This window comes from Vipera berus (genome assembly GCF_964194415.1).
Source record: "Vipera berus genome assembly, chromosome: 3".
In the NCBI taxonomy this organism is placed as follows: Eukaryota; Metazoa; Chordata; class Lepidosauria; order Squamata; family Viperidae; genus Vipera; species Vipera berus.
The window spans coordinates 13,185,374-13,257,462 of NC_138204.1; the positions used below are offsets into that span (position 1 = coordinate 13,185,374).

Consider the following 72,089-nt stretch of genomic DNA (forward strand, 5'->3'; position numbering starts at 1 on the left):
CACGAAAGGCAACTGGATGACTTTGGGCCAATCGCCAGGAGACGGTGAGTTCTGGTCCCACCTTGGGCATGAAAAACCAGCTGAGTGACTTTGAGCCCGTCATTCTCTCTCAGTCCACCCCACCTCACAGGGTTGCTCTTGTAGGGGAAATAACAGGAGGAAGGATAGGTGATTAGTTGCAATGACCATCTTGAGTTATTTATACAAATAATAAAAAAGGCGGGATAAAAAAAATCTAAAAGTGAAATGGATGAATGAATGATGTTCTATGATGACTTATTGAGTATGTTGGTGATGATGTGGTTGGGGATTGGGATCTGTTCAGCTCCCATTCAGCTATTTTGAACCACACAAGGATTTCTGCATGCATTTCTTCTCTGGTCACTGTGCTCTATTTTCCATAGTTAGTTTAGCTTGGGCTGTAAGAGAAACTACATATCTAGGAAGCCTCTATCCATGGAGTGCCTGATGGGAACTGGCAGAGCACCAGTCAAACTTTATGCATGTTCCTTATATATAAAAAAAAACAAAAATTCTTCTGGAAGATCATTAGGAGGGAGATGTTCTGTATTCCTCTGAAGTCTGGTCCCTCACAGAGAGCACTCATATGTTCAGATACAACCGTTGTCAAGGAAAATGTAGTGTATCAAAACTCTCTGAGAACATATTCACATAAACTGCTTCCTTCAAAAATCAAATTAATCCATCAGCACCTAGCAAGGGGCTTGCTAACAGAACCACAGAAATCAATCCTCACTGGAAATTACCTGGCCCGATATGGGGCTCCTTTTACAATGATTAATATTGCTGTTTCAAGCAACCAGCCCAAACCTACTCCTGAGATGCAGCTCCAGTCACAAGTTGTTGAGAATTCATTCTGAGTTCACTGAAGATCAACAATTTGCATCGCTTCCTAGTTCCACTCTGAGCCACGCAGAACTTCAGTTCCTAAAGTAGCCCCAGCTGAGTTTCATCTTGAATTATCTAAAATCAAGTTGCAGTCATTAAATACAGAGAGCACAATTAAAATCCCTTGCATTTAATCATCCCTTCTTTCTTTCCCTTTGCAAATGACTCTGATATGTATTCATCAGTTATTGTTATATGTGTTCACTTATTATTAACCTATGAAATAGTTGTATTACAGCAAGTTGGAAATTGGTTCGTGAGGTAAACTTCCATTTGACAGTTCAGCACGCGGCAATTTGACAGCTGTCAAATTGCCGGCAGCCAACACGCAGGCGCAGCTTTTGACAGCTCCACACGCGGTCCTTCGCTGTCAAGAACCAACGCAGACGATTGGCCCTGCCGTCAAGCGGGAAGCTGCGGGTCCAGTGATTGGCGGAACCAACATTCTGCGGACTATATAAGGGAGTTGTAACCCCACTGTTTTTGCCTTGGTGTACCCCAATAAACCGAATAGCTGAACCTGCTGTCTCCGCGTAATCCTTGGTCAGACAAACCAGACTCCTTCGAGGCAACTTTAGGAGAACTCCTGTAGACGGACGGGGTGGAGAATTGCTTCAAGATAGCAGATTGTGTGTCTTGATTTAAATCCATCTTCTCTTGAAGCTCCTCTTCTCAGCCACATTTCCCTGTGAAGATCCTTCCTTTCAGCAAAACTCCCTGCAGAGGCAAGAGCCTACCTGTTCATTTCTCATCAGGTGTAACAGTGTGGTTGACAGTGAATGAGACAGTCGTCAGAGGAGCTCTTTGAAAATGACGGTCATTTAGAAAAGCAGAGAGAACAATAGTTGAATTTCCACATAGCTGTAGTTCCCCTCCCTTCCCCTCCATCTTTAGTAAACTAATGGCTGCCATCTTCTGGTCTAATGGTAGCATTATTTAAACTCATGAAGTTGCTAGCTCAATCATTCTCTAGCCAGTGTTTTCTCATTATGTAAAGGCACATTATAAATACTATGGTGGGGTTTTCTCCACCTGTAAATGTCTGTTTACTAGATGACCTACTATCCTTCTTCATGAACCAGTTCAGATACTCCTGCTAGCACTGGTTGGGTCTGAGCTTCCTGAATTTCCTAGATCGATTTGTATGACATCCTGAATTGCATGCCTATGAATCTATCCCATTTATCACTTGCACAAACCAAGGCTGATTATTTCTTCCCTGCTCAGAATTCTCTTCCTCCTTTGTGTTGAATTGAAAGAATTCCATAATTATTTGGATAGGATTATATAATAAATATTATTTAATAACTATGTTTAGTAACTGTCATCATTTTACTTATTAAGCACTTATAACTAAGTGCAGTATGAATGTGGAATAATAGTGGGGTGCGGTTATATCCTGTGTTTAAGTAGAATACATATGGTAGCACTCCCCACAATAACAGCCTTGTGAGGTACCGTAGTTTGAACTGAAGGAACGTTGCTGACCTTAAGTGACAAACATTGTATATATGTATGACAGAAGGGGACATGTGTTTTACTTAGATCTCCCAAGTCTCAACCCAGTAGCTAAGCCATGCTGCAACTTCCTAGTGAATGAGGCAGAGATGGATTGTTCCACAGAATAATCTAACAGCCAGGACATTGAGGTATTTTTCAACACAAGGCTCCAGACACAACATTTCTGATGATCACATCCTGAAGCCCACCAGAATGTTTGGAATGGGTCATCTTTTGAAACAACTCCACATCTTAACTCTACTGCCCATGACCTTATGCAAATGCAAGATCCAGACCCTCTTGGCACAAATGAAATGTGTCATAAAGATTGAGTTCACAACACATGCTTAACCAGGTCAACTAAAGTTTTGTGGCGGCCAAAGATTGGCCTCCAGGGGCTCTACAACATCCAAGATGTTTCAGCATTGACCATGCTTCCCAGGTACACTGTCACTGGCAGATTCATTTACACAACTTGCTAAGCTTGGTTAATGCTAACTTTGATTACTTGGTTTATAGTTCAGCAGGCAGTAGCAATCCAGACTCTTGGTTTGGTGTATGGATTCAGTAGTGCAGTTTCTCAACTTTGGCAACTTTATGATAAGTGAACTTCAATTCCCAGAATTCCACAGCCAGCTGGGGAATTTGGGTAGTTGAAGTCCACACATAAAGCTATCAAGTTGAGAAGCAAAGATGTAGTGGGTGAACCCAGAAAATGGGCTTATTCTGAAATCATACGAAATGTGTTGAATGACAGCAGCCCCAAAGTTACAGTGAAGCAATTATTTTTATTTTATATCCTCTTAAGTCCTAGGTGAATGAGGTCATCTTTCCATCAAGGTTCCCATTCTGCTTCGGCATTCAACTATTCCGATGGGCTATTAAAAAGAATTTGTTATCTGCCCCATTCATATCTGGAAGTGCTAAGGGGTTTTTAGCCAATCCGCCTTTCTCTGTGAGGTATGATTATCATTTTCAACAAAATTATGTGGAGAAAAGCACTTGGAAAGCCACTTCTTTAACACAGGATAACCAAGTTGTTTGCAAAGAGGGAGTAGCTACTCAAAGCTAAGACTAGCTACAATGATAAGGTAAAGGTAAAGGTTCCCCCGCAGATGCGTGCTAGTCGTTTCCAACTCTAGGGGCCGGTGCTCATCTCCGTTTCAAAGCCGAAGAGCCAGCGCTTGGCCGAGGACGTCTCCGTGGTCATGTGGCCGGCATGACTAGACACCAAAGGCGCACGGAACGCTGTTACCTTCCCACCGTCGTGGTCCCTATTTTTCTACTTGCATTTTTTATGTGCTTTCGAACTGCTAGGTTGGCAGAAGCTGGGACGTGTAACAGGTGCTCACTCTGTTACGCGGCACTCGGGATTCGACCCGCCAAACTGCCGACCTTCTGATCGACAAGCTCAGCGTCCTAACCCACTGAGCCACCGCGTCCCTCAGCTACAATGATACTAGAGCATTAAAAGATAAATGAATGGTCCCATACATTCAATAGATTGAAAGTCTGATTATATTTATGAGTAGATTGCATATAGAAATAGACCTTGTATGGATAAATATAATAAAATATGGGACTCATTTATATAAAATTCAGTGGGTTAAAAAAAAGCATGATTGTTATATAAGTGATATAGAGATGATAGATGAGAGAGATAGATGATGGAGAGAGAGAGAGAATGTTTGTATTAGATAAATGGCTATAGAATTATAACTGTTTACTGTTGTAATGACTTATATTCTACATTTTTTATTCTTTTGTATTTTTCACTTTTTAAGGAGGTATGTGTTTATTTGTGTTTGTTCTTTTTTGTCTTTGTTGTTATTTTAAAAGCAACAGAATATTAATTTTAAAAAGGTGACTAGTTAAATGTGCCACATGGAGGCAGCATAACACACTGCTAACTTGCCATCCTTATGGTCGTGGGAGTATGTTTTTCAAATAAAATAAGTGAATGAATGATTAATCCAACATAGTTCTAAAAATGATTTGTTGGGTCTTTTTACTGCTGTTTTGTTTATTCTTCTTGGAAGGATGGCAGCTGAATTTCAGAACGTTTACCTTTTGTGCAAATTATACTAAACCATACCAATAATACATTTGCTTATTTTACAAACACATTCTGCTGCTTAAAATCTGGTGCAGGCAACTGCTCACAATAAGAAAGAATGCTGTGAAACTTGAGAATGGTGCCAGAAAAAGACTAGTAGTTTGCAATAAAACGGATGCCCTCTTACACATTTCCGCAGTGACATAAAATTAGGAACAAGCCATGGTGATGATGTTATCCATTCAGTGTGTCCGACTCTTGGTGATTTCATGGGCCAGTTCTCTCCACATCTTCCAATCTTGCGCTACTTCTTTGAGTTGTTCTATGCTCTGGCTGGTGTCAGCTTTGTTGGTGTCCAGCCACCGTGTTCTTTGGTACTCTAGTTTCCTCTTACTGCTAACTCTTCCAAACATAATTGCTTTCTCCAGTGAATTCCCCCCACCCCAGATGACATGGCCAAAATAAGTGAGACAAACCCATAATATGCAACAGCCCAAATCATAGAAGTGTAATGTTGGAAGGGTCAACTAAACCATTGGATCCAATACCTGCTCAATGTTAAATCCAAATCAAGACATTCCAGAGACATAGCTGTTTAGCACCAGCCTGAACATGCAAAAGGGAGATTCCCAATTCTCTGGTTTGTTTCCACTTATCCAATCTGCTCTTATGGTTCAGTTGAGTTCTGCCTTCCTGTAACATGAATCCACGATTCTCTGCCTGCATGCGGAATAAGATATTCGTTCGTTCATTCATTCATTCATTCATTCATTCATTCATTCATTCATTTGATTTCTATTCTGCCTTTATTACTTTACAAGTAACTCAAAGCAGCAAACATATCTAATACTCCTTTCTTCTATTTTCCCCACAACTACAACCCTGTGAGGAAAGTTGAGCTAAGAGAGAAAGAGGGAGGGAGAGGGGGAGGGAGGGAGGGAGGGAGGGAGGGAGAGAGAGAGAGAGGGGGGGGAGGGAGGGAGGGAGGGAGGGAGGGAGGGAGGGAGGCCCAAAGTCACCCAGCAAGTTTTCTAAGGAAACTTCTAATCAAAAAAGTCTTCTGCATAAATTAGAGCAATTCAAGGAATGGACATAATCACACGTCTCCACAAAAATCCTGCTACAGTTGCCATTCCCGATTTTAACATATAGAATTATTTATGTGTTGTCAGCACATACATTTTTTAAAAAATATTTTATTAAAATTTATTATAGGAGAAAAAAAGAATAGATCAAGTTCGAAAGCTAAGAGAAGGAAGAAGGCTGCAGAGAGAAAGGAAGAAAAAAATATATCTATGGACATTCTCAGTCATCCAGGTCTTTGGCAGGAGAAAAAAAAATAGTAACTGTCGACGTTTTTCAGTGCAGTAAAATACAAAAAAATAATTCAACCTTTTGTCATTCTAACAAAGTCATTCTAACCACCACTCTAACCTAAAATCAAAGTAACCTTTTCTCAAATTTAAAGGTAAAAGTCCAGAAGCGGGCTCCAAATAGAAATGAAACTAAATAAATTCTTCTCTTTAATTATAACAGTCTCAAAATCTCTGCCAACCTCATCACCTTTACCATTCCATTCTTTAAGGTAAGAACTAGTGCATACTCCCATCTTTTTGCTTATAAGATTCTCACTGCTGGTGTTGTCAGTGCAAAAATGATGGGACAAGATGTTTATGGGAAGTGACCAGTCATGGAGGAGAAATGAAGGATGCAGCAACTGAACGATCAAAACTGGAATTTATCTGCCTGTCGATAGACTCTTATCTGGCCTCCAAGGAAATGGAAAAAGTTTTCTAATGACCTGAACATGAGACACCACCACCCCCAATGACCTTATTCTTTCACAGAAGGAGCAACAGACAGTACAATCCGAACCTTTCTAGAGCATTTTTTAATCATATAAAAGAAGTCCCAAAGGCAAATTAATTTAGAAAAATTCCTGCTAAGAACAGGCCAAAAATCATCATCATTTGCTGCAAATTTTTGCAAGAGGAATAAAGCTAGGTTCCAAGACACCCAGGAAATCCTCAGGCAGGCTGTTTTTGTCATCTTCCAGGATGGAAAGGGACCATAGAGATTCATTTTTTTCCAATACTCCTTCCGCTGCATAAACACGTGGCACATAAGAAACTATATTATCCTCCAGGTTGGCCATGTCTTCACATTTCTGCCAAGGAAAGAAAGAAAACATTTAGATGGTCACTTGTTTAGTGACCGTTAGAATTTACAACAGCACTGGAAAAAGTGATTTATGACCATTTTTTCACACTTAGGATCACTGCAGCATCCCCATGGTCACGTGATCAAAATTCAGATGCTTGCAACTGGCATGTATTTGTGACAGTTGCAGTGTCCTGGGGTCAGGTGATCCCCTGTTGCAACCTTCTGACAAGCAAAGTCACGGGGGAAGCCAGATTCCCTTTGCCACCTGGTTGCTAGCTTAACAATGGCAGTAATTTATAAAAACAAACAAATAAATAAATAAATAAATAAATTCACTTAACAACTGGTCGTAAAAGAAAGGTTGTAAAATGGGGCAAAGCTCACTTAACTGTCTCACTCAGTAACATAAATTGGGGGGGGCAATTGTGCTCGTAAGTCGAGGACTACCTGTATAGAGCACCGGAATGTAGTTTCAGCTTTAAAAACTTCATGGTGGCAAGCAGTGCTTTTTTTGTAAAAGAAAAAGGTGCCGGAACTCACACATGTCATACAACCTGGCTTGCCTACCCTACAAGGTTCCATCCAAAAAAGGTGCCGAAGCTCCATTCTGAGCGTTCTATGAGAAAAAAAAGCCCAGTATGAAAAAAAAAACCTATTTTTTTCCACTGTAGAGTGAAAAACATTCAGACTAGCCTTGATGCTGTTTGCTGATTTTGGGAAAAATGGGTCCAGCCACATAACATTGAAAGTGTATGTATGTATGTATGTATGTATGTATGTATGTATGTATGTGTGTATGTATGTAAGGGACGCGGTGGCTCAGTGGGTTAGGACGCTGAGCTTGTCGATCAGAAGGTCGGCAGTTTGGTGGGTCGAATCCCGAGTGCCGTGTAACAGAGTGAGCGCCTGTTACTTGTCCCAGCTTTTGCCAACCTAGCAGTTCGAAAGCACGTAAAAATGCAAGTAGAAAAATAGGGACCACTACGGTGGGAAGGTAACAGCGTTCCGTGCGCCTTTGGCGTCTAGTCATGCCGGCCACATGACCACGGAGACGTCCTCGGACAAACTCTGGCTCTTTGGCTTTGAAACAGAGATGAGCACCGGCCCCTAGAGTCGGAAACGACTAGCATGCATGTGCGGGGGAACCTTTACCTTTTTTTATGTATGTATGTATATATGTATGTATGTATATATGTATGTATGTATGTATGTATGTATCAATCATATTTTTGAACTGCCCATCTCAAAGAGAGAGTGGTGTAGAATAAAATGTTAAAAATAGGAGAACATTTAAAACTTAAAATGTTGGAATTAAAATTTTAGAAGGAGGAAAGAATAATAAAATCCTGTCAAAATCCTCTCAGGGCACCAACCGTCACCCACCAGCCCCACTGCTGCTTGCACCCTTGGGCTCCCCAAACGAGGTCGCAAAGCCATGTTTTAGCTCCTTTTCGGAAGGCCAGAAAGGGGGGGGGGATGGGCTGCCTCACCTCCGGGAGAGAGAATATTTCACAGGGTGTGGGTAACTGGCACCCTGGAGGAGAAGAGAGGCCAAAACTGGGTCCCACCAATTAAATATGGACATTCTCAATCATCCAGGTCATGGCTGTCCCGAAGGTGCTTTTCCCAAAAGGCAACTGGACTTTCTTGTTGTTGTTTTTCTTGAAAACATTTTGCTTCAAGCACCTTTGAGCGCCACCAGTTAGAATTTCCCTTCAGTCACTCTGAAGGTTTGAGGCCACAGTCAAGGGCCTTCCCACTTTTCAGTTGCTTCATTGCTTGAAGAATAGAAGCGGCACGGTGGCCTGGAGGCAAAGACACTCACCTCCCACTCTGAAGGTTGAGAGTTCGATCTTAGGCAGTGGCAGATGTTTCCCTAAGGCAAAGGTAAAGGTTCCCCCACACATGCGTGCTAGTCGTTTCCGACTCTAGGGGCCGGTGCTCATCTCTGTTTCAAAGCCGAAGAGGTTTTGTCCAAGGACATCTCCGTGGTCATGTGGCTGGCATGACTAGATGCCAAAGGCGCACGGAACGCTGTTACCTTCCCACCGTAGTGGTCCCTATTTTTCTACTTGCATTTTTACGTGCTTTCGAACTGCTAGGTTGGCAGAAGCTGGGACGAGTAACAGGTGCTCACTCTGTTACGCGGCACTCGGGATTCGACCCGCCAAACTGCTGACCTTCTGATCGACAAGCTCAGCATCCTAACCCACTGAGCCACCGCGTCCCTTGATGTTTCTTTATCAGGGCACAAAGAGGAAATATCTGCTGCGAACTCCACATAGGTGTCAGGAAGGACATCCGGCCAGTAAACGCTCAGCTCCACTCTGTCACCACAGCTCCACCCCAAAACAAAGACATTAAAATGTGGTAAAAAGGAAAAAAATGCTTTCAGAGTGGGGCCAGGGATGGTGCTGAGTGGCATCTTGTGTGGAGAACTGCAGATGGAAAGGAGTGAGCTCTGCAGGGCCCTACAGAAATTTTCTTATCTAGCAGCTGGAATCCTAACCTCCAAGCCCTGAATTTCTTCATGTGATAAATGTGCACTTCATTTCCAAAATAGCTATCTACTTTTACCTTTCACAGCCTGAAAGAAATCACTCGTAATTTGATTGGGCAGCAAAACCACTAGGAAATCTTAAATCTGTTGGTTGAGCCCGTGCTCAAAATGTATCCCACGTTTCGTCGTTCAAAGGATTTGGAAAAAGAAAGCCTCTGTTTGCCTTGCGGTTGCTTACTTGTTTCAAGGCAACAGCTACTATTTCTGAAATCTTCTCATGTGGATTTCTCTGGTATGTTTTAATGTTCCGATGATTCACAGGCTCCAGCTACAGAAAGAAGGAAAAAAGGACGCTTCACAGTCGGAGCTTCACCGTCAACTTAAAACCCATCCATCCATTTTATCACGTTGCTTTCAAGCACATCTTTGCCTAGCCACCTGTTCTCAACTGATGCATTCAGAGCTATTAGAAACAGTGACAGGGAGGATTTCGTTAATTGGGTAATGCAGAACTGGGCAATTTCTTGGCCACTTGTCCAGCACTTCCAGAATCTGCTCCAACTTGGCAGCCAAATTCCACTTTCCCCAATTATGGGCCATTTTGAGGCAAAAAAAATATTTGAATTTGTAGCATAGGCTTATCGTCATTTTAAAAGGGATTGGTTTTTAAGAAGAGATTGGACAGCCTTTTGTCTGAAATGATAACGGGTTTCCTGTTTGAACAGGGTGTTGGACTAGAAGATCTCCAAGGTCCCTCCTAACTCTGTTATTCTGTATTCTGTTATTTAAAACAAAGAATCTATTCCACCATTGCACAAAGTTGCCAGCCCTGGTTCCTGTCTATAATACACTCCCACCTACTTTGCAGTTCACAGAGACTCATAAAATCATTAATTGCCTACCCCTCTACCAATAAATTTCTAATCCCAGTTCACATGATTTATCTAACCTGATTCCAAACGTTGATAGTATTGATGGGTGAAGTTACACTTCCATTAGGAGGTTGATGGCTTTCTGTAGGTTTCATTTGCATCACTGCAGAGACATTCTTTAGAGAGCAAGAAGGAACACAGAACATATAAATCATCAGGTTACCCCTCACTTTGTATGTTTTGGATATTTTAGGATCTAGAATCATTAGAAGAATTCTCAATAAAATCTTTATCTTCCTGAAGCCCACCTTCCCGAGGTCAGTCCTTTCTGACATTTGTCTTCTTCTCACCCTCAGTCATTACCAGTCAGAGGAAAAGATGTGGATATCTGCAGAAGATACCTCTTAATCATATCAAATGCTAGAAGCAGTGACACACCACAACATCACAAGCTCCGCCACTTTGAGGCATACAAGTGACGTCCGAACCCATATACCAAAGGATATGTCTTGCATCATGATGGTATAATCCTAATTTTGTCTTTTTGTCTCTCTCTGACCACTTCTATGATTACTGCTAAAAGCCAAAGAAATTGTGCTTGACTTTGAACTGTCTTACCTCTTCTTGGTCATTAGAAAAGGCAAAGAGTATAGAAAGAGTTTTGGTGGGTAAACCATTCTTAGATAGAACTGCAGAATTGAAGGAATCATTCTACATGAAATAATCCTAATTCTGTCCCAAAGGGTACTTTTTTTCAAGAGGCAACTGGACTTTCTCATCCAAGCTTCTTGGATGCTTGGATGAGAAGCAAAACATCTTCAAAGAAAGAAAGTTCAGTTGCCTCTTGAAAAAGCACCTTTAGGACAACCATGATCTGGATGACTGAGAATCTTCACAGACAAAGCTTAATTCTGGTATATCTGTGCCTAATGACAGGTGAATTGAAGCATCTCACTCATGCCTCTGTACTATGTTTGTCAAGAAGATTAGAACTACCCATGTCTGGGGCCATATAAACCATTTTAATTGGTAAAACAGTAGTAATATTCAATGCCTGTGGAACAGTTCAAGACTTGGTGAAAAACAAAACAGATGTTTCCTGGGTGATCAAATTCTCACAGTCATGTTCCCTACCCTAAAGCACACCAATGCATTTTTAAAGTCAAGATTAGGGATGTCTCAAAGAAGGATGGGAAGGAGACACTAGTGTTGGAGTGGAAATCATCTTACTCATTTCATTCTGACTGCTGCACGTCACTCCTTATTGGATAATTTATGCAAGCACTGGATCACCTGCAGAAAGAGTGGCAGTGTTCCAATATCTCAGCGGCTGCCACAAAGAAGAGGGAGTCAAGCTATTCTCCAAAGCACCTGAAGGCAGGACAAGAAGCAATGGATGGAAATTCATCAAGGAGAGAAGCAACTTAGAACTAAGGAGAAACTTCCTGACAGTTAGAACAATTAACCAGTGGAACAACCTGCCTCCAGAAGTGGTGAATTCTCCAACACTGGAAGTTTTTAAGAAGAGACTGGACAGCCGTTTGCCTGAAATGGTATAGGGTTTCCTGCCTGAGCAGGGGGTTGGACTAGATGACCTCCAAGGTCCCTTCCAACTTACTTCTTCTTCTTCTTTTTCTTCTTCTTCTTCTTCTTCTTCTTCTTCTTCTTCTTCATCATCATCATCATCATCATCATCATCATCATCATCATCATCATCATTATTATTATTATTATTATTATTATTATTATTATTATTATTATTATTATTATTATTATTATTATTATTACCTTAAGAACTTGTTGTTTTTTCTTCACATTTTTTGCATGCACTGAGGATGATCTTGCTTGGTTCCCTGAGTCAGGTGCATCCTAAAAGGGGCAACAAGGCAGATGGATAAAGTAAAATAAAGTCTTTTGGGGTAGTTGCAATTGACAGAATATTAAATCTGGAAGATTTGTACTAGTTTTGACCTACAGTACGTTCCAATCAACTCAATGAAACGTCCTTTAGAGTACCTTGCCCAGGCTTTTGCTAGAAATCTAGGACCTGTCCCTAAAATGTCACAGAAAGTAGCCAATGATATTATTTCTCACCGAAACGCGTTCACACTCCTCATTGTAGTGGATCAGGGATTGGTTGCCTGCTTCATATGGAATGGATGTAGGCCCTTTGTTCACTTTAGAGACGCAGGAACACAACACCAGGAGAGCCAGACACGCTACATAAAAGGAAAGGGAAAGCAAGCAACGTGACCAACTCTCTTCAATACCCTTCTCAAGCATCTTATTAGCTGCTCACATTTTAGTTGAATCTGACTGTTTCAGTTAAAAAAATTTTTTTGGGGGGGCATCACCTCCCTTTGGTTTCCTGCCTTTTCCTCCAACTTCTCTTCTCACAATAAAATATGCAATATGGGAATACAGGGGAAGAAGGCAGAATAGCAGCCTAAAGTGTTTTGATTGCTAATCATAAACATTCTTGGAAGCACAGAAGAATGATAAACCAAATTATTTCATAAGGAGATGGGACAGCAGACTTTTTAATTCAGGTCAAGAGTCTTTGCCAATGGTTGCGTCTAAGAAAGAGGGCAGAGCTGATTTCACAAGGCACAGAGTGACAACACAGCCCACTCATATGCTTGACCTAACAGCATAACCAAAATAGATGATTCTCAGATACTTCAAAAATTTCAGTCCAAGGGTATAACTGAATGTACTGAAAAGTAAAATTGCCAACAAAAAAAGATGATTGAAGAGCCATTTGGCTGTATTCTTTATATATTTGGACTAAGTTTATACAACCTGCCTCCCTACCGTGTGGTTTATTTGATTTTGCTTAACATGTACGGTGAATCCAAAACATTATGATTTTTAAATCATAGTTTAAGGCCCAGCACGAGGGTTGGACCCAGCCACATATGGCTTATCCAGCAAACCAATTAAACAAATTGTGATTTAATATGATCCATGTATCCAGTCACACCCAGACACTCAGTTCAGTGAAGGCCAAATAAGAAAAGAATACCAGTTATTCTATGGCAGGGGTGTCAAACTCAATTTCATTGAGGGCCGCATCAGCATTGTGGTTGCCCTCAGGTGGCCGGGTGGGTATGGCCAGGGTGGGTGTGGCCTACTGGGTGGGCGTGGCTAGAATGTGTATGGCCTACTGGGTGAGCATGGCCAGCTCTACATTGTTCGCATCAAGGGTGCCTATGGGAGCCTGGGCAGGAGTGGGACAGATCTGAGGGTCTCTGGCAGAAGGAGGGTCTCTGGGCCAGGGCCAAGGCAGTGGGGGCCATTCCCTCACTGTTTCCAGGATGGCTTCGCGGGCCACATGAAATCACTTTGCGGGCCGGATCCGGCCCCCGGGCCTTGTGTTTGACATGTCTGTTCTATGGGAACAAATATTGGAACTACAGTGATTTATTGACCATGACTTGATAGCATTTCCCGTGAGCTGATGGTCTCACTGAAGTTGTGAAAATCAAGTGGAAATGTATTGAATCAGATGTCTTTACTCAATTGCGGAATTTATACCCAGACCAGAAAGAAAAATATTCCACAAAGTTCTGTATATACAACCAACTGAAAAGAATCCTTAAGAAACATAGGTCAAGGAGAATACTAAAGAAGGGTTCTACCCATCTTGCTCAGTTGTATAGCAAATGATCTTGGTACCTTTGGAATCAATCAACTTCTGGAAGCAAGCCATTTTCTCACACTACTATGTCACATGACAATCCATATGCAGGCCTGAGTTAAGCCATAATAGGTTGGTTTGCATTTAGCTTTGTGTGGGTGTCAACCCACTCTGTTCATCTATTATACTAGAACAGGGATGGCAAACCTTTTAGAGACCAAGTGCCCAAATTGCAACCCAAAACCCACTTATTTATCCCAAAATGCCAACATGGCAATTTAATCTGAATACTGAGGTTTTAGTTTAGAAAAAAACAACTCGTACATTAACATCTTTTGTCTTAAAAGAAAAACACAATAACGAAGCTTTCGATGATACAAACAACTTTTTACCGAAAGGTAAAAGTTTGCTTTTGGCTTGATTTTGAACAATTAATGTGATTTTTGCTGTTGTATGCTTGCTGATAATTTGTCTAACCTTGGCTTATACTTTGTAAGTTTGAGAGCAACCCATGCAGCTCTCAGGTCATCTGTTAGTCTGTTTCTGCTGTCAGATTTGATATAATTCAAAGCTGAAAACAGCGCACTCACTCTGGAGGCTTGTTTTGGCTAGGAAGAAGCTTGAGAAATGGCTTTTTCCTGCAAAAACTTAGCCAAAGAGTGAGGCGTGCGTGATGGCAGACAATGACTGATCATCCCCAACTAGTAACAGTGGGAATGGCTGAACAAAGTATGGAATACTCATCTACGGCTCATCTAGACTCCATGCAAACTGCGTTCCTTGGCTTATTGCTCCTCCACGAGTCAAATAAAAAGTCAATAACTGTCACATTACTCACATAAGAGTAATAGAAATGCGGCCACAATTATGCCAATTGCTCCTCCACTGAGGCCCAGTGATGCAGTTTTCAACGAATGGCGTTGCTCACAAGTGATCCCATCAGGACAAGAGCACACATGGACATCCAGAGTTTGCTGCCTGGAAAACCCTTGCAAATCTCGAATAAGGAGAGGCACAAAGTAATCGCCAGGAGGGAGACTTTTCAGCATAAAAAACTCAACAGAATTATCTACAAAACAGAGAGAAGGAAGACAAATGGGCACCAATCTTCAACTATTACATCCGTGTAATATTATTACGCTGATATAGGTAGTCCTTGACTTATGGCCTCAGTTGACCCCAAATTTCTGTTGCTAAGTGAGCTAGTTAACTGGTTTTGCCTCATTTTATGACCTTTCTTGCCACAGTTGTTAAGTAAATCACTGCAGTTGTTAAGTTAGCAACACAAGTAAGTGGACCTGGCTTCCCCCTTGACTTTGCTTGTCAGAAGGTTGCAAATGGTGGTCATATGACCCCGGGACACTGTCCATAAATATGAACCAGTTGCCAAGTGCTTGAATTTTGATCATATGATCAAAATCATATGGAGGTGCTGCAATGGTTGTAAGTGTAAAAAATGGCCATAAGTCACTTTTTCAGTGCCATTGTAACTTCAGTCACTAAACAAATGGTTGTAAGCCGAGGACTAGCTGCTGAAAAGACTAGCAGGTTTATGCTAGTGCTACTCATTGGAGGAAGAAACCTTTAAATGTTTGCAGCTGGCTCGGTTTTTAATGAAAGATCCAGGAAAGACTTCTACAAGTTGAGTTACCTGCCCACCTGCCTTGAAGACTTCTGAAGAAATGAAATTTAACACTCACTGCTTAGAAGCCTTCAAAAGAACTGCTGACAATGGCAAGAAAATGAAGGAACATTATTAAAAAAGTATACCCAGCCTTAATTACTTATTTTTAAACTGCTTCACCAGCAGGGCCCCTATACTGGATTTTTTTAAATTACATATGTTGGGTGGACCCAACATCAGATTTATTTACTGTTTAATGTATTTTATTAATCTAGAATAGAATAGAATAGAATAGAATAGAATAGAATAGAATAGAATAGAATAGAATAGAATAGAATAGAATAGAATAGAATAGAATAGAATAGAATAGAATAGAATAGAATAGAATAGAATAGAATAGAATAGAATGGGACCTTGGAGGTCTTCTAGTCCAGCCCCCTGCTCAAGCCAGAGAACCTATACCATCTAAGACAGATGATTACAGACTAATTCATTCCTTAACATGTTGTGTGAATGGATTTAAACATTCAGTCATGGCTTAGAAAATCCTGAGAATTCCATGAATAACTATGAAAATAAACAAATAATTTACCAAAAAAATCAATCCTGGGTTCTCACTCAAGGCACAAATGATCAGGCTCAAATTAACTAACTGTAAACATTTTATGTGAAGACCCAGCTCTCTGAAAAAGTTTCTAAGATGGAAATGAAAAATAGAAGAACATGACCATCAGAAAAGTGAATGGATTCAGTTATAGTGGTGTACTTTTGGGAGATCTGAAAAAAAAGGTTGGGAACAGATCGTCTTGGTGAAAATCTATCTATATGGTCATTAGGAGCTGAAAATGATTGAAGGCACGTAATCAATCAATTACTTAATCAAAGGAACTTAAAGATCACCTTGAGGAAATATGCAAGATTTATTAGGAGAGATGTAGAGAAATTATTAAGCCGTCCAGAAACTAAACCAAACATGAGAAAGAAACTCAAAATAATCCCACCTTGGTTTTTATTCTATAACGGCAAACAGGGAAACTCAAAACAGGCTTTCAACATTCTGTTATTATAGCTTAAACCAGAAGTCCACAGCCCCAGGCTAAGGTCTGGCAATGGTCAGTGGCCTGCCAGAACTGGGCCACCCGAGCAAGCGAAGCTCCATCCATGCACGCACAGGATCCAAGCAGCATGCAAAACCATGCTCCCCCTGGTCTGTGGAAAAACCACCTTCCACGGAACCAGTCCCTGGTACCCAAAAGGTTTAGGGGCTTCTGTCTTAAACAGTAAGGTATCAATTATGGAACGTGGTTTTTGTTTTTTGACCTGGCCTGCCTTGAAGGACTGACAATCCTTGAGTTTTCAGTACTTCCTCTCCATTCCCAGAAGAAACCTTGCCAAGTGGTGAAATCAAAGGCTACGATAATCCCCAATTAGCAGTCATTTACCCGAGCTCTCTCCCAATCTCCAGAGGTTTTCGGTACCCTCTAAGGCTTCCTCCAATTGGAATGTAAAAGGTTCTGCATACGGATAGGAATCTTTGTCCTCAGCTTTTATATGAAAAGGACCCAATCCTTTCCCCTCACAGGTGATCAAGGATGTTGTAACTAGCATTGGAGCATTGTCATTGAGGTCAGAAAGGTGAAGTTGGATGGTACCCGTGCCAGTTAATGGTGGAACACCTGGGAGAGAAAACAATATTTTGATTTATTTATTTATTTTTTTAAAAAGAAAAATCTACAGAAGCAGGACAGAATCTTCAAATTAAGACTACATAATTTAGACATTTGGCTTGCATGCAATTCTCAAAAACTCTAGAAGAAGCTGTAGGTTGCCCCTAGTTACAACATAGTACGAGAAGAAAAAGATCAAGTATATGGAGGCATTCGTCGCCGTCATCATTTTAGCTGTTGTCTATCCACTGCAGGATGTAGGCCTCTTCCCCAAGTTTCCAACCAATACGGACTTCAGCTTTGACATTTGGGCCCACAATACTTGCTCATGTCTTCAATCCATCTTGTTTTAAGTCTTTTTTGTGGATGCTTTTTATCAAGTGGGATCCATTCTATGACTGCCATGGTCCATCTGCCATCCTTCTTCTTAATGGAGATATTATTCGCATTTTAATTAATTTTCTCAGTGTAAATCCAACTACGTCTGATACGGTTTACACACACACACAGACACACGCACACACACACACACACTTTTTCCCTCTTTTGGTCTGAACTGTCTTTTGAAGCACAACCCCCCACAAAACCTGAAAGGTAAGAGTAGTTCTGAAAAAATGAAATGCACCACTGAATGTAATGATGGATTTTAACTATTACTGTAGGCAGTGCTTTTTTTGTAAAAGAAAAAGGTGCCGGAACTCACACATGTCATACAACCCGCCTTGCCCTACCCTACAAGGTTCCATCCAAAAAAGGTGCCGGAACTCCGTTCTGAGCGTTCTATGAGAAAAAAAGCCCTGACTGTAGGCATCTGATCTCCTCAGCAAACTTTCCACATCACTGTCTTTGATAGGCCACCTCTATTATCAATATAGAAATTCTATCCACTCTAAACTTAAAGTCCTAATCCATCATCCCAACTGGACATCTTTCAAAATAAATAAGACAGATGAGTGGCTAGAGTTGAACTAGTTTCAGGAAATGGTTTATGACAGAAAAACATTTTAAGACAGATTCTCGTCATTTAAAAAATATATGGAAAAAACCCTTATCATTTTGTTCATATTTTCCTTTGTACCATAGGTATTTAAAGCATCCTATTATTTTTCACAGCAATAAAAATAAACTCCTCCGTCATCATAAAAAAAGTCAAACTGATTAAATGATTCAGATCCAAATAACAGACTAAAATTTAAATTTCTTGATCTATTACATACATTACATAAGGAAACATACATCAACATCCTACAAATAGGATCACAAACATCACAAATATAGTGATGTTTCTTATGGGCTGGGCAACTGTAATGATAATGATAATGATAATGATAATGATAATGATAATGATAATGATAATGATGATAATAATGATAATGATAATGATAAAGATAATAATAATAATAATAATAATAATAATAATAATAATAATAATAAGAAGAAGAAGAAGAAGAAGAAGAAGAAGAAGAAGAAGAAGAAGAAGAAGAAGAAGAAGAAGAAGAAGAAGAAGAAGAAGAAGAAGAAGAAGAAAGTTGGAAGGGACCTTGGAGGTCATCTAGTCCAACCCCCTGCTCAGGCAGGAAACCCTATACCAGGGTTCAGCAACCTGAAACAGTGACAGAGCCACTCGGAACCGGTTCCCTCACAAAAGGAAAAACTGGGAGCCGCAAAAAATGTGTGCACATGTGCGTACATACGCACATGCGCAGAACAGGGTTTGACTGAAGAGCGGAGCCAAGGCGAGATATGCACCTACCCTGCATATTTGAATTGATTGGTTGAAATTTTTTAGTCCCACTTTTTTTTTTTGGACTGCACATGGCAGAGGACTGGGAGCCGCAGGAGACGGCTGAAAGAGCCGCATGCGGCTCTGGAGCCGCGGGTTGCAGACCTGTGCCCTATACCATTTCAGGCAAACGGCTTTCCAGTCTCCTCTTAAAAACTTCCAGTGTTGGAGCATTCACCACTTCTGGAGGCAGGTTGTTCCACTGGTTAATTGTTCTAACTGTCAGGAAGTTTCTCTTTAGTTCTAGGTTGCTTCTCTCCTTGACTAGTTTCCATCCGTTGCTTCTTGTCCTGCTTTCAGGTGCTTTGGAGAATAGCTTGACTCCCTCTTCTTTGTGGCAGCCCCTGAGATATTGGAACACTGCTATCATGTCACCCCTCACCCTTCTCTTCGTTAAACTATACATACCCAATTCCAGCAACCGTTCCCTATATGTTTTAGCCTCCAGTCCCCAATCAACTTTGTTGCCCTTCTCTGTACCCTCTCTAGAGTCTCAACATCTTTTTTACATCTGGATGCAGTATTCCAGGTGTGGCCTTACCAAGGCATTGTAAAGTGGTATTAGTACTTCACGTGATCTTGATTCTGTTGTTGTTGTTAGCTGCGAAGTCGTGCCCGACCCATCGCGACCCTATGGACAACATTCCTCCAGGCCTTCCTGTCCTCTACCATCTTCTGGAGTCCATTTAAGCTCACGCCTACTGCTTCAGTGACTCCATCCAGCCACCTCATTCTCTGTCGTCCCCTTCTTCTATTGCCCTCGATCTTTCCCAGCATTAGGCTCTTCTCCAGTGAGTCCTTCCTTCTCATTAGGTGGCCAAAGTATTTGAGTTTTAGCTTCAGGATCTGGCCTTCTAAAGAGCAGTCAGGGTTGATCTCCTCTAGGACTGACCGGTTTGATCGCCTTGCAGTCCAAGGGACTCGCAGGAGTCTTCTCCAGCACCATAGTTCAAAGGCCTCAATTCTTTGGCGCTCAGCCTTTCTTATGGTCCAACTTTCACTGCCATACATTGCAACTGGGAAGACCATAGCCTTGACTATACGCACTTTTGTTGACAGGGTGATGTCTCTGCTTTTTAGTGTGCTGTCTAGATTTGCCATGGCTTTCCTCCCCAGGAGCAAGCGTCTTTTAATTTCTTGGCTACAGTCCCCATCTGCAGTGATCTTGGAGCCCAGGAAAATAAAATCTGTCACTACCTCCATTTCTTCCCCATCTATTTGCCAGGAATTGAGAGGGCCAGATGCCATGATCTTGGTTTTCTTAATGTTAAGTTTCAACCCAACTTTTGCACTCTCCTTCTTCACCCGCAACAAGAGGTTCTTTAGTTCTTCTTCACTTTCTGCCATTAGAGTGGTATCATCTACGTATCTTAGGTTGTTGATATTTCTTCCGGCAATCTTAATTCCAACTTTTGATTCATCTAGCCCTGCCTTTCTCATGATGTGCTCTGCATATAAGTTAAATAGGCAGGGCGACAGTATACAGCCTTGCCGGACTCCTTTCCCAATTTTGAACCAATCAGTGGTTCCATGTCCAGTTCTCACTGTTGCTTCTTGACCCGCATATAGGTTTCTAAAGAGACAAATAAGATGGTCTGGTACTCCCATCTCTTTAAGAACTTGCCACAGTTTGTTATGATCCACACAATCAAAGGCTTTAGCATAGTCAATGAAGCAGAAGTAGATGTTTTTCTGGAACTCCCTAGCTTTCTCCATGATCCAGCGTATGTTGGCAATTTGATCTCTAGTTCCTCTGCCTCTTCGAAATCCTGCCTGTACTTCTGGTAGTTCTCGATCCACATACTGCTGAAGTCTAGCTTGTAGGATTTTAAGCATGACTTTACTAGCATGAGAAATGAGTGCAATGGTGCGATAGTTTGAACATTCTTTGGCACTGCCTTTCTTTGGAATTGGAATGTAAACTGATCTTTTCCAATCCTGTGGCCACTGTTGAGTTTTCCAAATTTGCTGGCAAATTGAGTGTAGCACTTTTACTGCACTGTCTTTTAAGATTTTGAATAGCTCAGCTGGAATACTGTCACCTCCACTAGCTTTGTTGTTGCTCAGCTTTTCTAAGGCCCACTTCACTTCACATTCTAGGATGTCTGGCTCGAGGTCAGTGACCACCTCATTGTGATTATCAGGGACATTAAGCTCATTCTTGTATAGTTCTTCTGTGTAATTTTGCCACCTCTTCTTAATCTCTTCTGCCTCTGTTAGGTCCCTGCCATTTTGGTCCTTTATCATGCCCATTTTTGCATTAAACGTTCCCTTCATCTGTCCAATTTTCTTGAAAAGATCTCTGGTCCTCCCTATTCTATTGTTTTCTTCTATTTCTTTGCACTGTTCATTTAAGAAGGCATTCTTATCTCTTCTAGCTATTCTCTGGAATTCTGCATTCAATTGGGCATATGTATGTTTTTCTCCCTTGCCTTTCGCTTCCCTCCTTTCCTTAGCTATTTGCAAAGCTTCCTCAGACAGCCATTTTGCTTTCTTGCATTTCTTTTTCTTTGGGATGGTTTTGGTTGCTACCTGTTGTACAATGTCGCGAACCTCTGTCCATAGTTCTTCAGGCACTCTGTCTATCAGATCTAATTCCTTAAATCTATTTGTCACCTCTACTGTATATTCAACAGGGATATGATTTAATTCATACCTGACTGGCCTAGTGCTTTTCCCTACTTTCTTCAGTTTAAGCTTAAACTTTGCAAGGAGAAGCTCATGGTCTGAGCCACAGTCAGCTCCTGGTCTTGTTTTTACTGACTGTATAGAGCTTCTCCATCTTTGGCTGCAGAGCATATAGTCAATCTGATTTCTGTGTTGACCGTCTGGTGATGTCCATGTGTAGAGCCGTCTCTTGGGTTGTTGGAAAAGAGTGTTTGCTATGACCATCGTATTCTCTTGACAAAATTCTATCAGCCTGTGCCCTGCTTCATTTTGTACTCCAAGGCCAAACTTGCCTGTTATTCCAGTTATCTTTTGGCTTCCTACTTTAGCATTCCAATCCCCCATGATGATAAGGACATCATTTTTTGGTGTTAGTTCTATAAGGTGCTGTAGGGCTTCATAGAACCGGTCAATTTCATCCTCTTCAGCACTGGTGGTTGGGGCATAGACTTGGACTACTGTGATATTGAATGGTTTGCCTTGGATTCGAACTGAGATCATTCTGTCATTTTGAGGATTGTATCCCAGTATTGCTTTTCCTACTCTTTTATTGACTATGAAGGCTACTCCATTTCTTCTGAGGGATTCTTGCCCGCAGTAGTATACCTGATGGTCATCTGAATTAAATTCACCCATTCCTGTCCATTTTAGTTCGCTGATACCTAAGATGTCGATGTTCAGTCTTGTCATTTCTTGTTTGACCACGTCCAGCTTTCCTTGATTCATGGATCTTACATTCCAGGTTCCTATGGAGAAAAAATCTTTACAGCATCGGACTTTCCTTTCACCACCAGACACATCCACAGCTGAGCGTCCTTTCGGCTTTGGCCCAGTCGCTTCATTCTTTCTGGCGCTACTAGTACTAGCCCTCTGCTCTTCCCCAGTAGCATATTGGACGCCTTCTGACCTGAGGGGCTCATCTTCCAGCGTCATATCGTTTTGCCTTTTGGTACTGTCCATAGGGTTTTCATGGCAAAGATACTGGAGGGGGTTGCCATTTCCTTCTCCAGTGGATCACGTTTTGTCAGAACTCTCGGCTATGACCTGTCCGTCTTGGGTGGCCCTGCACGGCATAGCTCATAGCTTCATTGAATTACACAAGCCCCTTCGCCACGACAAGGCAGTAATCCATGAAGGGGGATCTTGATTCTATCCCTCTGTTAATGCAGCCTACCATTGTGTTGGCTTTTTTGGCAGCTGCAGTAAACTGCTGGCTCATATTGAAGTGATTGTCTACTAGGACTCCGAGATCCCTCTCACAGTTACTACTATTGAGCAAGGTATCACCTATACTATACCTGTGCATTTGATTTTTCCTGCCTAAATGTAGAACCTTACTTTTTTCACCATTGAATTTCATTTTGTTAGATAGTCCCCAGTGTTCAAGTCTGTCCAGATCCTCCTGTATTTTAAGCCTATCTTCTGGAGTATTGGCTATTCCTGCCACCTTGGTGTCGTCTGCAAATTTGATGAGTTTCCCATCTATCCCCTCATCCAAATTGTTGATGAAGGTGTTGGAAGAGCACTGGGCCCAGAACAGAGCCCTGGGGCACCACACTACACACTTCCCTCCATGTAGATGCGGTTCCACACACTGAGGACCACACACTGAGTACGGCCGGTCAGCCAGCTATGAATCCATCTGGTGGTGATGCTATCTAACCCACATTTTTCTATCTTATAAAGTAGTAGGTTGTGATCTACTTTATCAAATGCCTTACTGAAGTCCAAGTAATTTATATCTACAGCATTCCTCTGGTCCACTAATTTTGTCACAGTCAAAGAATGTAATAAGGTTTGTCTGGCATGATCTGTTTTTGACAAACCCATGTTGGCTTTTAGTGATGACTTTGTTTGCATCAAGGTGTTCGCTGATTTGTTGTAACACTCGTATAATATCAAGAAAAGACTACCTATGAATAAAATACTAGCATTCCAACTTTTACAACACCCATAGAGAAAAACAGTTCCAAAACTGAATTAGCTTGGTATGACTTTGAATTCTTGCTGGGCCTTTACCTTGCCCAAGCTCAAGAATTCACAACTAAACAAAAATAATGAATTTACCATCATCAATGGCGTGAATCACAATGGTGTACATGCTGTTGTTCACCAGTGGGGATTCTCTATCAAGAGTTTTTGCAGCTGTTACAGTTCCAGAATTTTCATCAATCGTCACCCAACCACCTGGATCTGACACTACTTTATATCTTTAAAAAAGCAAATGTTTAAAACATGAATGAGAAATAAAGAATATAAAGAACAATCAATAAACTTTTATAACCTTAAAAAGAACAGATGAAAGTTCCTCTGAACAAGTCTACTGTGTAATTATGAGATTTAATTTCCCTCACAAGAATTAGGGGAGTGGATTCTAGCAACAGCAAGAGCATTTCCAGACTAGATTACAATGTTTGCTGACCCAGTCAAATCTGAATATATTAATGAAGTTATAAACGATCCTTACATCTTACCCAAATATAAAACTGATAAGCCTAACAAGGTGGAAATGGCCAAATTCCTCTCGCTTTTAAATTATTAGTTCCACACAATTTGCTTTGAAAAGTTGGGTATCCCCCCCCCCAAAAAAAATGCACTTTCTTTGATGTTGTATTTAAAAAGTGATTGTGGTAGTAGTAATGATGTTCCTTCTGTCAAAAAGTAAAAAGTTTGGTAAAAGTACCTGAAAAATGGATTCTGTGCTTGGATACTATCACTGAAAAAGCTATGATCTAGAACAGGAGTGTCAAACTGCCGGCCCATGGGCCAATGCGTCATGTGGAAGCTGCAGCCACCCCAGCTCTGGCAAGGGAAAAAAAGTCACGATCCATCGCAACACATCACATGATGCGGACAGTTTGAAACCCATGATCTAGAAGAAGTTTGTGCTAACGAGTAAATGTAAGAAAGCTACTTCCAGAAATCTCAAGCCATGTTCACAGAGAAACACCAGCCATAAAGACTTACTTTATCTTCTGTTGTCCTGTATCTGGATCCTGAGCTACATACTGTACAAGTCTGGTTCCCGGCATCACCCCTTCTTGTTGTGGAAGATTAAGAGTTGGGGGATTGAACTGAGGGGCATCATTTTCATCTGTGGTATTAATGCTCACTGACACTTCAGACAATTGTGGAGAAGCATTGATGCTCACGAAGCCTCTCTGGCATATAAAGAAGGACTCTTCATTCTTCACAACAATGAGAAGTTTTCTCTCAGACGGTGTTCTATAGACCAAAGGCTGAAAAAAACCACAAAGTTTGTATTAATACATTCTGACTTCTCTTCCATCTTCCCGAATCTGATACTATCTAGAGGAGTGGCACTGCAGGTCCCACAGTCAATATAGCCAGTGAAGTGATTCTAGAAATCTTATCTCTGTGTTTGTCAGCCTGCCTTACCTTGATAACACTTAAAACGCCTTCATTAGTTTTAGGATCTGTCTCAATGGCAAAGTTTCCTCTTTCATTTCCTTTCGTTATGATATACGTGGCTCTCCAAGCAGGTGTATTAGGACTATCTTTGTCTTCCACCTTGAGGCGAAGGATATCGTTTTTGGTTCTACCTTCTGGGACATCTGCATGATACTTGGAAGACACAGAAAGAGTTTCTGACACATAAGAGATAATTTCTGGCATTGTATCTGTTTTGCAATAGCATATCCAAGAGACGAAGGCTAAATTGGGTTATGCAAGCAGAAGGTACATGGAGCTTCTCTAAAATGGTCAAAAGCAAAAGGTAACATCCAATAACATTTATCACTTTTCTTTTCTGGCATGGACAAATAGCGTTCCTTTCTGAATGAAATGGATACCTCTGACTCAGGAAAACCATGCACATTTGAATAATTTTACCAATGGCCTTTGCCCACTGAGAGAACTCAAAAGGACCTCCATGCCCTATGCCTTCATATTTGCAAAAGTTAATAATGATGTCCCAAAAAGTTGTCAGTTGTCATTAAAACATATGAAGAATGGCTGCAGGTCTTAGGTTTGGCTAGTCTAAAGAAAAGAAGAAATAGGGGTGACATGATAGCATTATTCGAGTATTCAAGGGGCTGCCACAAAGAAGAGGGGGTCAAATTATTCTCCAAAGCACCAGACAAAAAACAATGGTTGGAAACTGACCAAAAAGAGAACTAACATGGAATTAAGGCAAAAGTTCCTAACAGTGAGGACAATTAACCAGTGGAACAGCTTGCCTTCAGAAAGCGTGAGTGTTCCATCACTGGACATTTTAAAGAAGAGACTCGACAGTCACTTGTCTGAAATGGTATAGGTTCTCCTGGTTGAGCAGGGGACTGGACTGGTCCCTTCCAGCTTTATTCTATGGCAGAATTCTTATTCTGCTTAAGGAAGCTACAATAGGGTTACCATGCCTCGTTTGTCACTTCCCAATCAAACTAATTCTACAGTATGTTCACTAGTTATATAGCGTACCAAAGTGAGCAATATATAACCTAAAAATTACAGATCCCAGGACCTTTTCCCATGCCATACTGGCTGAATTGATGGGAGCTGCACTTCAGCAACATCTCAAAGAATGCAACTGCTCATAATCATCACAAAAAAAAAGCACTTCAAAAAGAAAACATGCTTTATTACTAAAAAGCTTGTTCTGTGAACCTGCAAATGTGAGTTAATGGAAGATGCTTTTATTTTCCATGGCTGGGCCAAGTAGTCTTTCATGTTGTCAGCAGTAATCTTAAGCATCTTACATTTTGGGGGGTGAATACAGGCAAATTGTTGTTAGAATCCTCCACGACAATATTGACTGTTGCAGTTGATGATAAGGATGGAGATCCACGGTCTGAAGCCCTGATCACAAGTCTGAAATTCCGACTGGCCTGAAAGACAGTAAAGTTTAAAAACAGGATCTTTTTATCAAAATAAATTTGACGCTATCTTTATCCTTTTTAAAAATTGTGAAATAAAGGTGTGAATTTTGTAATTTCTCCCTAAAAATGCAGTCCCTCCAAATAATAATAGTGACAGAGTGGCAAAATGTAAGATCATGATTAAGTAGGCTGTATGAGATGGCTGAGTTTAATACACAAAATCTCTCTTCTCTCAAATAGCTAAGAATCACTTAGATTCATCTATCAAAGTATCTGTTTCATCCATTCACTCTGAAATATATCCTGTATCTGCATGATATTCTAGAGCCACAAGTGAAAACTCAAGTGAAAAACCGTTGTCTTAGGCAAACTGAAATGTTATCTTGTAACATCTGTACAAATAATATGCATTTTAGTCTCTTATCTTGCAAGGAAATTTATATGCCAGACATTGGTATTTACCTCTTATTTTACCTTGCAACTCACATCTTGTGATGTTGTGTCAGCTAGGAGAAAATAGATCCATATAACTCTGTGATTTGCTAACATGCAGTTAAATTTAGCCAGTTTCCTGGCTCCAAACACCAGCCCTATCCACATTCCTTCAACTTACCATGCCACCAAACTGTACATTTTGCAATATTCCAAAAAGCTAAGATGACCATTTAGTTTAAGGTGATGGATTAAGGTTAGCAGTTGACCTACCAGACTAGAAGACAGAATCAACAAGCACTGGCAACAGTCTAATTTTATTGGATGGTTTTACTGGAAAGTATGCCTGCCAAGATACAGATCTCATGTATGCATCATTATAACTTTGTTTTTAATGACGGTACCTCATAATCCAAGCATTGTGTAATGTGTATTAAGCCACTAGTGGAATCAATAGTGAAGAGAGGAGGCTTTAGGTCAGGTGTTTGTGAAACCAGGCAAAATACCACTTGAGAATTTGCAGTGCCTTCTTGGTCCTTATCCATTGCTATGACTTTGAAAACAGGTTCCTCTACAACAAGGAAAATTGAAGCACATTACAACAATATTGTGTATTTTACTGAGATCTAAGGACGGACTATGTATTTCCAAGGACATTACCCATGCCTAGTGTTTCTGTCAAGAAACGGTCACCCTCTACCAGTGGTGGGATTTAAATATGTGAATAACTGGTTCTCTGTGTGGATGCCACTTCTGGAAGTCCATTCTGGGCCTGGGCAACAAAAAATTAGCTGCTGATTCTGCCAAACCGATGTGAACCGGCTGAATCCCACCACTGCCGTCTACCCATATATGCCACTTACAGGATCACCTAGTCTTAGATTTTACTAGACAAGTAAGTACTAGACATATAATGTGAGGAAAATAGAACACTAATCTCCTTTTCTTCATCTTTGGAGAGGGCTGCAAGGACAAATAAGTGGGCTTTATTACAACAGCTTAAATATATGGACTAAGTGTCCCAGAGGTAATATACAATATACAATAAAATTAATTATATTCCATTTATTTAATTAATACCTTAAAAGGAAAAAAAGGATGGGAGTAAGGCGCAATAACTGAAGATGGTAAATTCAGAGTATGCAAATTCCAACTAATTCTAGTGGCTTTTGATACCAACAAAAACATGATTAGCTGTTTTAGCTATTTTTCTGGAAATGTTAAGTGTACTGAACACTTACTAAAAAAGTGTGTTGTTATTTGTTGGTTGGTGGCAATATGAATATTTTGCTATCAAAAGGGTTATTCAATTCTAATCTCCAGGAGTAATCAATTGGATAAGCTGGAATATATGAGTCACTATCTTAGATTTAGTATTAAAACAGATATGTAGTTGATTGTGGAACAGAACTTGTGTCTCCTTGTTAAATTATGAACTAAAATAGATGCATCTGTAAGCATGCATTTATATCATGCATTCAATGGCATATTTCCTGTGTTGCTTTCAATACTAATTGTGTATTATTGTTGCATTTGCAAGTGGAAGTGAAAAGGGAGAAATACAAATTTCATTAAATTGTACTATGACAGTGGAAAAAATCCGGAAAAATAAAAATAAAAAAATGACTGAAGCAGCAAAAAAGTTTCAAGAAACTATAAGGCTTGTACAATGAATAATGCAGAACAGTAATTTCCTCTTCCAAGGTCTCCTTCCAAAATGGAGTGGAATGGAGTGGAGTGAGAAGTGGGGTGGGGTGGAGTGAGGTGGGGAGTGTAAATAAAAACAAACCATCCTCTGCTACCAAATGTCAGGGAAGAATTATTACTCCCCTATCAGAGGGCGATAAACAGTGGTAAAAATAAACAAAACCGAGGCATATTCTACTGCAGGGGTGTCAAACTCAATTTCATTGAGGGCCGCATCAGCATTGCGGTTGCCCTCAGGGGGCCGGGTGGGCGTGGCCAGGGTGGGCATGGCCTACTGGGTGGGTGTGGCTAGAGTGCATATGGCCTACTGGGTGGGCGTGGCCAGCTCTACATCGTTTGCATCAAGGGTGCCTATGGGGGCCTGGGCAGGAGTGAGACAGATCTGAGGGTCTCTGGCAGAAGGAGGGTCTCTGGGCCAGGGCCAAGGCAATGGGGGCCGTTCCCCCACTCTTTCCAGGATGGCTTCGCAGGCCACATGAAACCACTTCGCGGGCCGGATCCGGTCCCAGGGCCTTGTGTTTGACATGTCTGTTCTACTGTATATAAAACTTTACTTGAAAAGCAAAAGAAAAGCTCCTAGCAGACTACATCTCTCATTAGGCAGAAGACAAAGTAAAAGTAAAGTGAGAAAGACTTTGTAGACATGCGCAGTGAACAGCAGTGCTAGGCATGAAACAATAACAAGGCTGGACATGTGACAATCACCTTGGTTACATTGATAAGATTACTATGGAAGAAACACAGAGTGAGATGTGCAGAGCTGACAAACAGAGAAAAAACGCAGTGACAGGGAGGAGAGGAGGAGAGGAGAGGAGGAGGTTCAAATTGATATAGGGTCAGGTGAAGTGAGTTAAGATGACCTGAGGTGAAGAAAAAAAGAACATATTTTGGTTCTAAACTGGAAAACTTTGTTCAACCGTCTCTCAGGGCAGCGCCATGAAATAAGTCAGGGCTAGTTTTAGTCTAAAAAATAGTCAAACAAGAAGATACATGTAGTATATGTGAGGGTGAATCTATTCATTTATTCTCCTCAACTTTTGTTCTGTATTTAGATGCCAACATAGCCAAGAAATTTTTTTAAAAAGTCTAAAATTTACATAAAGATAAAAACAGTGGACTCGGTTTTGCCTGATACTGCCCAGATTTTCACGGATACTCACTTTTTTTATGATTTTCTTTTATATTAATGTTAAATTCCTTTTGGAGAAATTCAGGAGCATTGTCATTTATATCCTTAATCTGAATGTTGAAGAACAAGGAATTGTCTAGTATTGCTCCAGTCATTCTATCGTGAACATCAAAACGTATCTAAATAGTAGATAGTCGATAAGAAAACTAGGTTAAAACTGATGAGACTAAGCAAAAATTATTTTGTTGATAATAAAGACAAATAAGCTGGGAGCCATGCTAAACAGTTCAAATGGAGGGGAGCCTTATATGTAGGTATGGCCTTGAGTTGTCAAATGATGTTGAATTCTCTTTTAAAGTCTTAATCTCACTTGCAATCAATAATAAGAGTACCAGTAACTGGAATGAGGTAAAGCTTTCAGCATAATTGAACACCTAGCACTATAGTGATTTGAATAGAAATAGATAAAAATTGTTTGTTTGAAACAGGAACAAGGAAATGTATCATATTGTTGTTCCTGTTTATTTTGAGGTTACAAACAACCACTTTTGACCTTTAAGGATAATTAAGCAACCCAATTTTTAGAACTTTTTCTGTTTGTTTCACACACATTTGCTGAGCAAAAGGTCAAAACCAACATTTGTAAGATATAAAAGTTTGCCAGAAGGCAAATGTTTGACACTGATCAAACATTTGACACCCTACTGCACAGCTACTGCAAAATCATCACTAAGAGAGCTCTTGAAAATTAATTCCTAGGAGTTATCAGCCAACACAAGATGAAATAATAGAAAATAGTTCCATTAGGAGGGAAGTTAGGAAACTGTTCGACCATTTCACAATTCAGGGTGAGATGTTCTCATTATGCTGACAGTTAAAATAATTAATCAGTGGAACAACCTGCCTCCAGAAGTTGTGAATGCTCCAATACTAGAAGTTCTTAAGAAGAGACTGGACAACCATTTGTCTGAAATGGCATAGGGTTGCCGCCTGAGCAGGGGGTTGGACTAGAAGATCACCAAGGTCCCTTCCAACTCTATTAGTATTAGTATTAGTAGTATTAGTATTAAGGGATATGACATCTATCTTCAGTCTACAACACAGTCCTTCCAACAGTTCCAAAAAGGCTCCTCAGCCATTTGACCCTGATGACACAGATAAACCTCCTGGTGGCCTCAATGACCCTCTAAAAGAATGCAAATGACCAGCTGTCTGCAAGGAGTATAAATCCTTCCATTCCCCACCATCCAGTCAGAGCTGAAGAAGCTTCTTGGATGAGAAGTGAAATGTCATCAAAAAACAAAACAAAACAAAACAAGAAAGTCTAGTCGCCTCATGAAAAAGCATCTTTGGGATCCTGAATTGATGGCTGGAAATGTTGAGGTACTTGGATGAGGTAAAACAAATTCAGCTAAATCTCTGCAAGTTAAAGCTGTTTTTCACCAAAACAACAACAACAACAACAACAACATAGTACCCAGCAACACCTTTAGCTGTTCTGGGTGGGGTCACACTCCTCCTGTGACTTGGGAATCCCAAGGATTTGCAGTTCATGCATAAGCAGCAAATGAAGCCCAAGGGAAGGGAGGTCTTTACTCAGCTTTGGATGGTACAGGTAGTTCTCGACGTATGACCACAATTGACCCCAAAATTTCTGTTGCTATGTGAGACAACTGTTAAGTGAATTTTGCCCCACTTTACAACCTTTCTTGCCTCAGTTGTTAAGTGGATCACTGCATCTGATAACTTAATAACCCAGTTGTTAAGTGAATCTGGATTCCCGATTGACTTTGCTCATCAGGTCACAAAAAGTGATCACATGACACAGCAACGGTCATAAATATGAACCAGTTGCCAAGCATCTCAATTTTGATCACATGATCATGGAGATGCTGGAAAAGTCGTAACTGTGAAAAACAGTCATAAGTCCCTTTTTTCAGTGCCATTGTAACTTCGAGCAGCCACTAAATGAACTGTCGTAAGTCGAGGACTACATAGCTCGAGGTGATCTGGCCACAGTAACTCATGCCATAGTCATTGCTAAATTGGACTATTCTAACACAATCAACACAGGGCCTGCTACACAGTGACTAAAGTGCTGGCCATCCATTTCAATGCAGAAGGTGAAGTTGTGGCTCAGTTATTAATAGATTTCTAGGCCCAAATCATGTTGATTCCCTACCTTTCAAGCCTCACATAATGCAATGCTGAGTTACCTCAGGCAACATATTGACAAACCCTGAACCTTACAAAGGCCTCCTGAAAGTACCTCCTCTAGTCTATGCCACATATATGGAACAAGATATAGAAAGCTACGGGCAAGCTAGAGAGACTTCTCAATAATAGTTCCCATTCTATAGACTCATTATTCAACAGAGGTATGTGTGACTCCTCCACTCCTTGCTTTTCAGAAAGCAGATAATCTGTTATGTCTTTCACCCAACTTTATTGGGCATGTTGTGATGGGCTGAAGAGAAAGGTACACTAGTTGGGATTGGTTTTCTTTGGAATCTTTTTATGATTATCTGAAGGATCTTGCCCAGAGTTCTATAAAACTGAAGGAGATGAAAAATGCTATAAAATAAATAATTACTGGAAAAGAGGGTGTCTTCTCTCGATCTATAGAACTATGTACATATACATATCCATGGGCATCATCCTCGATTGAAAACAATCCATATTCCGGATATTCATCCACACCAGGTCCACTAATTGAATATTTTAGGGATGCATTTGGGGATGCATTGTTGAAGAGCTACAAACAAAACAGATTGGTAATATTAGTTAAGATTTCTAAGTATTCTTAACTCTTCTAGTTAAAAACCACATTTATTATTATTATGACCTATTACTACTACTACTACCACCTCCAGGCTCAGAAATATTTTTGGCAGTAGAGATTATCTTTGAAGCTGGCGGCTTGTTACCTTTTTGTTCATTTTTTTTAATTGAAAACATGCAAAATAAGTGAATGAATCAGGTAAGTTTGGTGGTCACAAAGAAAATGCCCACAAATATGCTGGAGATAATATATCCCACAAGAGTCATAAATTCCTATGTGCCTTTATTTGCTGCTTATTTATATTGGCCTCACTATCAGCAATGCTCAATAGTAGAGGAAAAAATGTTGGTAATACTAAGAAAACTAGCATTTTCGTTTTTACCTCTCCAATATATTTGGGGAAGGGGCCTCTGCCTTCTTCTTCAAGTTCAAGAGTAGTAATCACCCATCTTCGTTTTGTGCGACGCAATGGACGCAGACTTCTGGAAGGATCCCAATCCTATAAATGATAGGATTTAATTATATGATGTCTCTTGTGACATGCCCTTTAGAAACAAAGAAGATCTTCACATTATGTTTGGAAGTATTCTGAAAATCATCCGTGATACAGTTCTACAGAGGAGTTATTGAGTCTGTTATTTGTACCTCTATAACTGTTTGGTTTGACATAGCAATCAAACATACCAGAAACAGATTTCAACAGTTAGTTAGGACTGCAGAAAAAACAATTGCAAACAGCCTTCCTTCCTTTGAGGACCTGTATACTACACAAGCTAGAAAGAGGGCTGTGAAAATGTCTACAGACCTCAGATATCCTGTTTCAACTTCTTCCTCAAGACAATGTTACAGCGCATTACATGCCAAAGCAAGTAGACACAAGGACATTTTCTCCCCCATACCATCACTTTGCTAAACTCATTCCCACAACACTGTCTAATGCCCTGGGATATCAAATCACATAGTAGGGCTCTATGAATATTATCCTTGTCATCTTTCCAATTACCTATACCTTTAACAACTTATGACTATGACTCTGTTGTTTGTATTTTATAATTTATGTTGGTTGTTTTTATTTAGTATTCTATGACTATCACTAAACGTTGTACCTTATGATTTATGATTATTGCATTTTATGATGATAATGATTTACTACTTGTTGCTTGTATGTACACTGAGAGTTTATGCACTGGAGACAAATTCCTTGTGTATCCAATCACACTTGGATTCTATTCTATTCTATTCTATTCTATTCTATTCTATTCTATTCTATTCTATTCTATTCTATTCTATTCTATTCCATTCCATTCCATTCCATTCCATTCCATTCCATTCCATTCCATAACCAACAGAGAACACAATATCACAAACAGATACAACTCTGGGCAGAATGTCTGCTACTCAGGAAGAAGGCTGCAGGATAGGTCCTCCACATTACCAGGTAAGGATGGGGAGGATTCTGCCTGTCAACCTGCAGAGATGCTTCCAATAGTGTCCACAGTACTGAGCTAGACAGAACAACCCATCAGTTTCTACACTGATATGCAGCCACCGTTTCATGATATACTCTAAATCAGTCATGTGACATCATGTGACATAGAGCGTCTTTTTCCCCATTGCCAGCAATGGGGTGGGCGCAATTTCAGTATGATGCATCCAGCCCACAGGCCGGCAGTTTGGCATGCCTGCTCTAAATGACCTGTGCATGTATAACCTGGGGTTCTGAAACAAGAGCAGGTATGGACAGCCTCCTTCAAATTGAACTTGGAGACATCATTCATGCAGTTTTCCAGGCAACAGTGCAGAAGACTTCTGTTATTGCCTTCTTCTAGGATAATTCTTGACTTCCCTGGCTAACCTAGCCTTGGGATTCCCTGATGACCTCCAGATATTGACTAGGTCCAACCCTCCTCACCACTAAAGCCCAGACAAGGCCAGGCAAGTACAACCACCTCCTAAGGCAGAAAAAGAAATGGTATTGTTCTTTCCAATGAAGAAAAGGAATTTAAAAACAGCTTCCAAGAACGATAAGAGGGTGTATCCCTCAGCAAGGTGGCATAACAGGGATGGAGCCAGCAACATTCAATCTATTTTAAAAAATAAACTCGCAAAGTTTAAAATTGCAAAATAGATAGGTGAAATCAGCTAAGCCTCCATGGTTTACCTTTTCTCAGAGAGCAGATGGGATGAAATGAGGACAAAAAAAAATCAAACTTCCCCAAATCAGTGGGTTTTGACCCTGAATTTTGAAAATAAAAATTAGAGGGTTGGGTGAAAATCACAGATCACAGATCTGAAATCTTCTTAAGCTTATCAACATACTGCCAGAGATTCACTGGCTGTAGTCCCTGTCGTGCTAAAACAGGTAGTTAAGAAATTCATGAGAAATCAGCCATGATTAGTGAACCAACCAACTATAGCAAAGGTGAGTCTAACATTAAGACTAATGTTTGTTTCAGAAGAAGAGAACAATTGCACTTTATTGATCCAACTTTCAGATTAAGTTTATCTTTGAGTGAATCTAATCCATATTGCACTTCAGACTACAATGAGTAATCCAATTCGAAGAAACAATAATGAAACATGACTTTACTATGAATTTTATTTTACCTTTCAAATGAATGCGCTTCGCTGAAGAATTTAATACCATAGTGTACTCACCTGTTTGTTTCTCTTGGGTTGATCCTTATTCACAATGAGGTCATTGCCCATGGCATAATGGAAGTTATGGATGGCAAGAACCTTAATGGACAGGAAAAAGAATTAAGGTAAAAATGCTACTATAGCAAAGGTGAGTCTAACATTAAGACTAATGAGAAAATAAACAACCCAAGTCCATACTTTACACTACACCACAAGTGTGTCTATTTCTCTCTTCAGTTGAGTCTCCTTACTGAACCAACCCAGGATGTTTTACTTGTAATTTGTTGTAAAAGTTCTAGTAACTCATCCCCATATAAAGTCAAACATAATACAGCTTTCACACATAGTAAAACAAAAGGATGCAAACTATGTTATCCTTTAGCACCACACTGTTTATATGACGACTAAAGCTCCTGGCTAAATATAACATGAGAAATCAACCACAATCCTATAACCCACAGTTGCCTAGTTTTTGATTAAATATTCATTTAAGAAAGATAATGGCCACTCTTGAGTTGAATTGGACTCCTAGAGATTACATGGATACGACCATATAGTATTCTTGGCAGTATTATGGAGCTCGTTTGATTGCCAGTGTTGGAATTTATTGTTCGAATGTATTTAATAATAATAAACCTTTATTGTCAAAGTACTACATGTGTACATTGAGATTAGCTGAGTCTCCCCCCGTGCTCTTTCCCCCCAACACACAGTGACAACAAACCCTCCATCCTACCACACCATGTGAACCAACTACACCACACACCGGCCTCCCAAGTCAATTCTGCATAAGATTATGTCCCATTTAAAAGCCTAACAGCCCACAGATAAAAGCTATTTTTCAGCCTGTTGGTACAGCTGGCTATATTCCTATATCTCCTACCGGATGGTAGGAGAGTAAAGAGATACCGTCCAGGGTGTGAGTCATCCCTGAGAATCTTCCTCACTCTTCCAAGGCAACGAGCCCTGGCGATGTCATCCAGTGGTGTCAGGGAACAGCCCACAATGTCTTGTGCTGTGCTCACTACCCTCTGTAATACTTTCCTGTCCGCGGCTATCAGACCAGCATACCAAACCGCAATACCATACGAGAGGACGCTCTCTATAGTAGACCGGTAAAAGAGGGTCATTAGCTGTTGTTCTACCCTGTTCTTCCGCAAGACCCTAAGAAAGTGAAGCCTCTGTTGGGCCTTTCTATCCACCTGGGTTGTGTTAACTTTCCAGGTCAGATCTTCACAGAGGTAGACTCCCAGAAATTTAAAGGAGGAAACTCTCTCTACACAGTCCTCCCCGATGTAAAGTGGGGCAGGTTCCTCCTTTTTTCTCCGGAAGTCTAACACCATCTCTTTCGTCTTGCCAATGTTTAGGTGCAAGTTGTTGTTACTACACCATATGGATAGTTTTTGTACCTCCGCCCTATATGCTGTCTCATCCCCACCTGTAATAAGACCCACCACAGTTGTATCATCTGCAAACTTGATTATCGCAGTGGATGGGTTAGATGATACACAATCATAAGTGTATAAAGAGTACAGCTAGGGGCTAAGCACACAGCCCTGTGGCGTGCCGGTGCAAAGCTTCAGGGGGGTGGACAAAGCAGACCCGACCCTCACTGTTTGTAACCAATCCCTAAGAAAGTCTTGAATCCAATCGCAGATGGCGGGGGAGAATTTCAAGCCTATTTCTATGCAGCAACTACAGTAGTATTCAGCCAGTAGATTGCAGTGTTTATAAATTTGGATCTGTAGTAGATACTCTATGCTCTATTGTTCTAAGCAGAGTTTCCTGTTACAGCTGAGCAGTAAAGTACATGGTGACTGTACTCTTTGTTTGCTCTGTGGTACTATATACAAACAGAATTTCTAACAGCCAGGATGTCTTTCAGAATTCCCAGTCCAACCTATAGCCCTACTATACCCCAGTGTCTCCTAGGCTGAACTGCTTAGGATCCGATCTGAATCAGTCACTGGGACCAGAGGTTTGTTCTTCCAAGCTTTTGGACCTGTGCTAGAGCCCATCCTCAGGGAATTTCTCAATCTCCAGGATGTGTGCACTGAGCTGTTCTATATGTAATATTTATGTGGTGCCTTGACAGCCCAGTGCACTTTGGTGGGAACTTTCCATACTTTCATGCAGGTTACATGATTGGGTAGCGACTCTCAGACAACACAGGCTCCCAAGGCTGAGAATCAGAGATGAGCACCACCCTCTTGAGTTGGTCACGACTGGACAGGGGAAACCTTTCACCTTTAATTACCTTCACATGTCTACTAACCATTAGGAATGCTTGAATGCTTTCAAGCTTTGGCTTAAAATCGTCACTACAAGGATATGGTTGATTAGTGGCATTAATTTTAACTTGTACCACTGAAGACTCAATGTTATGCTACCATCAAAATGAATGCATAGCAGGAGATAAGAAGGGAAAAGAGGTAGAAGATAGAAGAAGTGAGGTGATTCATTTTATTTCCATAAACTCAAATGTGTTATAAATTGATATCCAACTTCCTTGTAAATGTAATGCCCTAAGCACTTCACAGGAAAAAAAATTACTTTAGAAATAATCTATAATCAAGTATAGTATTACCTAATAGGGCCTACAACATGACACAACAGAGATATCTTGCTTGTTGAAAAAAAGAAAACAAATCTACTTCAGATCATTGATTATTATTTATTATATTTATTTAACTCAAAACAGAAATGAGCTTTAAAAGACTGGGATTCTTATTTTCTCAACCATGAATAAGAACAAAACCTATTTATTTACTTCCTTCTCAATATTTGTGGCATGTATTGTGTTTCTATGATCTTAGCAAGTAGTGTCAGGTCTGTTCACATTTCCAGCTTTTCCTGTTCTGCGTCAGTCCCCCAACAATCTCCCTTGGCATGAAAGCCTTAGTTAGGACTGTACAATTCTTAAAAGGATTATATAAACTACAATGTAATTGTCAATTAGCAACGAACTCTGTCTGAGCACAATAAGCTTGTTTAACTTGTTGTATTACTACACTGTTGACCTTGTACTTCTAAATCAGATGTTGAGGCACTTATCTACTTGTTTCTAAAATATTACTAAGGAAGAAAGACACTGTGCACAATTTAGCACCCATTCCAGTGAAAGAAAGGCTAAGAATAGTTATTTAATGTATTTTGGTAGACAATTAGGTTATATAATGAAAAATGTTTGGTACATTTCTATTTCCCACATAATGTTTTTTCCCAATAGATAATTGGGGTATATTTTCTTTCAGTTGTTTTCCCACTGGTGACTTATAGAAACTTCACACATCATCCAACCACGGTTGACATTTTATCAAACTATCACCATTACTGATAACTCCAAAATATGCCATAAGCCACTAGTAAGGAAATGATTTTAATCATTTTTATAGGTAGATCTTGCTTAGTCCTTTAAATACTGTACCACCTACCTGATCTAACAATTTAAGGGGGGCAAGAGTCCTATCACAAATCTCTACATTGGGTTTTCTGAAAGTCCAAGGACCAGAATAGGGAACCATCCCCAACTAAAACAGAGGTAATAACTTACTCCATAAAATTACTATCCTTTATCTCCCGACAAAAGGGTTTTTCCCTAGGTGAAAGATTTCCAGAAACAGCACTTAACTGAGGTTCTATCTGCTTTCTTAGACTTTCCAAACGTATCTCCAGGTTTCTATACTTATGGCTGAAAATCCCTATGAATTGGGATTTACATATTTAACAAAGCACTTATGTTCATCAGTGTGACCTTGAACATGTCCCCTATCTTGTACCAAACCAGCCCCATTTTACCCACCTGAGGCCTAAAGTCAAATTGAGTAACCAGATCATTGGGTAACTTACAGTAGCCTTCTTCTCAAGGCTCAAGTATGTAGTTCAGAGTTCCTTGGATGGAAAATCAAGTTTTGAAAAAGGACATGGATAAATAATTCTTAGCCATTTCACCTAAAATTAATGGCAATAGATTTAGATTCTCACCACTGACCTTTTTTGTGAAACAGAAGAACTGAAGTCTCTCTTGAGTTAATGCTCCCCTATGGTCCATGTTACACAGTATTAGGTTTTATTCATTCATTCATTCTTTCATTCATTCATTCATTCGGCTATGGTATGGAAGTGGTTTGCCAGAGCCTTCTTCCAATATGTCAACTTCCTACTAGGCCTAGTATAGCCTTAGGGTTTTTTTTAAATTTATTATTTTTATAAATAACTTAAGGTAATGAGCATTCCTAATACTCATTCCTCCTCCTATTTTCCCTCTAACAATCCTACAAGCAGGGTTGGGTTGAGAAACAATGACTGGCCCAAGGTTACCCAACTGACTTTCATGCCTAAGGCCAGACTACAGTACTTCTAGTTTCTAGGCTAGCACCTTAACCACAACACTGAACTAACTCTCATTTATTTATTTTTAATTTCCTGGTGTTTTTCATCCAAGTGCTCACCTGCTCAGTATTTTCAAGCCCAATCAAGGAAAAACAACTCACTTCTCTAAGGCCACGGATACATTCTACAATGCTCTTTTTTCTGGGTTTTGAAAAGGAAGGGTTGTTTATATGAGGCAAATCCTAGGTTGATACCAAGTGATGAAATGGACTGCTGAGGTGCATTTAAAACCTTAGGAATGTAAGATTTCATCATGCCAAACAGAAACAGACCCGAAAACTGCATGACAACAGTTCCTGCAACTTAATCCAAGCAACTTAATCCAACCCTTCGCCCAGTGCGCTCCCACAGGGAGGGTCTGCTCAGGGTTCCGCTGGTGAGAGATTGCCGGCGGGTGACACCCAGGGCCTTCTCAGTGGGAGCGCCTGCCCTCTGGAACCAGCTGCCGGTGGAGCTGAGAACTGCCCCCGACCTCCGATCATTCCGCCGGGGCCTGAAGACCTGGCTCTTTGAGCTCTCGGGCCCAGGCTGAGGAGAAATTTTTAATTGGGGTTTTAATTGTGTACAGGGTCAATTTAATATTTTTTAATTCGGTTTTAACTTTTGTATGTTGGATTTTTTAATTCCCTGTAAACCGCCCTGAGTCCTCAGGGAAAGGGCGGTATATAAATGTAACTAAATAAATAAATAAATAAATAAATCTGTCCTATCCCAAGAAAGAATGTAAAATCACGTAGGGCAAATTCTTGATATAGCTTGAAAAAATGACCTCCCTGATACACGATACAATAATGGTCATATCTGATTGTATCTTTGCTCTGTTCAGACATGACCTTCCTACTGTGCAATCAATCCCATAATAGGAAGAGCAGATCCTCCCCACTTTGAGTTGAGCTGGTGATATAAAGGAATACTTTCATTTCCTGATTAAAGTCTCCGTTTTAATTCAGTATGAAGAACTCTTGAATAAAAAAAATCAGTATTCTAATATTACAGTGTTACGTTGATAATGCTAGCTTTTCGGCATTTTTAAATGTTTCATAGGTTTCATTGTTATTATCAGGGCTTTTTTTGTCATAGAATGCTCAGAATGGAGTTCCGGCACCTTTTTTGGATGGAACCTTGTAGGGTAGGCAAGGCGGGTTGTATAACATGTGTGAGTTCCAGCACCTTTATCTTTTACAAAAAAAGCACTGGTTATTATTGAAATGGTTATACCGGTAATTCTTATTGATGTTATTAATTACTGATTTATGATGGAAATAAAGACGTGCGCATGGAGTTGTAAAGAAACAGGTGGTCTCCTTGCTTACGACAGCAGAGGATTTACAGGTAGTCCTCGACATACAATCATTCATTTAGTGACTGTTCTAAGCTAGAACAGCACTGAAAAAAAGTGACATGACTATTTTTCACACCTGCAACTGTTGCAGCATCCCCATAGTCCTGTGATCAAAGATCAGATGCTTGGCAACTGGCATGTACTTATGACTGTTGCAGTATCTCCAAGGTCCTGTGATCAGCTTTTGCAACCCTTTGAGAAGCAAAGTCAGTAGGGAAGCCAGATTTAATTATCAACCGTGACACTAATTTAACAACTGCAATGATTCATTTAACAGCTGTGCCAAGAAAGGTCATAAAATGGGCAAAACACACTTAACAACTGTCTTGCTTAGCAGCAGAAACCTTGGGCTCTGTTGTGGTTGTAAGTTGAGGACTACCTGTGATCACTCCAACCTAAGCTGAACTCCTGACTGTAAGGGCTCTAGATTACACAGAAGCTTTCTGACCAAGAGTTTTACTAAACAAAACATTCTTCCCCAAACTAATAGCTTACTTGGCCATCTCATATATTTAGTATGCCTGCTGTACTCCAACTATAATTTTGCAAACAAAAGGCTCTTCTCATGACACAAATCTTACTCCTGGTGAGATATGACAAAAAGCTCTGAAACAATTTAATGGGGGAAATGTAGATTTCACTAAATGCAGGGAACATACAAGATTGTGTTAACTAGCCACAACTAAACCCATTAAAAATAGCAAGGTATCCCATGACTTAACACTTGCAAGATTTTAGTATCATTCATTGCTTTACACCAGGGGTCTTCAAACTTGGCCCTTTTAGGACTTGTGGACTTCAACTCCCAGAATTTCTCAGCCAGGCACGTAAAATAAAAATAGTGATCAAAATAAGCAACGGCACAATTAAAAGAAACAGAAGGGGGTTGGACTAGATGACCTCCAAGGCCCCTTCCAACTTATTATTATTATTATTAAGACATTTTCAACCAGCTCTTGTCATATTCATTGACCTTTCAGAAGCAGTGTTGGATAACATTAACTCTGAAACTGCATAGATCCATGGGAAAAAAGATCTTTCAAGTGATATTAAGTCTAGGGCTCTATCGGGAGTGTTCACAGGGTATTATTTAAAAAAGTGAAGATTATTGCCACCATGCTTATTTTTTCATAAGCATATGTTTCTTAAATTATGCTTCCTCTGTGTTGGGAGCAACACAGTTCATACAAAGCATCAGGGAATACCACCTAAAAAAAGGTATGTCTCTATTCTTAGTTGCCAGTATCTTAGAGGCAACTGGTTGGCCAACTGGTTGCTATACCAAGACGGCCTTTGACCTGATCCAGCTGAACCATTCTTATGATCTTCCATTCTAAGCTTCACAACAACCAACTCTCTAAAAAAAATGTCAAAAGCTACCCATTTTAGGTAGAGTAATATGAAACATTGCAGGTCATAAAGCTTAGTCTGTGTAAGCAAAAAAATAACAGATTGATCTTCAGAGCTATTTATCGCTCAGAGGGGAGAAACAAAAGCATTTCTAATGCTCATGAGTTTTATGAATGCATAACTTATTCTTGGTGACTCAAAAGTGGGAAATGTAAGTAAAACATTATCTGATCTATGAATACATGAAGACGCCAAGACATTATTTATTTACTGGGGCTTTCTGAGGAAAACTGGCTTAGAAATTTATACTACTCTTATTGGGGTTTTTATTATGTATCAATTGTATTTTAATCGGGCATGCATTTAATTATCTTTTAATTTTTGTAAATTTCTGTGTTTTATTCTTGCCCTGTACACCGCCCTGAGTCCTTCGGGAGAAGGGCGGTAATAAATATAAAAAAACAAAAAACAAAACAAAACAAATCTGGCATTCTTATTGGAAGATGGTTGGGAAGGTCGCAAATGATGATGACAGGATCCCCAGATGCTGCAACCATGCCAGTTGCTAAATTCCTGAATTTTGATCACCTGGCCATCTGGACACTGCAACGGCTGTAAATGTGAATACTGGTTGTAAGTCACTTCTTTCAGTGCCAATGTAACTTTGAACAGTCACTAAACAAATGGCTAGTCCAAGATTTCACGAAAGCATCAGATCATAGATTAAGGCCACCCAACAGGCTACACAAAGCTTGGTAAGCTCCTAAAGGTAAAGTTAAAGGTTCCCCAACACATGCGTGCTAGTCGTTTCCAACTCATCTCCGTTTCAAAGCCAAAGAGCCAGCGCTTGTCCGAGGAGGACTCTGTGGTCATTTGGCTGGCATGACTAGACACCAAAGGTGCACGGAACGCTGTTACCTTCCTACCGTAGTGGTCCCTATTTTTCTACTTGCATTTTTACGTGATTTCAAGGTTGGCAGAAGGTTGGAACAGGCACTCACTCTGTTATGCGGCACTCGGGATTCGACCTGCCAAACTGCCGACCATCTGATCGACAAGCTCAGTGTCCTAACCCACTGAGCCTACTCCTACTCCACTTCAAAAGCCCTAATGGTATGAATTGGGGTCAATCATTATGAACTCTGACATCATAAGGACTTAGTTGTTCTGATCCATTTTTCCACTTATAGTATCAGTTTACAATTGTTAATCTGGCTGATCTTGCAAGATTGACCATCACGAATTGCCCTAACATTTCAAGAAGAATTCTGCTGCATAAGAAGACTACAAACCCTATTTTGATCATCACCACAATGCCCACATTTGCCAGCTTTGACCTCTGTGAAATAAAACGCAAGCCATGTTCAAGAACAACAGGACAAGGACAGTGTCAAACGCTCTCATCCCAGGTTGCCAAGGTCAACAGCGCACAATCTGAAAGAGGAGAAGCCACCCTACAGGTAGCTGAGATTTTGCCTAGAAAAGGAGGACAAAGTCTGGTGCGTCCCACAGGGGAAGCCCAGGCTGGTGTTACTGCTGCTGCCCATCACACAACCGGCTGCGGTGGGCCAGCTGCCAATCGTGGATCAGCTGCCCGATTCCTTCCCCGCCTCCCCATCCCTTTTCCTTCCATACCGCCAGGAGGAAGCGGGCGGCGAGAGAGCCCCTCTTGCGCCGGGGCGAAGCCGGCATCGTGGTTCCCGCTCGACTTTAGCTCGCCGCTGAGGCTCCCGCCGGTCTGTTTACGGAGCCTGAGCGGACGATCCCGCCGCCTTCTCCCCGAGAGAGGCTGGCGGATGCTTCGGGGCAGCGCGCTCGACTGGAGAGCCGCCGAAGGTGCGCTGAGATTATAAACCGGCCACCTGCTAAACAGGGGGCGGGGGAGAAAGAGAGAGCGAGCAAACGCTGCTAAACAGAGGCTCCAGGCTCGTGCGTAACCCCACCCCGCCCTTTTGCCCGATTGCCTTGACACACGGTTTAAGGAAACATACTTTATTCGGCTTCTTTTGTTTTACCCCGCCTTCCCACTCAGGAATCCACTACGGCCACTTGGCAGGTTCTCGCTGTTGTCTGCTGTGTTTAAAGCAAGACTAAAAGTAAAAAATTTGAAAGTAAGTAAAAGCAAGTTTTTTTAAAAAAAATGTATCTTCTTTTTCTTTAATCTTCAGCGTCAGTCTATATCCGTTTCTGCACAGTCCAGTATTTTCTTGAAGATACAGAATATTTTCTAATATGGGACATATTTTATCAACGGCTGGAGAAACGGGATAGAAGTTAGGAAATTAATGTGTATTATTAAGTAAAACAAATGGACTCAGACAACACGTTGTTTACCATGAATAGTAAATATAGAAAACTAATAAATTATTATTATTATTATTATTATTATTATTATTATTATTATTATTATTATTATTATTATTATTATTATTATTATTATATTATTATATTATATTATATTGTATTATATTATATTATATTGTATTATATTATATTATATTATATTATTATTATATTATATTATATTATATTATATTATATTATATTATATTATATTATATTATATTATATTATATTATATTATATTATATTATATTATATTATATTATTATTTATTTATAATAAATTATTATTATTATTATTATTATTTATTACCAAGGTGGAAATTAGCAAATTATTGGGAACAGCTTCTTAGGGGTTTGGGGGTTTGGGGTTTTTTTTACAGGAAAAAAAAGTGTGCAGTCTTTCCATACTACTAAACAGTAGTAATTTAATTCTCAGGTACTTATCCACGCAAGACAAAACATTTTTTGGTCGATTGATTATGTGCCATCAAGTCATTTTCGACTCCTAGCGACCACATAAAATAGACTGATGCTCTATAGATGCTCTACTCCCAACTTGGTTTTTCATGTCTTACAGTGGTCTATTCATCGCCACTGTAACAGTTTATCCATGTTTCTGTTCCTTCATCTTTGGCATTCATTACAGCCTTTTCCGGAGAGTTGGGTCTTCTCCAATACCAAGTTAAAACTGTCAATACTATAGTCTAACTTTTGCTTCCATAAAGTGTTGCAGAGATGACTTGCACAGTTTTGATTTTTGTAAGCATAAATACATCAAGGCATTTCAATATCTTTTCCAAGGCCTTTGTGGCTGCGGTACTAGGTGCTAGTTTGCAATGTATTTCTTGACTACTTGTTCCTTCGCTGTTGATGGTTGATCTTAATTATAAACAATAACATCTCATTACAGTTACAGTACACATTGCTTTAATGTCACATAACAAATAACTCTGTTGAAAAACACCTTGCTTTTAATATTCTTTAAAAGTATCTTGTGTCATTCTTTAGACAAAACTGGGGATAATTGTATATACTGAACTAGGGAAAATAAAACAGGGTTCCGTCTCTTTTGTAATTTGCCTTCACTGCTTCTATAAAAAATAATAAATCTATTCAGAAGATTTAAGGTAATACAAATGCAACCAATTCATTCAACTGCTTGGATAAAATCTGGATTACTCAAGATAAGGAGGATATAGCTATTTGACTGGAATAAGCAATAAATGTAATACAACTAAAACCTTCACAGTTAGGCTGAGAGAAGTAAACTACACACACACACACACACACACACAAACACACCATAGATCAAATGTGAGATTAATTGTGGATTCAAAGCAGCCATAAGGAAAAAAACAGATATAGTCATTAGATCTTAGCATGTTAGCACAACAGATTCTTGAAAGCTTGGGAACACCATGTAAAACAGTCACATCTGAACTCATCTGTTACAAGTCTGTATAGTCATACAATTCTGTCTGGTCCCTGTCTCTTTCCCCTGTGCGCTAGCAATCTCATCCAAATTTAGGATTGAACATTAAGTAGAAAAAAAGTGGAAATATTTGTTCCCAAATCAGAGTGACTCTAAGGGCCAGGCTGTTTGGAACACCATATGTTGGAAAGATAGGTTATACTTTACTGGAATTTATATCTGTTATTTTCAGTGTATAGCACAGGTATTTTTGAGTTGTTTAGGTTGATCGTTTTAACTTGACAGATGAATTACTCATTTAAAATTTAAAGACTGTCACTCCAATCCCAGTATCTAGGGTGGAGTTGAAAGATGAAAAGAGAAACCCTTAGTTTTACCAATTGCCTCACTTCATTGTTTTCTAGTGGCTCATCCTAAACCATTTTGTGGTGATTTGCTAAGCAAGGTAGATCCCACCTCTTTCTAGTGCTAAGTGCTTTGCCAAAAGTAAGGTTCTACATTTAGGCAGGAAAAATCAAATGCACAGGTGTAGTATAGGTGGTACCTTGCTCAATAGTAGTAACTGTGAGAGGGATCTCGGAGTCCTAGTGGACAATCACTTCAATATGAGCCAGCAGTGTGCTGCAGCTGCCAAAAAAGCCAACACAGTGCTAGGCTGCATTAACAGAGGGATAGAATCAAGAACACGTGAAGTACTAATACCACTTTACAATGCCTTGGTAAGGCCACACCTGGAATACTGCATCCAGTTTTGGTCACCACAATGTAAAAAAGATGTTGAGACTCTACAAAGGGTACAGAGAAGAGCAACCAAGATGATTGGGGGAATGGAGGCTAAAACATATAGAGAATGGTTGCTGGAATTGGGTATGTGTAGTTTAATGAAGAGAAGGGTGAGGGGTGACATGATAGCAGTGTTCCAATATCTCAGGGGCTGCTACAAAGAAGAGGGAGTCAAGCTATTCTCCAAAGCACCTGAAAGCAGGACAAGAAGCAATGGATGGAAACTAGTCAAGGAGAGAAGCAACCTAGAACTAAGGAGAAATTTCCTGACAGTTAGAACAATTAACCAGTGGAACAACCTGCCTTCAGAAGTGGTGAATGCTCCAACACTGGAAGTTTTTAAGAAAAGACTGGACAGCCATTTGTCTGAAATGGTATAGGGTTTCCTGCCTTAGCAGGGGGTTGGACTAGATGACCTCCAAGGTACCTTCCAACTTCTTCTTCTTCTTCTTCTTCTTCTTCTTCTTCTTCTTCTTCTTCTTCTTCTTCTTCTTCTTCTTCTTCTTCTTCTTCTTCTTCTTCTTCTTCTTCTTCTTCTTCTTCTTATTATTATTATTATTATTATTATTATTATTATTATTATTATTATTATTATTATTATTATTATTATTATTATTATTATTATTATTATTATTATTATTTTGAATGGTGCCAAAACCTGGCAGTACAAGGTTTTGGGTCTTATTTCAGACACCAACAGTAGTCTACCCAGACTAAATTGTTTGATTAGATGTCCCCAACTTTTGAGGTTGAAAGTAAAATGGCCTGTTGGTTTTTTAAATTATTGTTAATCCTTTCTTCTGCCATCACCATCGCTAATCTTCTTTATTAGTGTAGAAATTCCTTAAGTCTGTAAGGCTACATAACTGTAGATAGAGACCTTTGGTTTAGCATAGAAACCAAGGAACAAATTGACTTATTTAATAACATAACGTGAATTTTAAACAGATTCACTTAATTTCACAAATTGGCTACAGTTCAATTGAAGCATATCCAAATATTCTTCATCTGGCTCTCTGAGACGGAAAAGACAGTGTTCTGAGCCTCCCTTGGACCTATCCTCCCACCTACATGTTCAAAATCCATTTCCTTGTGTTTTATTTTCCTTCCTGGAATTTAATTGAGAGGAGAGTCTCTCATTGCCATCTTTTAATAGGTGGCTCCACCGCTTAAGTATCACACAGCTAAAATTCCACTGATTTAAAAGGATGGAAGAAAACACTTAAGAAAACATCTAGGCCAGGGGTCTTCAAACTTGGCCCTTTTATGACTTGTGGACTTCAACTCCCAGAATTCCTCAGCCAGGCTTGCTGGCTGAGGAATTCTGGGAGTTGAAGTCCACAAGTCATAAAAGGGCCAAGTTTGAAGACGCTGGTGTAGGGCTTGGCTCCCCTATTGCACTCAGAAGGTCTTCTGTCTATAGAAGACTTCATTCCTGCCTTCAGGAAAGCAACAAATCTAACAGTGTTGAACCAGAGAAGCTTCTGCTGCTATTTAGTTCCTAAATGTCGAATTGAGTTTCTGGAATAATATTGGTTTGCAAACATACCTGGCCTGAATAACTGAATAATAGTAGTAGTTGTAACATTTACCATGGCAAGAGTTGCAGTCCAATGCATCTGAAAACAGCTAACGTGGTGCAACTTGCTATAGGGTTTTACATTCCCCAAGCATTGAGATAGCAAGGTTGGAGTTTGGGGAGACCATAGATGAGTTGATGAGGATGATGGATTAAGCAACTGGATTGTTTTGATTTGTTTTGGGGGCCACTCAGAGTTCTATTTTACACGATGAGCGGCAATAAAAATGTTTAAATAACTGAATGAATAGATACCTACAGTGCTTTTTTTGTAAGAAAAAAGGTGCCGGAACTCACATCTTGTTAAACTTTTATTTACCTTTTGCACGTAGTCAATCACTGTAGACACACCCACACACATCAGTTGTGTAACGAAACATAACGATCACCGCCCTCAGTAAGCACTCAGCGCACAACCACATGAGTCTCCCGATACTCCCATGTAACACCTCTTCTCCGCGAGCTGCATTGGCTTCCAGTTGCCCTCCGGGTGAGATTCAAGGTGCTGGTGATGACCTATAAAGCCCTAAATGGCTTGGGTCTGGGATATTTGAGGGAACACCTGCTGCCAGCGTCAATTTCCCATCGTCCTGTGCGCTCCCACAGGGAGGGCCTCCTCAGGGTACCGCTGGTCAAGGATTGCCGATGGGCGATCCACGGGGGGGCATTCTCTGTGGGCGCGCCTGCCCTATGGAATCAACTGCCAATGGAACTCCGGACTGCCCCCGACCTTCGTTCATTTCGCCGGGACCTAAAAACCTGGCTCTTTGAGCTATCTGGTCTGGACTGAGGGGTTTAATGTTTTTAAATTGTGATTTAATTTTTGTGGCTAGACTTAAATTAATTTATTTTAATTTATTTTAATTTTATATTGGATTGTTTTTAAATTTTGCCTTGTAAACCGCCCTGAGTCCTTTGGGAATAGGGCGGTATATAAACCGAATAAATAAAACAAACAAATAAATAAATAAATGACCAATCACAAGCCAAGCAATGCCACAAGCCGAGCAGCTGGATGAAGTACGCTTGTGTTGGACTTGACGCACAAGCAGCCCCCATGCACCATTTTAATGATTTTGCTGCTGACCTGCTATGCTCAACAGAGCGATTCAAATCCACATGGACCAAACATCAAATTTTCAAAAGTTACTTTTAAAACTTGGAAAAACCCTAACCCTAACTCTAACCTATATGGTCAATACCAGGTATTTTAGTAGTTGAGTTCTCCATATAGTTCAGTTATCCAAAAAGGCATCCTGCCAATCTAAGCAGATAAGGAGCAATATATTCTACCCACCTTGGATGGATCCTAACACTTTCTTAGAAAAGGGTTTAAATTCTAGATCACTTAAAACATGCTTTTCATAAATTCAACATGTATGCCTGTGTTGAAAATAAACCAAGTAGAGGAAAGCACAATAATATATAAATAATACACAGGTCATTCAAAAGGAGAAGTCAGCAAAATCTTTCCCAGATAAATTGTTGCTCTTTAGACATGGAAACTATTACTGTTTCCCCATTCCTTTTCAATATACTCATAATCTGAAATTACAAACCCAAGTAACATAATTCCGTAAGAGAATGTTTGTCTAATGCAGAGCGAAGCTGAACATGAAAATGCACTTGATATTCTATTCAACTTAATTGCACTTAGTCACTACCAGTTAAAAGCTTGATTAATGTTTCATTTTTGCAGCAAACTGCCAGGTCATGTAAGATTTGTTGGGAATGGGAGGGTGAGTGAGTTGTCCAAAGCACTCAAAAAGCTTCCGTGGCTGAAGATGGACTAAAACTTGAGTCTTCCCTCTCCTAGTCCACTGTCTTAACCACTGTATCACATGGGAGTATTAGTTAAATTTCACCATGCCTCAAAAATATTAGAATCACACAAGCATGGTATTCCTGGTGATGCTGTATGGAAGCAACAGTTGGACTTTGAAGAAGCAAGAGAGGAAAAGTTTTGAACTTTTGTCCTGGAGAAGTCGCCTGAGAATATGGTACTTTGGACAGCTAAAAGAACAAATAGATGAATCTTCAAACAATTAAACCCAGCATTTTCATTCAAGGCACAAGTGAGGGTCAAATTATCCTGCTCAAGTCATAGGTAAAGACCTGGCTCTCTAGAAAAGGCTCTAAAACTCAGAGAGGTGGAAGGAAAGACAACAAGAGAATGACCAACAGCAAGGTAGATCTTGATTTTGGAAATATTTATGAACTCTATTTTTCCCATACCATAAGAAAGCGTGCTACCCCAATTGTAAATCATGCCCCTCCAGGTATAACAATCGTTTGTTTTTAAGAATTATCCATTCCTTTACCCATGTTAATACAGATGCTTGATAATATAGAACCCACACTGGTAGGCCAAATTCTCCATTTTCCTTGACATCTTGTAGCAATTTCCACTTAATTCTAGTTTTCTTCCCTTGCCAAATAAATTTCAAAATTAATGAGTTCAAATCTTCAAAAAAAATTCTCCAATTTTATAGGTATTGTTTGAAATAAAAATAAAATTTTTGGTAGTAAATTCATTTTCACTGAGAACTTGCCACAGATTGTTGTTATCCACACAATCAAAGGCTTTAGCATAGCGCAAGTAGACGTTTTTTCTGGAATTCCCTTGCTTTCTCCATAATCCAGACAATAATTTAATCTCTAGTTCCTCTACCTCTTTGAAACCCTCCAGAAGATAGGCTTAAGATACAGGAGGATCTGGACAGACTCGAACACTGGGCACTATCTAACAAAATGAAATTCAATGGTGAAAAAAGTAAGGTTCTGCATTTAGGCAGGAAAAATCAAATGCACAGGTATAGTATAGGTGGTACCTTGCTCGATAGTAGTAACTGTGAGAGGGATCTCGGAGTCCTAGTGGACAATCACTTAAATATGAGCCAGCCGTGTGCTGCAGCTGCCAAAAAAGCCAACACAGTGCTAGGCTGCATTAACAGAGGAATAGAATCAAAATCACGTGAAGTACTAATACCACTTTACAATGCCTTGGTAAGGCCACACCTGGAATACTGCATCCAGTTTTGGTCACCACGATGTAAAAAAGATGCCGAGACTCTAGAAAGAGTACAGAGAAGAGCAACAAATATGATTGGGGGACTGGAGGCTAAAACATATAGGGAACGGTTGCTGGAATTGGGTATGTGTAGTTTAATGAAGAGAAGGGTGAGGGGTGACATGATAGCAGTGTTCCAATATCTCAGGGGCTGCCACAAAGAAGAGGGAGCCAAGCTATTCTCCAAAGCACCTGAAAGCAGGACAAGAAGCAATGGATGGAAACTAGTCAAGGAGAGAAGCAACCTAGAACTAAGGAGAAACTTCCTGACAGTTAGAACAATTAATCAGTGGAACAACTTGCCTCCAGAAGCTGTGAATGCTCCAACGTTGGAAGTTTTTAAGAAGAGACTGGACAGCCATTTGTCTGAAATGGTATAGGGTTTCCTGCCTTAGCAGGGGATTGGACTAGATGACCTCCAAGGTCCCTTCCAACTTCTTCTTCTTCTTCTTCTTCTTCTTCTTCTTCTTCTTCTTATTATTATTATTATTATTATTATTATTATTATTATTATTATTATTATTATTATTGTACTTCTGGTGGTTCTCAGTTCACATATTGCTGAAGCGTACCTTGTAGGATTTTGAGCATGACCTTGCTAGTGTGTGAAATGACTGAAAGTACGGTAGATACAAACCCCCCATTAACTGTCCAGGTTTCCTATGTTTTATGTCTACTGAATCTGAGTCAATCAACTTATTGATGGTTCAACCAAAAAGTACCCACAACATATCCTCACAATCTAACTTTTCAAACTACCACAAAGGGGCCCAAATTGGTCCATCAAAAGTTGGGCATTTTGCTACCAATTCTCAGAAATATGACTATATATACCTTTTTTCTGCTGGACTCTCTGCTTTCAGTGGTTGAAGAGTAATTAGCCAAGTAAAGGGAGTGAGCCTCATGAGGTTTTAATTGTCAGCAAGCCAAAGCACCTCTAATTTAGTGCCCTTGGCTTCTGGATTAGTATTAAGCAAGAAATGTTCCTTAAGCTGAGACTTCCAGGTTTTGCATCTGCAGCGCACGGCTGCACGAGAGTGGACCTCTGCTCTCTATGGCTAGTTTCTTCTTACTTGGGGGACCCTAGATGGGTCCAAAGTTGCCCCGGAGAGGTGACTGTGAAGGAGGGGTGCCCCGTTCATCACGAAGTGACAGCAATCACTTCATTTGATCCAGGGAAAGCCCTCCAAACCAGACAGGAGAAAGGCTAGCATGAGATCAGTGCCTAGCCCAAGCTGCTTGCAGCCAAAGTCCCAGAGCACAAACTTAAACATCAGTGAACAGCATGCTTGGAATTGGTGAGAATACCGATCTTCTTTCTTCTATCTACTATTTAAATCCTTGAAAAGATCCCCAAAGCAAGAAAACCTCCAGAAGTGAAGGGAGGGGATTATATCCCCCTTCCCTTACATATGGAAGCGGCGAATTAATATAAAAGGTTGAAATTTGATTTCAAATATTTCAGTCTGGACAAATCTAGGAACTAAAAAACTGTCAAGATTATACCCTAAAAATTTCTGATGGAGTTATAAAAATATATAACAAAAATAACTTTTTGATGGAAAGAAAAACTGAACAAAGAAATAGTTGCCGGCACCTAGTGGAGAATCAAAGAATAGAACACTAACAATAAGGACTCAGAAATTGGCAGAATGCCCAGAAACAAAGAAAAAGTTGTTCCTTTGAATTGCAAATAACCTTGAAGACAGCTGGGAACAAAGGAAGAAACAGCTATAAGATTAAAAAGTGTTTGAAAGGAAAAAAAACAAAACAAAACACGTGGTCTGTTACTTAGACCTAAGAACTGTTTATGGGAAAAAAAACTTTGGTTTTTTGGCTAATCTTTTAGAGGAGAATTTGCAGGATTTAAAGTGGCTTAATATACTGAATCTGTAATTTTGACTGACTGATAAATTGACTTTTGAATTAAAACATTGATGAAAGATTATTTGAAGGGGGAAGACAACATGGATATCACATACGTATCAAAAAATGACAGGATGCCACCTTCAATATTTTCTCCTGAAGAACTTAGCCTGGAAAATCAAGGGTCTCCAAATACTTCAAGGCAAGATAAATACCTTCCCAAAGGAAATATATGTAACATTAGGACAAATACAAGTCACAATAGATTCAAACCATGATGAAATTTGAAAGAACTTTGAGGATTTAAATAAGCATATTTCCAATCTAAATCTACAATTAAAAAATATCCAGGAAATAACAACAAAGGAGCGAACAAATCAGACAGCAGACTACAAACTAGAAGAGTATGATCAAATTAATGAAATAACAAAGGAAAAGAATTACAATTTGACACAAATAGGAAAAAATCTACAAGGTTCTGATACAACAAGAAAAATGGAATTATTAGGAGAACTATTAAAGTTTGTGGGACAGAAAGAATTTATCTTACTTATTTCATCTTTTGTATTCCCAACAACATTTGCAAAAATACAGGAACTGTTGGGTAAGCGGATTACATCAACTTGGAAAATTACTTTGCAAAAGAAGAAGATCAGAGACAGATACAAGAGATTTGACTCGCCCTACCAGATAGACTATTAAGTGAATAAACATTTGTTTGAATATGGATAAAAGAACAGAGAAGTTCAAACATAAAGGGGCCCTATAACAAGAAGGATAATGAGATTTAAGTAATATAGTATGTTCTATAATTTGTTAAAATAGTAGGTTGATGTAACTTTTATTAATATATTAGTAAAATATAAACTGATTAAAAAGGATGTTATATCTAGATACTATAAGACAGATAAAAAGTATAGTATTTTTATAATGCATGACATAAAATATTGGGATGATGTACCTAAATGGGAAAATTTAGACAGTGAGATGACTAATATGAAGAAATTATGACTGATAAGAATTGGATTGAATTTAAGCGAACAAAAAATATGAAAATAGGATGTATGCTGAACTAATGAGATGATGGTTATGAGAATAATACAAGCTGAAAAAAATGTTATACAGAGAGACTATTATTATTTGTATAAATATAAAAAATGCCTATACCTAATCATTTATATATTGAAAATATTAAGAATTATATTTTGGCTAAGGTTGAAGAAGAAAAAAACAAATGGGAGAAGGGAAGATCAAAGAAATGTATTATTAATTAATATATTAATTATGGAATTATCAAATTTAATCATTATTGATTGTTTATTAATTATTACTGTCTTTTTTTGTTAAACTATAAACTAAGATAACATGCTATACACCAGGCACTGGAGATTGTTATAGTTAAAAACCAATAAAATATCTATTAAAAAAAGAAATGTTCCTTAAGCCACTATTTTTAAGGCTGTTCTTCTCCAAATACATCTTTCATGGTCAATTGTTTTCAATGAATCTTCAAACTTAAGTCAACACTGGTTGCAACTGCTCCCCTTGACTTGTTGGAGCAGATTTTCTACAAACAACATTGTTGAAGGCATTATTTTTCCACCCATAAGAAAAGGGCTTGCGTGATGAGTTTTGTTTGTGTGATTCTTGTAGTTTCAGGAAATGGCAAGATAGAATTTGAGAATATTCTGGCAATGCCATGCAGTATCTGCCATCTCCATTAAGCAAACAAATCAAATCAAAATCCACTTTCATGTGAATGAGAAAGTAATTTATGTCACTTATATAAAACACATCAAAATTAGACCTGGCAAGTTTATATGGCATGCTAAGCTTCATTAGTGTTAATATGGCTAATGTTTTTGTGGTTTACTGTGCTGCGTGAACTCTACATTTTCATTCAATGTATTTGAAAATTCAGAAAATGGGATGCTTTAGTAACCATATTGAGTAGGTTTCCTTATGAAAAAATTCGCGTGGAAGGCACCTGTTCATCATACCATTTAATTTGTTCTTTTTAATTCTGTAGTACCAGCACTTTCTGGATGCCCTTTAAATGCAAAAACCAGGTAGTGATCTTGATGATATCATTTAGCAGTAGCCATTCAACTGGAAATAACTTTAAATCCCATCATGAGGATGAGGAAATAATTGGCATTATTGAAACATTGCCACAAACACTGAATGAATCTCACTAACCCTATATAAGATAAGATAAGATAAGATAAGATAAGATAAGATAAGATAAGATAAGATAAGATAAGATAAGATAAGATAAGATAAGATGATAAGATAAGATAAGATAAGATAAGATAAGATAAGATAAGATAAGATAAGATAAGATAAGATAACCTTTATTGTCATTTTTACTGTGGGCACAACAACACACATCAAAAACTATTACTTAAAATCAATCATATTTAATAATAATATGCCAATTAATAATAGCAAATTAATACACTACCAACAGATTTTTTGGAATGAGCAATACATTTTGGCTTTTAATTGAGAAAAATTGCAGAATGAATATTACGAACATGATTCGTACCCCAACACTCAAATGTTTTCCTATCTGAAAACTGCAACATTTTTCCTTCATTGTGTTGATGTTGAATGTCTTGGCATGCTAGAAATGCATACAATTACTTCTGCTTGTCTGTTGGAGACTTAACACATCTAGAGTTACTTTTATAGTGGTTTATGAACACTTCTGTTCCTCAATTGTACTGGAACATGATGTTGTACTGGATGATGTTAATCTGTACTGGAACACAGATTAAAAATAAACAGGTATGCAGGCGCACCCCCTTTCCTTCCCCTACATTCCCTGATTCTTTTTAAAGGTCTGTTTACATTTCTACAAGTCTCAAACAAATCTTGAAAATGCTGACTTGGTTCCATCCCCCTTGCCTTCCCGTGCTGCCATGCTGAAATTTATCTTCTCTAAACCAAGAGGACTTCCGGTGGCTGCGCGGCGCCGGAGTCAGCCTTCCCAGGCTGCCCGCGGCTCAGCTGAGTGATTTTCGCCCGAAACAGCGCCGATCAGCTGTTCGGGCGAATTTGAAGCCCCCTCCTCAGGAGAAGAGGAGGGGGTGAGGCCCCAGGTAGGGGTCGAGTTCTCCGGGGCCGCCTGAGCTTGCAGCTTGGGCGGCTGAAGGATCGAACTCCCCCGTAGCCTGGGTCGCTCCCAGCTGGCCAGCGCCTCTGCTCCTGATTTCATGGAGCAGAGCCAGGCGTCTGCGACCACCCCTGCCTGAAGGAAGGACTATGGAATAAAAAGAGCAGGCAGAGCGGTACAAGAGGAAAAGGTGAAGAGGATTATTTTATTTTACTCTCGAGCTTGATGGACTTTTTAAACTTAAAGTGAAAGTCCGTCACAATTGAAAGTAAAAGATGGCGGCTAAACCTCCCCCTAAAACTCTTCGGAGTGCTGGAACTTCTCCAGTGCAACAATCATCATTGCAGGCATTGCATCCTCCGGATGTATTGACATCGAAGGATTTACAAGATGCTCTTGAAAAACATACCCAGGTAATTTTGGAATCAATGGGTGATAAATTTGCACAGATGGAGGAGAAATTGGAGAAGTTGGAGGAGAGAATGGAGGAGAGGATGGAACAGAAGTTCAGTGTGATGAAGGCAGACATTTTGGCTTCAGTGTATAAAGTGGCTGAATGTGTGGAAGATTTGGATGAAAAAGTGGAAGATTTGACTCAAAAGAATGCCATATTAGAAGCAAAAGTATTGGAGAATGAAGATTTAAGAGACAAAATGGATAGAGAATTGAGTCTTGCTCAATATTTCCAGATGCAGTTTGCTATTAGAATCAGAGGTTTAAAGGAGAATATTAAGGAAGATCTAAAGCAGCTGGTTTCTGAGGCTCTCGAAGTGGTATTGAAACAGCCAGCATCTGAAATAAAAGGAGGCATGGATAAAGTGTTTCGTGTGAACTCATGGATTGCTAGACAGAGAAAGTTGCCTAGAGATGTGGTGGTTTATTTTGCAAAAAGGGAAATTAGAGATGAAGTTATACAAGCTGCCTATGATACTAAAGTCGTGATTGCTGATCAAGAAGTTCTGGTTTTAAAAGAAATTCCTCCAAAGATTTTAAGGAGAAGGAAGGATTTTACATTTCTTGTGCAAGAGCTCAAGCAACGAGATATAAGGTTCAGATGGGAGATCCCAGCTGGGTTGATGGTGATGCATGAAGGTAAAAGGTACCGTCTGGTTACTGTGATGCAAGCGCGTGATTTTTACAATAATGTTTTTAAAGCAACCCCATTAACACTTTTGGAAGCTGCAAAGGGATCTGGAGAAGGAGAACATCAAGAGGCTGAAGATGGACAGACAGAGGAGAATGGTGCTGGAGGAGATCAAGTTATAACATCTTTGGATGATCCCAGAGAACAGAGGGTGACACGTGCTGCTTTAAAACGATCAAAAAAGATAAAAGAACAAGATCAGCAGAAGTCTATGGAACTTTCACAACGTACTTACAGCCAAGTAGTGGGAGGTGGGAAAAGATTTGGGTGAGGAATGTAAAATTTACACAAGCTTGAAATCTAGGAGAGAATTTTTACAAAATGTTTTATAGATGGTATTTAGATCTTAAAACGCTAAGTATGTATCTGAATTATTAGCCTAAATGTTGGAGGTGCGGTGATGAAGACACAATATATTTTCATATATGGTGGACTTGTAAAAAGGTTAAGGCTTTTCGGATAAAAGTCTGGTGGAACATACAGAAGATTTTTAAACGGAGGGATGTTTGTTGGGAATAATTACAGATGTTACAGTTGTGGACACTAAGTTGATGTTGAATTTAATTACGGCAGCAAGACTTTTGATAGGTTAGTACTGGAAGAAAGAGGAACTGCCGACTATAGAAGAGTGGACTTCAAAGGTTTTCGATCTGGTTGAAATGGCGAAGATTTCGGCCTATTTGAAAGATTACTTGCAAGAACGCTATATTATGGAAGGGAGAAAATGGCTTGAGTTTATCCAGAATAAGTTTTATATTTGAATAAGTCTTCTTTCTTTTTTTCTTTTTCTATCTTAGTTTTTTTTATATATATTTAATATTACTAAGGTTTGTTTTATCCTATATAAGCTAGAGAGTGATAGATTTTAGAGTTTATGGTTGCTAGTATATGGTTGTTTATGATTGTTTTTTTTTATATATACCTTGTATTTAGCTCTGGGAAGTCGGGGGGGAGGGGGGGAGGGGGGAGAGGAAGGGGGGGAGGGGGAAGGGAGGGGGAGGGGGGATTTTTAAGGGAAAAATTGTATGTTAAAACTTTTCAATAAAAAAAAAATAAACCAAGAGATTTTTTTTTCCTTTCCTGTTCTTTGCTCGCCAGATATTCTATCTCTCATCTCTTCTGCATCATGGGCTGTTTCCCACTTTTGCTTCCTTCCTATGTAATTACCTCTTCCTCTTACCTCATTTCTCTCCTGTTCTCTTTTTTAATAATCGAACCCTCTTTCTCCTCCTGTTTCAAATACCCAATTATTTGTCTTGAAATTTGTCCTATATAACAAGCTACCTGATCATTCCTTTCAATTTCCATCTTCTTCTTTTTTTAATGGCCAAATCTGCTACAGTATTCTGTTGTTGTAGCGGTTTATTTATGTGTTGTTGTTGTTGTTGTTGTTGTTATTATTATTATTATTATTATTGTTATTATTATTAATTAAATTTATATGCCGCCCTTCTCTAAGGACTCAGGGTGGCTCACAACAATAAAAAATTTAAAAACATAGAATACAAAGATTAAAAAAGAATTAAACAATAGATAAAGAAATAAAGGACAATTTAAGCCAATAAAAACCAAATTTAAAAACCATGATCAGTCCAGGCCCGCTTGTTGGAACAACCATGTCTTCAGGTCATGGCGGAAGGATCGAAGGTCAGGGGCCGTCCGCAGCTCCGGAGGCAGTTCATTATACAAGCAATTTTGACTGATAGTGATTAATTAAATTTGTTTTTTTAGGTCACATCCTTTTCTATATATGGCTTCTGGCAAATAAATTATTAGGACTGAGGTTGCAAAAGACCAGGTGATTTGAAAATGCAACCTTTATCTGCCATCTACTGGTTGTTCAGAACTGGTAGCCCTACAGGAAGAAAGTATGCATAGGTGTGTACCTGTACAACATTTGCAGGTCTATAAAGCAACAGCTTACGTAAGATCACACACTTTAGTGACTGCTTCACTTACCAACCAAGTTGCTGGCCCTAGTTGTGATCACTAAAGAAGGATTGCCTATGGTGGTTAAGGTGCTGGACTAGGAGTGGAAAATTAGCAGGCCTTAGGTCCAGAAGGTGGCTAGGTGACTTTGGGCCAATCACTCTGTCTCTGACATAAACTAGGAAGTCAAAAAGCATCTACCTAGCTACCAGGATACACAGAGCTGATCACACTTGCCAATGCCCTTTACCCCGGATAGGGAGGGGCATCCATCCTTGAGCTCTTTGATCTCACAGTAGTTTTCAGTTCTGTTGACATTGATATCCTTCTGGATTGATTGCAGGAGTTGGGACTGGGAAGCCCTGTGTTGCAGTGGTTCATCTCCTTCTTCAGTGGTTGTTCTCAGGTGGTGTGGATGGGAGAGGAGTGATTACACCTGAATCCCTTGCGGAATCTCTCAGAGCTGAATGCTCTCCTTCTCTTGTTTAGCATCCACTGTACTTTGGGTAAGATCACCCATCATTTCATATACCCAACTTTATATTTTAATGCCCATCTGCCCAGGGAAATTTACTAACCCTGTGTCTGGAAGCTGTCCAGGTGTTGGACATGTTGACTGTTGGTGTTGTGTGGGGTTTTATTTCTCCCTTCAAGACTGGCATGAAACTTGGTGGGGTTCTTCTGAACTGAAAGCTACTGCTCAATGAGCAAGTGGAAGCTATGTCTAGAATTTGCACAGTACACCCCGTACTGTGCACTTTTCTTTCACCAGATTATCTCAGAAGTGGACTTGTCAAGAGCAGAAAATTAGGAGCCAAGGCGGTTCAAATGAATACGGATTTATTGCATGCCAACACTCTCTACAGGAATCTGAACTACTAACAGTCAAAGTAAATTGGTGGCAGATAAGAGTCAATGGAATTTAAGGTAGATGGACTCAGATCTCTTGTGGGTACAAAGGGATTCAAGATTGATGATGCACTTGATTCTTCCCTCAGGCTCATCCTACTCATCTCCTACAGGACTATTGCAATACACTTGCGGCTGCCATTGAAAATCATCCAGAAGCTACAGCAGATTCAAAATGCAGCAGTGTGAATGGTAATGGGCATATCTCATTGCTATAAAATCCTTAATGGCAGAGGACCTGACTAACCAAGGGATCATTTATCTTCAATAGTTTCTGCATCCTGTATCTTCAGGAAGGTGAGTACATTGTAGGTCCACTCAATGAGGACCCAGATTGTTGTGGGCAATTAAGCTGACTTTGTAATAATGCCGCTTGGGGTGTGTGTGAAAGCCCTAATAAGCAGGCATATACATAGAATGAAGGCTACTGCTAAGCTTGTAAGCCGCCCTGAGTCTTCGGAGAAGGGCGGGATATAAATGGAATTTTAAAAAAAATAAACCTTATCTTGTGGGACCCTCTGGAATGGGATGCTCAGATACTTCAATCTTTTCAGATTGAAATTTTTGGAACTGGAAAAGAGAGAGGACTTTCTGGATAGTCTTACAATATGACCAGTAATGAACCATCCAAAACTGCTGAAATTATTCCCACCTTTACCTCCAGCCTTCTGGAATATTCTCTAGCTTCCATTTTCTGGGTAGGGGAGCACACTTTCCCACAGAGCACAAGGTTGTATCCTCCAATTATTTTAATTTTCTAACAATAACTCCAGGCTTAGAAAGCATCGATTCCTAGCGAGGTCAGATTGGTGACAGGAGCCTTAGTTGTTTGCAGTTTGGATTAGTGCCACGGACTGTCCCTAGGTCAACTGTAAAGAAACTTCAGATACAACCAGTCTTTTTAAATATCATTTAATTAAACCTGTCAAGAGTATAAAATACCAACAAAAATGAAAATAAAGAGAAAGGGGGAAAGAGAGACGTGTAGAATGAAAAGGAAAAAGGGGAAAAAAACATTAACCGCTGACCCTTCTCAGTGCAATAGAATAAACATAATAACATTACAGCCTCAACTTTTTTAGAAAAAGAAAAAGAAACACAGGAAGTCTGCAGTGCAGTTTTGAGAACTCTGGTGGCTTCGTGTGGACAGGACTATATTACAGTGCCTTGGTTCAAAATATTAGCATTGGAAGGGACCTTAAGACCAGATTGGAGGTTCATACCTGATTGAATTAAATCCCAAGGAAGAAAACAGATCATCTGTCAGGCTCTTTCCAAATGGGAAGTGTAAGCAGCCAAGGAAGCTTCTGAATTAATAGAAAATATGTAATACCAGGGCTTTTTTTCTCACAGAACGCTCAGAACGGAGTTCCGGCACCTTTTTTGGATGGAACCTTGTAGGGTAGGCAAGGCGGGTTGTATGACATGTGTGAGTTCCGGCACCTTTTTCTTTTACAAAAAAAGCACTGTGTAATACTATTTACTTTATTGTGCTGTGCTGTGCTATGCTATGCTATGCTATGCTATCCTATGCCATACTATTATATAGTTGTCTATCTCATATACTGATTCTATGCAGCTCACATCAATTCAGAAAAACAAAGATAAAAACATAATATTCTTTCCCCCCCCCCACCCCCAGGTGCCAAATCAAACAGCCTTCATGTTCAGTTCCTTAAACACTGCCAACGTTAGCACCCTCTTTACTGTCTTTAATAATAGTGTTTCAGAAAGATCAACAGGAAAATCCCCTTGGAGCCGTTATATTTTTATGTACATAAGAAGAAGTGTTCTAAAATGGATTTATTACTGAACAAACTATTCCAACGTACAAAATCTGACATTGCAAAGGATAACTAATAGGCACTTGCTTGCCTATTTTATCTGTCTACCAGCAAATTCTGCACAAGGAGAATCCCACTTTTTTAAGCAAGCAACCACTTAATTTCTCATCAAGAAAGCCTTTTGCAAATGTAGATTAAATCACAAAAAGAGCCTTGGTGGAGCAGTGGGCTAATGCCTCCTTATGTAACACCAGCTGCCTGCAATTAGTGCAGGTTCGCATCCCACCAGGCTCAAGGTTGACTCAGCCTTCCATCCTTCCGAGGCAGGTAAAATGAGGACCCAGATTGTTGGGGGCAATTAAGCTGACTTTGTAATAATGCCGCTTGGGGTGTGTGTGAAAGCCCTAATAAGCAGGCATATACATAGAATGAAGGCTACTGCTAAGCTTGTAAGCCGCCCTGAGTCTTCGGAGAAGGGCGGGATATAAATCGAATTAAAATAAAATAAAATAAATAAAATGGATGTTAGCTCATTGTCAGATGAACTGAGCTGAGCACAGGACAACAGCAGTCCTCATTTGCTGCAGATTTTCCTAAGGGGGTCAAATATAGATCCCATATCATCCAGGAGATTGTTAGGGAGGTGATTTTTCTCATCTTCTGGAACAAGCAGAGACAATAAAGATTTGCTTTTCTCCAGCGTTCCTTCTTCTGCATAAACATGAGGCGTGTAAGAAACTATATGGTCCTCCAGATTGTTGATTTTCTTACATTTCTAAGAAAGAAAGAAAAATCAGACTTACTGTTCACTTACAGGTGTATTTAGGAATATTTAAGGTCCAAGGAGGCCTTTTAAAAAAAGTTCCCAATATAGTATTGTGAGGAAGTGAAGCTGAGGCTGATGGTTGCATGGAAAGAAAAACAGCTGCAGCCTAGCAGAAACACCCCTGTCCCACACTTCCTCATGATTCAGCACAGCTCAAACTTTTCTCCCAGAAACTTTAAGAGTAGATTCATCCATCCATCCATTCATCTATCCATCCGTCCGTCCATTTGTTCATTTGTTCATTCATTCATTCTGCCACTCACAGTTTACCACAAGCATCCATGCCAGCAGTCCAGATCACTGGCTAATTGACCCACTCCCTGAATTTTCATTTTTTTCAAAACCTGGGAAAAAAATCCCTCCCAATTTTTTGAGGGGGAGGTGGGTCAGGGAAATCACATCTCAAGTCTGTAGGATGAATCCATGCTCAATGCACATTTTTAGAAACATAGAATCCTCAGCTTGCCCTCCAGTTGCTTACGTGTTTCAAGATAGCAGCCACTGTTTCCAAAAACTTCTCAGGTGTTTTCGTGTTGTAATTTTGCCAAAGGTTCACCTACAGAAAGGAGGGGGGGAGGAAGAGGTTCACAGTCATCCTCAACTTAAAATCCATCCAGAAGGTCTTTCCACTTCAAACATATATTTAGCCAACATTCTTAAATGATGCATCCAAAACTATGACAAAATTGAACAATGGGCCCTATCCAGCAAAATGAGTTTCAGTGTGGAGAAAAATCAAATGCACAGGTATAGTATAGGTGGTACCTTGCTTGATAGTAGTAACTGTGAGAGGGATCTCGGAGTCCTAGTGGACAATCCCTTCAATATGAGCCAGCAGTGTGCTGCAGCTGCCAAAAAAGCCAACACAGTGCTAGGCTGCATTAACAGAGGAATAGAATCAAAATCACGTGAAGTACTAATACCACTTTACAATGCCTTGGTAAGGCCACACCTGGAATACTGCATCCAGTTTTGGTCACCATGATGTAAAAAAGATGTCGAGACTCTAGAAAGGGTACAGAGAAGAGCAACCAAGATGATTAGGGGGCTGGAGGCTAAAACATATAGGGAACGGTTGCTGGAATTGGGTATGTGTAGTTTAATGAAGAGAAGGGTGAGGGGTGACATGATAGCAGTGTTCCAATATCTCAGGGGCTACCACAAAGAAGAGGGAGTCAAGCTATTCTCCAAAGCACCTGAAAGCAGGACAAGAAGCAACGGATGGAAACTAGTCAAGGAGAGAAGCAACCTAGAACTAAGGAGAAACTTCCTGACAGTTAGAACAATTAACCAGTGGAACAACCTGCTTCCAGAGGTGGTGAATGCTCCAACACTGGAGGTTTTTAAGAAGAGACTGGACAGCCATTTGCCTGAAATGGTATAGGGTTTCCTGCCTGAGCAGGGGGTTGGACTGGATGACCTCCAAGGTACCTTCCAACTTTATATTATTATTATTATTATTATTATTATTATTATTATTATTATTATTATTATTATTATTATTATTATTATTATTATTATTATTATTATTATTATTATTATTGTTAAAAGCAAAGTTTTACATTTAGGCAGGAAAAATCAAAGGTATGAGTACAGATTGGGCAAGACCTGGCTTAAAAACAGTAACTGTGAGAGGGACCTTGGAGTCCTAGTGGATGGTCACTTGTCCATGAGCCAGCAGTGTGCAGCAGCAGCCAAAAAAGCTAATACAATCCTGGGTTGTATAAGCAGAAGCATAGAACCAAGATAACACGAAGGTATTAGTACCTCTTTATAAAATCCTAGTAAGATGACACCTGGAATACTGCAGCCAATTTTGGTCACCATATCACAAAAAAGATGTTGAGAGTTTGGAAAAAGTTCAGAGAAGAGCAACTAACATGTTTAAAGGCCTGGAGACTAAAACATGCAAAGAACAGCTGCGGGACTTGGGTCTGGCTAGTCTAAAGAAAAGAAGAAATAGGGGAAACATGATAGCTGTATTCCAGTATTTGAGGGGCTGCCACAAGGAAGAGGGGGTCACGTTATTCTCCAAAGCACCAGAGGGAAGGATGAGAAACAATCATTGGAAACTGATTAAAGAGAGAAGCAACCTGGAATTAAGGAGAAATTTCCTGACAGTGAGGACAATTAACCAGTGGAACAGCTTGCATCCAGAAATCATGGGTGCTCCATCACTGAAGACTTTTAAGAAGAGGCTAGACAGTCACATGTCTGAGAAGGTATAGGTTCTCCTGCTTGAGCAGGGGGCTGGACTAGAAGACCTCCAAGGTCCCTTCCAGCTCTATTCTATTCTATTTCTTTATGTAACACAGAGGTGGAGAATGTCGTGGTTTTCTCCCTCCCCAAGACCCCTAGAACCTACTCCAACCTGGAAAATTCAGTTTGCTCAACTGTGGGCCATTGTGAGACAAAAAACATTCAAAACTATAGCACAGGCTTAGCCATTTTTAAAACAAAAATCAACTCACCCAGTACAGCCAGCTCCGGTTCTCATCTGTAATCTTCTCCCACCTACTTCGAAACTCCTAAGGACTCAAAAAAAATTACTATTACTATTATTATTATTATTATTATTATTATTATTATTATTATTATTATTATTATTATTATTATCCTCCCCATCCACCAGTAAGTTTCCAATTCAAATAGTTAACTAACCTGTTTCGAAGTTTCGATTGTGTTATGGTTTAAGGTGTAGATTAAAGGTGAATCTGTCCTAGGAGGATCCATAGTCGGTTGTACACCTTTTATGTCTGTCGCACAAGAACCACTCTTTAAGGGAAAGAAAGGAAATACAGGGCGTAAATTATAGCACATTGTTTAATGTTTGGATATTTTGTGATCTAAAATCATTGGGCCAGTCATTTTCCCTCAGCCCTAATAAGGAGGTAATGGCAAACCACTTCTGAAAAAGCTTTGACAATAAAACTGCAGGGATAGAAGCAGACCATTTTAGAAATGTGTTCTACCTCTCCTTGGTAGCTCTGTGTGTGTGTGTGTGTGTGTGTGTGTGTGTGGAGAGAGAGAGAGAGAGAGAGAGAGAGGAAGAAAGAGTGAGAGAGAAAAAAAGAAAATGAATGGATGGATGGATGGATGGATGGATGGATGGATGGATGAATTCTGGAAGATAAACCATCCTTAGATACAACTGCAAAATTAAAAATCTTATTCTATAAGACATAATCTCAATTCTGGTATACTTATGCTTAGTAGTAGGTGAATTAAAGCTTCTAGCCTCACGCCCCTGTAACATGTTTGTCAAAAATATTAGAACCTACCCATGTTTGGCCATAAACCATTCTAAATGTTAAAAAAATATTGAAGGTGTAAAGACATCCTGAGTTATTAAGTGTTCTCTTTTTTTATTAGAAAATTTTATTATTTTATTTCAAGTTTCTCTCTTTTTTTAATTAGAAATTTTTATTTTTAAATGTACATTTAATAGAATTTTCTAATAAAAAAAGAGAGTTATTAAGTGTTCTTAGTCAGATTAATTGATTTTACTAACTTGAAGCACGTCAAACCATTTTTAACATCAAGATTACAGGAGTGGGAAGGGGTCCCTGGTGTTTGGACAGGTATCATCATAAAACAAGTCATATTTAAGAAATGACTGTTATAAGAAAAAGTGCCAGAAATTATTCAAATCAAATATAGCTGTGATGCAACCATTCCCTTCTTTACAAGTAATACTGCACAAAAGCATAAATATGAAATCACCCCACTCATTTCATTCTGGCTGCTGCACATCGTCCCTTCTTGGGTAACGTCTGTGAACATCGGATCATCTGAAAGAAGGGTGACACGTTACTACAGTTACCTTAGTTACTTCTTTTTCGTTCCAATGTTTTTTATACACTAAGGTGTAGTGTTGCATGGTTCCCCGGGTCAGCTGCATTCTAAAAGTGACAAAAATTGGCTACCAGTTGTCTTCCGGGTGAGGTTCAAGGTGTTAGTAATGACCTACAAAGCCCTTCATGGCATGGGTCCGGAATACCTTGGGGAGCACCTGCAGCCGGCGTCAACTTCCCTCCGCCCAGTACGCTCCCACAGAGAGGGCCTCCTCAGGGTGCCACCGGTCAAAGAATGCCGACTGGTGGCCCCCAGGGGGAGGGCGTTCTCTGTGGGTGCACCGGATTTATGGAACCATCTTCCGGTCGAGCTCCGGATGGTGCCCGATCTCCGCTCCTTCCGGCGCGATCTTAAAACCCATCTCTTTAAACAAGCTGGCCTGGCCTGATGGGACGGGGCGGGATTTTTATAAATGAACTTCAATTTTTAATCTGTATTAATTTATTATGGGCATTGTTTAATCACGTTTTAACAGTTTTTAATTTTTGTATTTAGTTTTTATGTATTGCCCTGTTCACCGCCCTGAGTCCTCTGGGAGAAGGGCGGTATATAAATTAAATTAATAAATAAATAAATAATAAAAAGGCAGCAAAAGAAAGTCTCTTTGGATAGTTGCAAGTGGCAAAACATTAAAATCTGGAAGACTTGAACTAATACTTCCTTTGGCATAAGTTCCAATGAACTCAGTGAAACGACCTTTAGAAATGCTAGAAATCTAGGACCTGTCCCTAAAATGTCACTGGAAGTAGCCAATGATAGTAAAGGTAAAGGTAAAGGTTCCCCCGCACATGCGTGCTAGTCGTTTCCAACTCTAGGGGCCGGTGCTCATCTCCGTTTCAAAGCCAAAGAGCCAGCGCTTGTCCGAGGACGTCTCCGTGGTCATGTGGCCGGCATGACTAGACGCCAAAGGCGCACAGAATGCTGTTACCTTCCCACCGCAGTGGTCCCTATTTTTCTACTTGCATTTTTACGTGCTTTCGAACTGCTAGGTTTGCAGAAGCTGGGACGAGTAACAGGCGCTCACTCTGTTACGCGGCACTCGGGATTTGACCCGCCAAACTGCCGACCTTCTGATCGACAAGCTCAGCGTCCTAACCCACTGAGCCACTGCGTCCCTTAGCCAATGATATTATTTCTCACCAAAACACGTTCACTCTCCTCATTGTACTGAATCAGGGATTGGTTGCCTGCTTCAGGTTGAATGAAGGTAGGCCTTTTCTTCACTTTCAAGATGCAGGAATACAATAATAGAAAACACAGGCCCACTACATAAAAGGAAGGGGAAAACAAAGATTGTCACCAACTTTCTGCAACATCTTTCTCAAGTATTTTTCTTCTTATTAGCTCTCCACATTTTAGACAAATCTCTGTCTAGCAGCTGAAGGCTTTTCTTGGGCCATCACCTTCATTTGTTTTCCTGCCTTTCCCTCCAACTCCTTTTCTTACCATATATATATTTATATATGGAAATCGAGGGTGGGGAAGACAGAATAGCTGCTTAAAGTCTTTTGATTGCTAATCCTTGGAACCATGGAAGAATGGTGGACCAATCCATTTCATACAAGGGGGGCACAGCATGTTTAGGTTAACGGCCCTTGTCAATAGTTGCGTCCAGGAAAGAGGAAGTAGTTGCTTTAACATGGCAGGGTGTAAGCCCACTGCTCACTTATAATATTTACTTGGTTTAAGATCTATAATCAACCAATAGCGTAACCAAAATAGATGATTCTCAGGCAATTCAGAAATTACAATCCAAGAATATAAAGTAACAATCTGGCTTACTGTGCAGTAAAGTTGCCAACAAAGAGAGTTGGGGAGCCATTTGACTGCATTATTGATATATTTTGACTACATTTTCTAATAAAATGGTTTATTTGCTTTCGACCTAACATGTAGGGTGAACCCAGGCATTATAATTAATCCAGAGGGTAAGGCCCAACATATGAGTTATCCAGCAAACCAGTTAAACAATTTGTGATTTAGTGTGATCCATGTAACCAATCATACAAGCAAAGAAGAACAGCTATAGTATGGGAACAAATATTGGAATTGCAGTGATTGTATTGACCTTGATATAATCATGTATCATGTATCAAATCAAGGCCTCTCTCTGCACAGATATGGTATTTATATCCATATTAGGAAGAAAAAACCTCCACAAATTTCTGTATTTTCATCTAACTGGAAAGAATCCTTAGGAAACATAGATTAAGAAAAATAATGAAGCTGGGTTTCATCAGTCTTGACCAATTGTATAGAAAGTGATATCTGGATCCTGGTTCCTTTAGAATAAGTAAACCAGCTTGAGAACTTTATGCTTATCTTGGCTTGCTTCAAAATCACATCCCAATGTCACATGTCAATCCGTATACAAGCCTGACTTAAGCCATAAGTAGGCTGGTTGGTTTTTAGCTTTGCATGGGTATCTATCCTTTCTGTTCATCTACTGTACTAGAATTATGTAAACTTTAATCAAGATCATTACTGTTTGCTCAAAAGCCCAGATTTTAAAACTTCTGGTTTACTATTATGTAAACTCAGTCAAAATGTATTTAACATTTCATACCACCTTTTTATAACCACCCAAAGTCAGCATACAAAGTGATTCTAAGAACAATATAGGATACAAATGTTGGTATATAAAATTAGAGTGTGGGAATAAACTATAATCAAATAAATGATGGGGTCTACTTTAGATGTGATAACCAATTACAGTTCCTTGAAATCTGATTTTGCTGAGATTAAATATGATGGTGGATAAGTTCTGATCATTCCTAATAATGGGAATGGCTAAACAAAGTAAAGAATACTGATCTGCGATTTTTCTAGGCTTCGTCCAAACCATTAGAGCTTTACTGGTCTCCCACAAGTTAGGATTACATGTCAAGATTACTCTTGATTTTAATATCCAGAGTTTTAAGGAAGCAAGTTGTCATAGATCCCATTTGGAGTTCACTGTGAACCAAAATACAAATGGAAGCTTTGAGGGTTGTTTAGCTTACAGTGAATAAATCTGGGCTACAGAAATCAAAGTAACCATTTGATGGTCACAAAAATGTGCCAAAGACTGTCTTCACTCCCAAGACCATCTGGACTTTTGTTGACCAGATCTAGTAATACTAGTTAGTTACTATAGCTCGGTGTGCTCCAAAGAGAGTGATTAACATGGTACTTCAATGTATTATTCAATTGAATAATTCTGAATTCATAAAAATCGCTGTTTATTTTGTATTTGAAGCAGCCAAAGGTTTAATTATGTCATTAAGAGATTCCCAAACATTCACTTGTATGTAAGACACACTTCAGAGAGTTTTTCCATAACCAAACCATCACAACTCAAAGGTGCTTGCTAAAATGAGCAAGTGAGAACTTGGAACAGGCCCCTCAGTGTTAATCTGAGAGTATTGGGTTGATACCCAGAAGAGATAGCATCACTCAGGTCTTTCAGAAAAGTTAAAGGCAGGATTTTGAGTTAAAGTAGATTACCTATGCAATAGTAGATGCATGACACGCAACACTCACAAAATGGCAAAGGGTTTTCTACTCAGCAAAATATAAATACATTACTTACATATTAGTAATATAAATATAGTCACAATTATGCCAATTACTGCTCCTGGTGATATTTGTGAAGAGGTTGATGCACATGTGATCCCATCTGGACAAGAGCATACTTGGACATTCAGAGTTTGTTGCCTAAAAACCCCTTGTAAGTCCCGTATACGGAGAGGCACATAGTAAGGGCCAGGAGAGAGGGTTTTCAGCATAAAAAGTTCGACTGATTTACCTAAAAAACAGAGGAAAGAAACAAAAATATCACTCATTCTCCAACTATTACATCCTTGCTAAAATTATTGTGCTACTATTGCAAAAAAAAGACTAGCAGCTTGATGCGTTTCAAGCACTACCCACAGGAGTGAGAATACTTTTAAATGTTCGGAGCTGGTTGAGTTTTTAATAAAAGCTCCAGAAAAAAATAATAAAAGATGGGTTAGCTGCCTAGCCTGCCTTGAATACTTCTGAAGAAATGAATTCTAACACCCACTGCTTAGAAGTCTTTAATGGGACTGCTGACATGACAGCAAAGGAATGAACATTATTAAAAATTGTAAACCAGCCTTAATCTTTAAAGTGATTGATCCCAGATTCCTATTCCTTCCTACATACTTTGAACACTCATAGAATCATAGAATATCAGCACTGAAAGGCACCTTGGAGGTCTTCTAGTCCAACCCCCTGCTCAAGCAGGAGACCCCTGTATCATTTCAGACTGGTGGCTATCCAGTCTCTTCTTAAAAGCCTCCAGTGATGGAGCACCCACCACTTCTGAAAGCAAGCTGTTCCATTGGTTAATTATTCTAACTGTCAGGAAATTTCTCCTTAGCTCTAGGTTGAATCTCTCCTTGATTATTTTCCATCCATTGTTTCTTGTCTTGCCTTCTGGTGCTTTGGGAAATAGATTAATTCACACGCACACCCCTCTTCCTTGTGGCAACCTTCAAATATTGGAGCATTGCTATCATGTCTTCCCCCAGTCCTTCTTTTTACTAGACTAGCCATACCTTATTTGTGCAACCATTCATCGTATGTTTTATTTCCTTAGTTCCCAAAGGAAATTAAATGCCCCAAAAAGGACCATGTATAATTGAGTGCCAGGATCCTCTTTAGATGTAAAAAGGAACATCGTGAGATCCAACACATAATGCTACAAGCATATATAAAAGAAGCTGAAATTGCCAGCAATATCAACTTCTTATGAAATTTCAGTTCCTCATGCAAGAACACAGAAGGCTGCTGTAATGTTCTGTGGTTTCACAAGATTACGAGTTTCTGATGGACATTTCTTTAACATACTTTGAGCGGTCAGAGAGCATCTTTGAATAGTCATAGGTTCTTCAGATTAGGAATATGTCCATACAGCAACTGTCCCTTTGCCTTATATGGAGTACAAAGTCTACAGAGAAAGCAGATCTGATGTTTACCTTTCTTAACCCCTCCTTCCTGATAAAATCAAACAAGGACTCCTATTGGAAACAAAACTGTGGACCTAGCTGAAAAATAGTGCTGATAGCAACAGCAATAGCCCTTATATACCACCCCATAGTGCTTTGCAGCACTCTCTAAGTGATTTACAGAGTCAGCCTATTGCCCCCAACAATCTGGGTCCTCATTTTATTGTCCTTGGAAGGATGGAAGACTGAGCCAGCCTTGAGTCGATCAGGATCGAACTCCTGGCAGTGGGCAGAGTTAGCTTGCAGTACTGCATTTAATTTCTACCCACTGCACCACCATGGTTCTGATGTCTAGTATAATAAAAAAAAATTCTGCTAGTTATCACCTAGGAAGCTCTTGGTTGTCAGAAGAACTACCTATCCCCTACAGTTTCTTCCCATCCCATATGCTCAGAGAGAGCAAGTGATGTTTATTTTTTAACCTGGCCTGGCTTGAAGGGCTCATGA

The 72,089-nt window shown here is 39.7% G+C and overlaps 2 protein-coding genes across 2 annotated transcripts in view; both read right to left on the minus strand.

The window, feature by feature from the left end:
• Positions 1–6,431: 6,431 nt before the first annotated feature.
• Positions 6,432–43,856, minus strand: LOC308665500 (cadherin-like protein 26; the record flags this gene model as incomplete). Its single annotated transcript, XM_081323561.1, has 17 exons — positions 43,626–43,856; positions 34,925–35,005; positions 32,649–32,765; positions 32,078–32,239; positions 29,516–29,663; positions 27,053–27,219; positions 26,097–26,225; positions 24,781–24,966; positions 24,349–24,620; positions 23,449–23,591; positions 16,707–16,940; positions 14,479–14,709; positions 12,095–12,219; positions 11,789–11,869; positions 10,078–10,176; positions 9,367–9,456; positions 6,432–6,632 (listed from the first exon to the last, which is right to left on the minus strand). Exons 1-17 carry the CDS (start codon positions 43,680–43,682, stop codon positions 6,432–6,434), a joined length of 2,523 nt encoding a protein of 840 aa, XP_081179687.1. The 5' UTR covers positions 43,683–43,856.
• An 18,667-nt stretch (positions 43,857–62,523) lies between these two features.
• The window catches only part of LOC308665501 (cadherin-like protein 26), a gene marked incomplete at both ends in the record, with an annotated part of 15,385 nt that continues 5,819 nt past the window's right edge, over positions 62,524–72,089 (minus strand). Inside the window, 5 exons of the mRNA XM_081323562.1 lie at positions 62,524–62,724; positions 63,257–63,331; positions 65,247–65,303; positions 65,437–65,550; positions 66,499–66,566. Of these exons, the coding sequence (XP_081179688.1) occupies positions 62,524–62,724; positions 63,257–63,331; positions 65,247–65,303; positions 65,437–65,550; positions 66,499–66,566 (515 nt within the window). The remainder of the gene's footprint in view (positions 62,725–63,256; positions 63,332–65,246; positions 65,304–65,436; positions 65,551–66,498; positions 66,567–72,089) is intronic.